The sequence below is a fragment of the Simochromis diagramma genome, unplaced genomic scaffold (assembly GCF_900408965.1).
Source record: "Simochromis diagramma unplaced genomic scaffold, fSimDia1.1 OVJJ01000313.1, whole genome shotgun sequence".
Taxonomy (NCBI): Eukaryota; Metazoa; Chordata; class Actinopteri; order Cichliformes; family Cichlidae; genus Simochromis; species Simochromis diagramma.
This window is the reverse complement of record NW_024387372.1, coordinates 1,544,277-1,615,634: the sequence shown is the minus strand read 5'-3', so window position 1 is coordinate 1,615,634 and position 71,358 is coordinate 1,544,277. Positions and strand designations below refer to the sequence as shown.

The window sequence follows — 71,358 nt, the reverse complement described above, 5'->3', positions numbered from 1 at the left end:
AAAGGCAGAGGCGTCACGGTGTCATTATTTTACGTGTAGTTGTTTTTTCCTGTGTAATAATATTCAACATTGCATCAATACATTTTTCAAAAAATGCCTCTCTGTGCAAAATGGGTTTAAACACATAAACAGCTGTGGGATCCTGTTTGTCCGTGATTTAAACAGCCCAGCGCTGCTCCTGACGCAGGGGAAACCAGTCCTGCAGGGAGACCTACCTCAGCACCTGTGCAGGTGAAGCCAAAGGGAAGATTTTCTTCAACATATTTTCTAGTCTTTGGCTTAGAATGAAGTTGGTTTGGAAACATATTCAGCGACGCTTCATCTCCTGCTTTGTGTTTCTGTGGGCGCCCCATCAACAAACCTGTCCATGTTAGCAGTGTCCAAGCGTTTTTTTCCCCCCTTTTCATACCACACCCCCCCCTGCAATGGCTCTGCACCCTCCTAGGGGGCGGGCCCCACACTTTGGGAACCTCTGTAGTAGGTGAAGTGAGGTCCCTGCCTCCACCTGATTATGTAATTTACCAGGAGACAGATGCTTTTATATATACACTATAACTGTCCCTAATTATGTGGCACACAACCTCGCGCTAAATCACCCAAACACAGCACACATCCTGCCAGTGATTCAGTTCCTTACAAAACACTGAATAAGGTGCTGAAGCAGTGACGAAGCTTCGGACGACATCGATCACGTGACTCTGTTCAGCCCACGCCTCGGCCCAGTGTTTCTGAAGCTGTGTGACTCTGACTCGTGCCGGAGCTTCAGCTTCAAACGAGCCGTCACAGGTCGCAGCGAGGCTTTGAGACAATCTGACTCATCTGCACAGGGACACCTGCTGTTCGTCCTCCTCACAGGCTGTAAACACCAAAGTCAAACAGGACGAGAACTTTCCAGAAAACTCACAGCACACCACAGCTCACACCGTTTTTATCCAATGGATACATTTAATTATTATTATTATTTTTTTACATCATATAGCTGCAGCCTCACACATGATCAGTGACTACAACAGCCTCCACCATCAGGTCTCCGTGTGTGTCAGGAACCACAGGCTGCATATTATAGTATCACACTGTTGTACATCGGCTGTTGACAATTAAACACATGAATCCACGAGCGACGGGAACACAGCAAATGAACTTCCAAAAGCCAAAAAACCCAAAAACTACAAAAACAAAAGAAAAAGAAAAACAGAGAAACCAGAAATATTAGAAAACTATATGATTGAATGTGCTTGATGTAAATTCTGCATTACAAATAGTTTTACTTCACATAAATATAGACTGATTTTGTGTCCAGTTGATGTCACTGTACTCAAATCGACACGTATCAAAAGTGTTCGGGGGCGGAGCTCGAAGAAGGAAAGAAGCCTCCGCTTCCTCCTTAAGACCTCGACCACAACAAAACATGAAAAAATAAAGTGGAAATATTCAAAGTTCAAAATGAAACTGTCAAAACTGCATAAGCAGCATCAAGCAGAAAAAATATTGCATATAACCTATTCCCACAGCCACTTAAATATCGTCTTTGCACTTTCTTACATGTATATATAATATACAAAACCCTCCAGGTCGCTCAGGAAATCCCACCAGGCAGAAATAATTTAAGACAGATAACTGGCAAACCAGAAAACTGAACAATCTCACGGGAAGGAGTTTTGCACACAGCATCGTGTCACAGACATTACCTGCCACGTCCTGATAACTTGCGGATCAACTGAAAGAACATTTGAAATTAGCAGCAATGAAAAGCTAACACTGTCACAGACTAACTCAGGCCGCTGCTCGATGCAGGAAGCTGCTTTCAGTGAGAGGTGAAGGAAAAAAGCTCCGACTCTTCTGTTTCTAACGAGCTCAGCAGACACAACAGCCCTCCGTTCTTCAAGTCCTTTAGAAGTAAAAGGTGGATGTGCCGCTGCTCCAGACGGCAGCGCTGGGACATACAGTAGTGTTGTTCTACAGGTGACCCTGAATCTGAACATGTCGGATCCGGATTTCCTTTCAGATTTCCACATCAATGGAAAAATGAAGCAATGCTCTGTGTTCTTTTCTCTCCCTTTTCACTCTTCTTTCTGGAGACTGAAGAGGTAGTTTCACATTCACAAAGGGATATGGATGATGGCTTGGAGACATAAATATTAACATCATTTTGAATGATTAAAAAAACACCACTGAAAGCTTAACGTTGTGATTTTGCACTAAATTTGAAAACAAGGTTTCAAAACCTTTTGACTTGAGTCGGCTTTCGATGGCAGAGACATTTTATCAACGGTACGGAAACAGGTAAAGCTCAGCTCTCTATTTAGGACTCCAGAGGAGCCAAACGCTTGATCTCTATTTTCACAAATCTCAGGCATAGTACACGTGAAGATCCTGCACAGCAGAGAAGAGACGGGTCTGCTGCAGAGACGTTCCAAGTCCAACAAGACTGAACTAAGGAAGTGCAGTGGGATTAAAGCTGGAAACCCTCCATGGGTCCTTCCTGTTGCTGGAAGACAAACTGGCCTTGATTCTGATCCACCTGTGGAGCCAGGCTGGCATCCTCTTCCTCCACACCGAAGTAGTGTTCAATCAGGTCAAAGGCCTTCTGGTAGATCTCCTGGTTCTCGTGGCTCTGTAAAAACTCAATCTTGTCCAATCCTGAAAGAATGGAAGCAAACGCACAAATCTTCACACGACAGAAGTTTCAACACTGAGTGACAGAAAGCTCCTGTGAATATAGTTACAGCAGGCATTTCTAATCAAAGTGTTGCTGTTTCCATCCCTGTCTGTGTGCCAAAGTACGGCAGGGCCAGATACTGAACCCCGAGTTCCTCTCCACTGCATCCAGCAGCGTGTGTGCGTGTGTGCGTGCGCTAAAAAACCTTGGGAGTCCGCGAGCAGATTACAAACACGCTACACAAGAACCAGCCCGTTTATCTTCATTCATTTTAATCATCGATGCAGAAATGCTGCTAATTTAAATTTCTTGTAAGTGATCAGAAATGATTTAACTCCAAAGATGTGGACAGAGGGTCTAACCTCCAACCTTTGATGTTACAAATGACACACCTGAGACTATAGTCAGGGAAGATGGAGGCTGTGTGTGTGTGTGTGTGTGTGTGTGTGTGTGTGTGTGTGTGTGTGTGTGTGTGTGTGTGTGTGTGTGTGTGTGTGTGTGTGTGTGAGAGAGAGAGAGACAAAAATACCAACATGCCTATAAAGCTTGTGGTTCTTAAAATGTCCAAACTTTGCCTTCTCCCCTCACGTACATACTTCCTAAACAAAGCTTTCACTTTTATTTGACACTTTTTTAAACTTAGACGTTCTTGCAAACACGCTCGTGCACGCTCGGTTACAAAGAGGTGCCGAGAAAGAAGCAACCCCACCGAGGTGCAGTGAACACTCGGTGGGTGTGGAACCAAACGCGACACAAAAGAACGTGGAAAGAACGTGTCCACTTTTCTGAGTGAATGAAAGCTCGTGAATGTTCTGTTGGTGGTTTGCGAGCATTACCGTAAGCTTCCTCAATCAGAGCGCAGTACGGATTGATGCCAGTTCCATTCTGTTTGGCTTCCTGTTCTCCCAGTCTGAGGATGTTCTCTAAACCGTTCAGTGACACCTGAACAATCTTAGAGTCCATCACTGTCAGCAGATCGCACATAGGTTTGATGGCATTCAGGGACACCAGATACCTGTCACGGAAAGCACAAACGTTAGTCCTCAGCAGCATTTCACTTTGTTTATAAAGCACGACTGATTTTTGGATTTCCACCAATTCCTGTTGTGCAAATGTGTAGAGAAGTCCCAGCACAGTGAAATCTGACAAACCAAATATATGAACATGTAAAATGAAACCAGCGCTGTTGATTTAACAGTCTGAACGAGTCACATTCACATCCATGTGGTGTTTGTAGGAAAGAGTGTGGTGCACCATCTGAAGCAGGGCTCAGCTAACGTTGGTGGATTTTAATGACTCATCACATGGTGCAACTACTCGCACTGAACTGTGACTCAAGTTTGTATTTGTGGGAAACACGGCACCAGAACTACGTAAGGAGGAATCTTCACATCTCCTGGCTCAAGTGTTTTTAAGACGAGGGCGGGTATGTCTGGTAAACACACTTTATCTGTGAGGGAGTGCCCCCAGAGGTGGCGTTGGTAATTGCCCACGCAGCCTCCTTTCTTGTGCGGAACTCGGCCTTCTGAAGGATCTCGATCAGTACTGGAAAGATGTTGGCGTCAATGACGTTCTGACAAAAACAGAAAAATGTGGTCAGCAGCAAACAGCAGCTCTTCATCTCGCCACGACAAACGGAGACGCCGCAGCAGAATACCTGAATCTGAGCTCTGTTTCCTGCGGTGATGTTGGACACAGTCCAGCAGGCCTCCTTCTTGATGGATTCCTTAGGGCTGCTGAGAAGGTGGAGCAAACACGGCAGTGCTGAACAGTTCAAGATTACCTGAGACGAAAGCAGAGGAGCCAAAGATCTTAATGCTGTCAATGAGAAAAGGCCAAGCAGCACCGATGGAAGAAACAGAGGCTGTACCTGAGTCTGGATGTCATCTCCTGTCACGATGTTTCCCACTGCACGCAAGGCAGGAGAAACAACCTTGTAGTCGCCGTGCCTGGAAACAGGAGGCACACAGTGAGACGTGCAAAGCGTGGACGGGATCAGAAACGACAGATTCTTTGTGCAACAATGTTACGCCATCAAAAGAAAACAACGTTTGATGCTTCAAATCGTCCAGGGAACGAAATCAGAGGAAGCTGATTGTGTTCTACTGGACGCTGCGTCTCCCAAAGAAAACACAGACGAACAGAGCAGACGCTCTCAGACAAGAAAATATCAGAAAAGAACCTGTGACTCTGGAAGTTTCATACCACCAATAAGAAACTCAAAGGACTGAAAGCTGGAGCTTAGACACTGTGCATGAATAGGCTCATTGCAAGGGAAACTAATACCGCCGACTGTTAATCACACATTTCTGTTCAACACGCTGATCCCTTCTTTTTAAATCCAGCACCACCCAACAGCAGTTTTTATTCACCACAGTACTTCGTTTATTAATGTTTCAGTTTTCTTCTTTTGGCTGCCTTTAAGTGTCACCACCCCCGATCTGACCTGCTCTCAGTCCAAGCTGATACCCAGCATTCAACATGCCCCCTTTACTATACACAGGAATAATCCTCTCAGCTACACCAACCTGGATAAACTTGAAAACAGCGTTTTGGTCTCCGCGTCCACACTATTGTTTTCATCCACACTGAAAACGCTCATGCTCGCGTGCTGATGATTCAGTCTGCGTCATTTTCGTCTGCCGTTTATTTACTTTGTGGCACTTAAGTGTGTTGATTGGGCAATACAGCATCAGCAATGAAAATGAACGAATGGGCTCGTGTCAGCACTTACAGGGCTGGTGTGGAGCGTCCCTTCAATTAACCCAACTGGGCAAATGGCCAGTGTTCCCCATGACTGACGGAAGAATCATTTCAGCTGTCTCCCAGAAAATTGTGAAGGACCATGTCCAGCCAGTTCGCACGCTGAAACTCAGCTACACTCATGACACTTAAATCCAATCCACGTTAAACAGTGGGCTGAAACTGCTTCACAGCTACGTGGAACACTCAAAGCTTGTCACAGCACAATCAGCTCTTACATTTAGGGAGCAATTTTCATTCAAGTTCAAAAAATGTGCAAAAACCAACAACAACCAGAGTATGTCAGTGTCGTACATGAGCAGCTCAACGAGCCTGCGGCAGACGCCGGAGTCGATGACCGTCTGGATCTTTTCATTGGGGCCGTCAGACAGGTAGGAGAGAGCCCAACACGCATCGGCCAGCACATCTGGATCACTGCTGAACAGCAGCCTGGACAAAACGTTGAGACAAGGAGACACCTGACAAAATAACACAGACAAGGGGACAATTTAATATTGGAACCGCATGATCAGTACAGGAAACACGACTTTAAGGAGGAGGAAGGCAAATGAGCTCCAGTATTCAGTGACTCAACAACAATGACGGGGCTGACCTTTGCAAAATCTGGTGGTGGGTTTTTCCCTCTGCACAGGTTGGACAGAGCCCACACTGCATTTCGGGTTGTTGTGAGACGGTTGGATTTAGCGAGCAGCCTGCACAGAGCAGAGCCAGCTGTTAGTGCAGCTCTGACACACAAACGCAGACAGACGACGAACACTTACTGCTGTAAAGACGGGAGGATGCCACAGTTGAGTACGTAGTCTCTGCACTCAGCGTTGTCGCCCGCTATGTTCCCCAGTGCCCACACTGCCTGAAAAACAGCCAACATGCTTCAACTACGTTACAGCCCAACAGGCCGCCTTTGACACTAAAACTCATCCTGTCAAACACTACCACAGCAGTTTACACACATTCAGGTTTGTGCCTCTCAAAAGTCCTGAAACTGTTAGAAAAACTCAACATCCACGATACAGATGGCAACGCACTGGATGCTCTTCTATTTCAGGCTGGTTTTGAGCATATAGATGAGCAGATTACCTGTAACTAAGCAGGTGTTATCATGTGACTCTCACCTGTTCCTGCACATCCTCGTACTCCGAGTTCAGCAGTTCAATGAAAATGGGAACAGCTCCTGTTTCAATCACAACCTTGGTGTGCAAGAAGGTCCCAGAGGCGATGTTGGTCAGTGCCCAGGCCGCTTCGAACTGTTACGAGCACACCGTGGACAATATGACGACAACAACAACAGTTTTACCCGATACAACTGGAGGTTCAATGCTCACAATAGCTGTGTAACGCCTACCAATCATTTCAACATTCTAGCTATTATTATTAAATACATATAAATATGACTCATAATAAAGCAACATGTAGATTGCTGCCCTGTGAAGCACCATGTCACCCACTCGCTTTGAGATTAATAACAAATTAATCAAAGGACAAAATGAAACAATAAATGAAATACAAGCAATAATCTGACTGTAGACGTCTGCTGAGGTGAACACATGACACAGGAACACATCTGTTGTCTGATAGTGAGACATCCAGATGTCCTGATACTCTCAGGTGTACAGTGTTGGATTCTCTGACCTGCAGTGTGCAGTTTTCACTCCGCTGCAGAAAATCCACAAACCGAGTCACAACACCAGGAGTGGAAATCACTTCATCTATGGGGGGGCTGGGTTCTGTGCAAAAGAAACAAGTGAACACTTTGAGCACAAACCTGCTAAAGGGTTAAAAGCATTTCACAGACAGAGCAACAGGCTGTTTCACAAAACCAATTAAATTTGTGTTCTGCAGAAAAACACCTCAAAGAGCAACATTTCTTTTTCAGGTCATTTTGTGTGTTTCTCTTGGTTTAATCTCTGTTGTGTAAGCCAGCACAGGTGTGGTGCAACATTGATAAAGTTGTGGGAAATGATTACTTTAGTATTTTGATACTGAGGCAGCACTGCGCCTGTAGAAACGAGGCGTTGCAGAAGCTGCACACAGAGCAGAGCCTGTTGTTGACAGCCAGGTGGAAGCAGAATAAAATAACTTTGCAGCTTCTCTGTTCAACTTTGGTCCAAACAGTTATTTCTCTTTTAGTAAACCGACTACAGAAACACGAATCTTCCATTAAACGTCACAGAGACACACCTTTGGAAAGCAATTTTCTGAATTTCTGTGTAGCAATTAGTTGATGGTCGGGGTCTTCAGAAAAGATCATCTGAATCATATCTGCTGTTATGACTCCATCCTGCACAAACGCATCAGAGAGTTCATGTTTAGTTCAGACTACAGCACAGCAAACCTACAGGAGAGAGGCAGCTTACACTTACACCTGTGATGGGTACTGTGGAGCTGATGTCTGGATCTTGGATCGGACATTCCTGCATGGAGTCATCAGCTGAAGGTATGCAGACATTTCTTCTCTTGAACAGCTGCAGTCATACAGACACACATTAAATAAATGCACAGACGCACAAATGAAAGGCTGCAGGAGACGGCGGTGATCGGAGCAGAGATGCAGCCTGAATATTGTAAAGAAGTCCAGACTGAAAATGGAGACGGAGAAGAATCAGGACCAAAGTAAAGAGAGAAACACAAACCAGTCAAAAAACAAAAGCTCAGCAAAATCAATGTTAACCAAACACACAGACACAGAGTGAGCAAGAAGCCACATGGACACAACTCTTTAATGGGAACTTGAGCCCCAGTTGCTGAGTGCAGTTAGCTGGTAGCAAAGGCAGGAGAGCAGAACTCACACCCTGATAGGAAAAACACAGCAGGTGCTAACAGGACCATAACAGTCCCACACACATGTTGAACTCGGTTAGCTTAATTCCATTTTATACACCAAACGTTAGCAAAGATCACCTGCTCCTCTCTTTTTTGTTTGCGTAGCTGAATTCCTTCCTCTTCTCTCCTTCGACGCATTTCCTGAGGATTCAGTGCTTTGTTCTTATAGCTCTTCATCCTGTAGTTGTCTTTCCCTGGACTTGCCATTGTGTCTGAGGATTTAAGCAGATTGATGCAGTCACCACCGTGCTGAAGCCTCGGTACATTTTACTTTACAACATACGAAATGACATCAACAAGCAGAGTGTGCGCGGGAGTAATAGACTGGGGAACGGTACATAAAACTTGTTGCAGCTTGAAGCTCCCAGTTAGCACACTGGCCTCCGTGGAAGAAGTTTGGAACCACCTGGACTCTTCCTAGAGGTGGCCGCCCTGCCAATCTGAGCAGTCACGGTACGAGGGCCTTAGTCAGGCAGGGGACAGAGACCTGATGGTCACACTGACAGAGCTCCAGCAGAACCTTGCAAAGGACAACCATTTCTGCAGCACTACAAGAATTAGGCCTGCATGGTAAAGTCACCTGACAGAAGTGACTCTGTAAGACGTGAAAGACACCTGGAGTGCCAAAAAAGCACCTGAAGGACTTGAGAAAATTCTCTGGTCTGATCAAACAAAGACCGAACTTCAATGCCAAGTGTCAAACCAGGAACCACCTAAGCACACAGAGTGGCTGTGGGACCATCTGTGGTTGTCCAGGCTGCTAGCAACACACCTGGAATACTTTCCCAGTGCACTACATTCTCTTACGTCCATTCGATCATTTCAGCAATCGGCCTTCACAAATCTGCTGACATTTGTGAGTCCTTATAGTAATGCTATGATTATTATTTCTATATATGGAGTCAATGATTGTTATTCTCTCTCCCAATACATTCAAAACTGCTTGAAAAAAAAAGCTGGTAAAGCACAGTAGGAGTTGATGGCACTGACAGATTATGCTTTGGGGCCGTTTCACTAGTTCGTTAAACGGGCGATTCACCGCCTTGAAGGGACGATTGATGGGACGAGCGAGTGAGTTTGTGTCTGTAAACCTTTAAAAGACCAAGCGTGTCTGCAATGAAGGAAAGCAAACATATTAGCATTCTCAAGTTTGCCCTGTGCTTTGATGCAACACTTTTGTGCTGCTGAAAACAAGACGTGATGGTGTAGATGGTAATATCAATAATCAGCGTCCAACCTAACAACCCTCGGGTAGGGGCGGGCGATATATCGAATATACTCGATGTACCCTGAGTTCTTCCATGTACATGGGTTAAATGGTTGCATCGTAAAAGCTGCCTGCATGTAATTCACCGTGAGGTTGTTTTCCTACCACAGGCTGCAAATGCATCATTTATTCACACCTGCCAACTGGAAACATGTCTACCGGCTGGAACGCGCCGAGCAGGCGTGTTTCTATGCTACCGGACAGGGACAGCAGAAGTCTCAGATGAGCGAAGGAATGAGACTCGCTGTCGTTTGGATGTCGAACAAAATGCAGTATTTTTCAAAACATGCCATAAAACTATGCCACAAAAGGCAGCAGTACCACAAATTTATTCCACCAGCTCAAAAGTCAAAATGAAGCCTGTGGTAAGCTCCCCGCACACCAAAGAACACGTCAAACACACCAGCTGTGATCCCTGTGACTGCTCTCGGTCGGTGGCTTTTATAGTCACTATCTAGACCTTTGTTTCTGTGGGCTGGACATCATCATCTAAAGGTCGAAGGTCACTCTTTCAAGGATGCCAATGTTCACATTTTGCACAGAGAACACAGATGACTGGAAAGAGGAGTGAAAGAAGCATCTGTGTCCACTGTGAACGGCCATCTTTGAACAGAGGGCGGGGCTTACGACACCAAGTGTCCGAAAACAAGCTTTTATTTTAATATGTTTAAATATTAACCCAATGCCACTTTCAACCTGAAAAAATGTTAGGAAAGGCTCGACATGAATGCCGCCCTTTAGACTCAAACCCCCGTTTGCTGCAGGTATCGCTTCCGTCCGAGCTGTAACTGAAGTTAACATTTCATCTGCATAATTCAGAGCCATGCATTCAACGAAGCATTTGAGTCAATTTTATAATCAAATTATTCGCATTAATCGTTGCAGTCCTACTTTCAACCCTTTATTATTTAACTTAATTTCAAAATTAGAGTGCACTATTGTTTTTTATTATTGTAGCCACAGAAAATAGTACAACAGAAGCAATTCAACAGCAATTAAAGAACAATAGTCCAAGTCTCCCACAGAATGTGCTAGAAACGGTACATCACTGCCACACAACGAACCACACCTCCAAAGTAAAGCGCTGTTTAGAACAACGGCTTCACCTTCGGAACCTCGTCTCCATCTAAATCGACACCAAGTTTGAATCGTTTCGGGAATATTCAGCAAGTCGGAGAAGACATGCAGCACCACCTGGAAAACTGTAGAGTATTTAAGGTCACAGCAATCTCCACCTCCAAGTGAGTTCTCCTACCCGAGATCTTAAGAGGACCTCCACAGATGATGAGCGCTAACGTTCACCTTCTTCTAAACTGAAGCGTTGCAAACAATGACAGCGATAGCCGCTCCTAAACTAGGATATTTCTTTATCAGGGAAGTGGACACGACCCGCTTTCCCGGTCAGGAAGGAGGTCATGCCTAACTGCTTAAATCCCTCCACTCCTGAGAGTATAGGCACACATTTAACAGACAACATGAATAGTGAATACCCACGTTATGCGATTTCGTAACACGTCGTTTTACTAGCTTGCAGAAACTAACCTCACTCCGTGAAACAGAACAAAACGGATTTTGGCCAACTTATTCCTGGTTAGACCCTAAATTAGCTTCCCGGATAACTCGATAGCTAATGCTAACTTGTGGTCAACATCTCTGCTGTAAATTCAATGCAGCGGTTTTACTAACTCTACCCTTATTACATAACCTCCCCCGATTCTTACCCAGTGAAGATCTGATGTAGCTGAAAACACGCACGGCTGTGAAATACCTGCAACTTCGACTACTCCCTCTGTTTCTTAATCCAAAATGGCGTCAAACTAAAACTTTCCCAGCAAACCCCGCGCGTCAACAACACCCCCGTTTCCGTCCACCGGTATAGTACGGGAAGCCGAAAGAGCCAAATCCGCCCCCCTTTTCCCCATGGACGACCTAGAGCTCCACAAACATGAAGCCAAAACGTCTCTTTCGCCCCCTGGTGTCTGATGCGGTATAGATCATAGATCAGCGATCAGCGGACGGGACAAGAGAGTTCTTCTCATTTTTCCCAAATATGCTTGTCTGCCATTATTAGTCATTCTCATCACGCTGATTTGTGTTCAGGGGTCTTCTTTCGCATTCGATTTGATTCTGATTGTTAACTTGATACTATAAGAATCACTCACTCTGTATCCCTGTTGTTAATTAGATAGCAATGCTACACACCTGTGCTACTCTAATAGTCTATGTTTGAATGCTTCAGCACTCTCCCATAGACAGAGATGACATGAGCTGCACACTCCACACAGTACTGTTAAAGAATTACCTGGAAATTAAATGTTGTACTTGAGACAAGACTGAAGATGATATAAAACTGAAGATTTAAACAGTTTTGGATCCATGAGCACTCTACAGCTCGTTAGATTTAAAAACACAGCAGCAGCAGGTTTCATACAAGTGTAATTTGTTCTTTTCATTTGATAACAGGATCAACATTTCACATTAGACTCGTTATACTTTATTAATCCCCAAGGAAATGATGTGGTTACAGCTGCGCCAAGACAATAAGAACAGCAACAGCCTGAACTAAACCGACCTTATCATGCGAATTCCTGGGCCATCTGACCTCAGGAAATCACATGATAAGGTGGGGCCAGGTTTCACATCTGGGGTGATTTCCAGAAGAGTGGTGCAGCGGAAGCGTGCTGGGCCCATAACCCAGAGGTCGATGGATCAAAATCATCCTCTGCCAGGTTTCACAATGAGCTCACCCGAAACTCTGGCTGATTGGGACCCACACCCATTTTCACACCTTGGCTCAGGCGATTAGAGGATCATCAGGGGGTCCTTTTGTCCCTCTGTGGGGGGAAAACTCCCACTAGGTTTAAATCTGGGACTCTACACCATTTGACCTTAGAACTGAAGAAGCTTCTTGGATGAGAGGTGAAACGTCTTCAAGTAACTCAAAGAAGTCCAGACGCTTTTCTTTGCAAGCTCCTTTGACTACGATGACCTGGATGACTGAGAACCTTCACAGACATAAATCAAATAATACATTATGTAACAAAGTTACAAAATAGAAGAAATAGCTCAAATATAAATACCCAGAATATTACTGAGATTAAATATATATGATGATATTATTATCATCAACATTCACCCTGGAAAAGCACTAATGAGAAGACCATCAGGACCGAGCTGCGTCTCCTGGATGCATCATCACAGCTGTCCTGTACCAGATCTCGGCGCAGGGATCAAGCAGGACTCGTAGTCTTTATCAGCACCCCCTTCAGTCCTGTAGAAAGCTATACAGTAAAAATGTATATACATTGCAATGTCATTACTCAGATATGACTGACTCTGAATTACTTTATGGTAAGTAACACACTATTGGCAAGACCCAGTGTGAAAGAATTCCTTGCTAAAGTTTTTATTTCATCATAAAGTGACGACCTTTGACCTTACATCAGGTTGTATTGAATGCTGTCAGAGAAAATCTCATGTCCTCTTTCTGCAGCTGACTACAGTGTTTAAAACAGAAGACGTGCAGATCTGAGTCTATGTGACAGCATGGATGATCAATCATTTTGACTTTTTGTCTTTAACTTTAGTATAACCAGGACGATCACCTCACCTCGTCACCATCCGTCAGCTGATGATCCCAACATGGTTTCTCTGTAGTCTTTAATAGATGTCCACACCCAAAGAGCTGGGAAAAGCACTGCAGACACCCATCTGACTGAACTGAGAGGGACAGCTACATCAAATGGTAAACATTTTGAATATGTACGGAGAGAAGCAATGAGAAAAACTGAGAAACTGGTTACTGAGAACAGTCGTCTTCATCTTTCAGCTGCTCCTTTAAGGGGTTGCCATATTGGATCACCTGCTTCCATCTAACTCCATCATTAGCATCATCTTCCGTCACATATGCCCTCTGTATGTCCCATTACATTCAAAAACTCTTCTGAGGTCTTCCTCTTTTCCTTCCACCTGGTAGCTTCAACATCCTTTGTGTAATATGTCCACTTGTGGACTTTCCTTGTTGCCATCCTTCTGTCACCAATCACCAAAAAACACTCATCTCCATACAAACTGTATGCCAAAGTATCCTTGGGCAAGAGACTAAACCCCGTGCTGCTCCCAATGCATTCATTGTAGTGTGAATGTGTAAGTAAATGCTGTGAATGAGACCTTGAATAAAATACCTGGGGTCAACTACACCAGAAATGTACTATATAGGAACCTTGTCATACACACAGTTCTTGTCTAAAGAGACAGTGCAACACCTTCAGTCTTCATCAACACTGTCAAAGGAAACATCACATATGGAGTGAAACCACGTTGCTGCTCAGTGATCACCTGTGTTTGATAACACTTAACCAAAGATTTCAAATTCTGATCCATCAGTCCATAAGACCTTCTTCCAGTCTGCAGTAGTGCAGTGGTGGAGTTTATGGCCCAGCCAAGCCTCTTTGTCTTATTGTGATGTTGCTGCAGCTCGTCCTGTCAAACCTGCAGCAGGAAGTCTTCTCTTCACAGCTGAAACTGAGACTTCTTACTACGACCACGATTAAGCTGCTTGTAGCTGTTGTCCTGTGAGCCGCCATCACACTGTAAGTGATTCAGTCGTGTCTTTGGGTCTGCAGACCTCCTGTCACAGTTTGTTTCTGAGCCTTTGGATGATGAAGGAAACTGGACTCACTGACACCTTGACTTTCTTTGCAGTTTCTCTGTAGGACACACCTACATTTATGTTTATGGTCTGTCTCTCTTCCATTGTTAATTGTCTTGTTGTCACCATTTCTGTACCAACACACTACTTTCTGCAGTACAATAATGTTCAACTGATGCTCACGAGGGTCTGGTGCCACAGTGTGCCCAGCACACAGAGGGGCTGTACCTGCAGGAATTAGTAGCACTAACTTGAGTCTCAATTGCTGCAGAGCAGCTTTAAATTGTTAACCCATGTTGTGTTCCCTGAAAAAGACCTTTTTGTATAATTCTGAAATGTACATTATTTTTCACTTTTGGGTATCTTTTATTTTAACCTGGCAGTTCACCACTTGTTTGTTCTATTTCAAGATATTTAGTGGAATTAAACTTGAATTGCAATAAATAACTGGAAAAATTGGGCTGTTCCAAACCTTCTGATCGGTAGTGTGTATCTATCTATCTATCTATCTATCTATCTATCTATGCAGAAAGGCTCCGGCCCAGGACCCTATCCATTGAAGCAACAATGCTAACCACTGCTACACATCTTAGACTCACTTCTAAATTAAATTATTTGAAGGAAAACTGATGTAAGAAACTGCTAAACATGCCCAACTTTCCCACAGTGTTACAGCCATCAAATTCAAATTTGGAGTTGGTCAGTCCAACTACTAAAATCTTACTTTGGTCACGTAAAGAACTGCTCACCTGATTTATTCTCACAGAATGTTTTTACTGCACATCGGAAAATATTCTAGTTTTTCTGGAAATGCGGTCACATGTAATAGAGTATAGTTACTTCAACCTCAGCAAAGCAAGACTTTTATTCTCTGGCCATACCTGACAGTTTAGTGCCTTCAACTGGACAGAAACTTGCTGATACTGGGATGAGCTTAAAGACAAAGCCCCAGAGGGAACACACATTTTTATCAGACTTAATCGAGGCAGTTGAAATAAACACAAACTGTTGAGTGTTTTTAAACAATTTCCTCTCTTTTCATTCGGAGTTTTGTAAAATAAAAAAAAGCAGACATGTCCTTAATGGCCAGAAGACGGCGTCCAGGACAAGAGCAGCATGTTCCTCTGATCATGCTTGAAGCCTTTGATTCCACCGTCCTGCTCTGCCTTTAGTCTTCATCACTACCCATCTCTATAGGGTCAAAATCTGGGTCATCTTCATCCAAATCCAAGTCCTCAATGTCCTGGAATAGTGACTCGTCCACTTCAACGTTGTTTCCAGCTGCATAAGAAGAAAGCCACGGGGTTAGAAGAAACTTCACAGGAAAAAGATTATTCCTACTAAATGCTGTTCTCTGACTGGGAGTTGTTGACTGAGCCAACAGACCCAGATGATCTGTGACTCTGACACGGCAAATCAGATCTTAGAAAGTCACGTTTTTTTCTCTCTTTCACGTGTCTGCCTGCTGCCAATCCATATCCATGCACAACCAATCCCGTTTCTCCCTAGCTACACAAACACAATTCCATCCATTTTCTGCCACTTATCCAGGTTCGGGTCACCGGGGTCTGAAGCCCAGACTTCCATCACCCTGGCTCTTCAGCTCATCTGGGCAGACAATGAGTTGTTCACAAGCCAACCAAGACATATAATCTGTCCAGCAAGTCCTGGGTCTGTATGACTGCACCCACCAAGTAGGACACGCCCAGAATACTTCACCCAGGAGGTTGAGGGGGGGGGCCTCCTCGTCAGATGCCTGAACCACGTAAACTGACTCCTTTCGCTGTGGCTAGCGGCTCTACTCTCAGCTGAGCTCCTCAGTCTATCGCTAAAGGAGAGGAAGCTTACTTCTGCCACTTGTATCTGCAAATTTGTTGTCTTGGTCACTAGGCTGAGCTCATGAGCACAGGTGAGGGCAGGAAGGAAGATCGCAGTAAATCAACAACTTTGCTTTTAAGCTCTCCTCACCAAAACAAGATGATACGAAGTCCGTGGCTCAATCCGTCTGACGTTCTCACATTCCACTCTGCCCTCACTTGTAAACGAGACCCCGACCTACTCCTCCACCCGGGGTAGTAACTCGTCCCTGACACAGAGTTTGACTCCACCCTTTCAAGCTGAGAAGGTCTCAGAAACTGAGGTGCCGATTTTGAATCCAACTGCTTCACACTCAGCAGCAAACTGCTCCAGTGAAAGCTGGAGGTCACCACCTGATGAAGCCAACAGAACCACAACATTCGCAAAAAGCACAGCTGAAACCCTGATGCCACCAAAACAGAGACCCTCCACTACCTGCTACACCTAGATACCGTCCATAACAGAATCTGTGACAAAGGGCAGCATCCACCAGAAACTGCCGACAACATGGCCGTTGCTACACGTACCTAACGCCCTGTAACGACAGACAAGACACCTCATACTCCCGAAGGATAAACCTGTCAGCTGACACCACTGGGATCTACAGCAATGACATCGGAATGTCATTTGGACTGGAGAAACGTACTCGGATGGTAACAAAGAGATGTTGGTCGGGAATTGCAGATACTGAGTACAATCTTTTAATCCCACGAGAAAATGGAAGCCATAAAAAGGAACCTCGGAAAACTGCAACCACCAAATACCCGCAGAGAATAAGGCGAGCCCCGAGGATCGGCTGAACGGGAAGAACGAGATCCGAGCAATCAACACTGCTGGGATAATAGGATGGCCAAAGGAAAAGGTGGAAGCCACTGAGACCGAGGCAAGAAAGCGAGGGTTTCACCCCAGACACGGCACACTGAGAGGAAGGAAGGAGGTCAGCGACTACTGAGTGTCGGAACCACCATCCCGAATGAAACAAGGATCCATCAGCCCATCACAAAGATGGCCACGACTGATCACATGCCTACTGATTACCTGCAAACACAGACGTCCACACAAGTGTTATGTTTAGATTCCACTGTCCTATAAATGACTTTAGTCCTCACAACAAAAAGAAGCACAACACTCAGAAACAGTCCTTACCATCTTCAAGGAACTGAATGTCAGATGTGTCCAGGTTGTGGTCTCTCTCAAACAGCTGTTTACCTGGTGACAGATGCACAGTCTTCAGTCAGGACACGTACGTCATCATCTTTACAGTTTTTGGTGTCTTTGAGTAACACCGTGTACCTGTCAGTTTGGGTTTTCCTGCCTGCTCCTCCTCTTTCTGTCTTTTTCTCCTCAGTTCAGCCATTTCCAGCTCAAACTTGGCTTTCCATGCCAGGAAGTTTTCAATGGTTACCACTGTTCCCTGGAAAGCCACCTGTTGAAAGCAACTACTGTTATAATAAAATAAAACCTTGGTTGATTACGTGCACCCAAGCAGAGAGTGAATGGTCATGAATCCCGTCTGGGTTCTACCTTCTCTGCTTCCTGGGCCTCTCTCTCTTTCCTCCGCTTTTCCTCTTCTTGCCTATTTTTCATCACATCAACAATTGTATTAAGTTTCTCTTGAACAGCTGTAACCAGGGTGAAGATCATCACCATGCCCAAGTTTTCTTCTGCCTGCACAGTGAACACAAACATACAAAGCCACATTTCACCAACTGTCCAAGAACAGTTCAACACTTTTGGTTCAATTCTTCTTTTTTTTGCAATAAGGAGATGGAGAGACGTCTGACGTCACCTACATTTTGATTGTTATTATTGCTGTGTAGTTTAAGGAGCTTGGAAAGCAAGCTTCTGTAAGGTTCTTGGAGATGTTTCACCTGTGAAGCTTCTTCAGTTCACATAAAAAATACAAAATTGAAAGTAAATTTTCTCATTAAGCGCATCCTCCCGCTGCTGCGTTGTCACATGGATATCTATGTTTGGACACAGCTTCTCATTCAATGTTTTTTCTTTATTTTTAGCACTTTGGACATTGTAGGTACAACATGAAGACATCACATGGTGATGGAGTGCTGCACCGTGGCCTGGCCTCCACAGTCACCTGACCTACACCCAGTGGAGATGGTTTGGGATGAGATGAAGCGCAGAGTGAAGGCAAAGGGCCAACGAGTGCTCAGCATCTGTGGGAACTCCTTCAAGACTGAAACAGTATTATGGTGTTTCACACTTTTTGTTTACTACATAATTCCACATGTGTTCAATCATAGTTTTGATGCCTTCAGTGAGAATCTACAATGTAAAAAACCATCACACGAGAAGGTGTGTCCAAGCTTCTGACTGCTCGTGTATGGCCAGTATAAAGCATCAATCTGATACTCTGAGTTACACTGATAAAAAGAATACATATATCAATCCTTTTAAATGCTTTGGAAACATTTAAAGTTGTCTCCATCTCACTACATGTCTGACAGGCATCACTGCACAGTTCAATGAACATACACTGTTATTGTGTTATTAATATGCACCCATATTTCATTACAATGTTACTGTAGTCGTGCCCATGGACCAGCTGTACGAATGTCTGAAGCTTTAAGATTCGGCAGCATTTCTTCACAGATTCCTCTTAATGAGGTTTGAGCTTCATCTACATCACAAATGTAGACACGCAACAGTGAAGCTGTCATCCAAGGCACTGGGCTTCCATCTAAGCATCTGGAAAGATCTAGAAGCCACTAATTAGCCCTCAACCAGCACCAGACCCACGACTGCTCAGATAAATCCAATGACAGACCTGCTGTTGTAATAGTGTGAGGATATCTTCTGTGTCACTCTCCTCCAAGTTCTCCTGGGAATAGATTTCCCACAGCGGGGGCTCGTCTGGGTACTTGTCTACATACGTAAACTTTAAAGTTGTTTCCACAGCTGCAAAAAGACAACAGACAGTTCATGTTCCACAACTTTACAAGTGCACAATGAAAAAGTTATTTTTATTATTTAACTAAAGATAAAACTTTCATTTATTCTTTATTCACTACATGTAAAGTCAAACAGGGTGGATATACGTGTACCCCCCCAGCTTAGTGCCAGCATAGCGGGGTTTTCACTAGTGGACGAGAGGATTGCTTTCATTCTGGTCAAGTAAAGGGTCTTGTTATTCGTGCTCATCAATCAACCATGCAGCCTACCCAGCCTTCCTGGAGGCCCTGAGTGGGGTGCGTTAAAGTGGCCTTTGCTGTGTTACTACGACCCCACAATAACAGTTCTGATAACATAACTGATCCTGCGACCATGCAGGGGAACATCCTTAGAAGCAAAGCAGTATCACTGGGACCAGTGTTCCTTCAACTGCTGTCAGACGGTAGTCACAGACGGGCTCAACGGTCATGGATTTCACACCAGAGGTTTTACAATTCTGTCCTATTATCGTGATCCACTTCAAATGTTAAGTTGCTTTTAAATACATGCTATAAATGTACACATGCATACACACACACACACATTCTATAATGGAAAGCAATGAGCAGTTCAGTTTGAAACACCTGACATAATAACAGCTGCAGTGCTACCAACACACCGTTTTCCAACCACATTCATCAGTTTACTTACTTTCCCCGTTCTCCCCGGCATCAGACGTGACCGTGATGGTGAAGCTGGTTGGATCTTCTGAGAGCACTGCAAGTACACATTCATTAGTAACATCACTATTACCATGATTTCACAAGTGGCTGGGTAACTAAGGCATATTTCACGATTTTACCAACCTCTTCTCTTTATCAATATTCACATTTAGAAATAAAGATTTGGATACCAATAACAATAAAGACTTCAGGCAAGTTTTGCTTTTCCCAACAGCTACCGCGTGCTAATAGAAATAGTATTTTAACATTTGACATTAATATGAGCATCCTTTCACAAACACAAGAACACCAGCAAGCTAATCCCAAAAAGTTGATGCTCCTCATTTGGACGTTTTCAGCGGGAGAAACGTTTCATGCAGGTGACGTCTTCAGTCTCAGCTGACTGCAGGTTTCCAACCTTACAAACAGAACATTTGTACAACGACTAAAACCAGCACAGCTGATTAACAACGGGCTGGGAGGTCAGTTCTGCAAATTCTCATGACCATTGATCAACAACCATTGGTGAGTGTCATTCACAGAGAGTTGGGGGATGGCTGCAATCACAGCATTGTAAGATGGACACAGGTGTACCCTTAGGTCCCCTCCTCGATTCAGAGATGGTCTTTCCCTTTTCACGTGAAAGGTTTCAGTCATCGTACAAATGTCCTGTTTATAAGGTTGGAAACCTGCCGTCAGCTGAGACTGAAGACGTCACCTGGATGAAACGTTTCTCCCGTTGAAAACGTCCAGATGAACAGAATCAAACTTCTGGGATTTCCTTACCTGGATCACTGAGCATGCATCAAGACCAGCAAGCTAAGTAACGTGTACCTGCTAGCTATGAGCTAGCTACTACTTTCGTGCTACAATCCTACTTAACGTTACGTGCCATTCAGACCTGTAAAGGAGTCTGGGTAGATGGACTCTATGGCTTCGAGTTCATTCCGCTGCTCTTCGGCGTAGTCTGTCATGTTTGTGAAGCTGCAAGTTATCTGGAAGTTCGTAAAATCATCACCAATGCGTTCGCTGTGTGCTGCGTACTCAGCTGAAACAGTCGATCGCCGATCTCGACGATCCGCCTCTTCTTCTTCTTTTCGGGTTTAGCGGGGTTCGCAAACCAGCTTTGAACGTACATTACCGCCACCTCCTGGACTTGTGTGGATCACACGCTCGACACAAGAAAAAGAGAAAAACTTGCGTCCGTGTGATTTTTCTTTATGAGATATAGCCCTATAAGCTATATAAGAACCAGTCAAATTACCAAATCTTATTTCGCACTTTTGTTGGTATTTATTTATTTATTTAGTTTCTCCTCTTGTAAAGGTGTGAATGCCAAGATTAGGTCTCTTTTTCAAGAGTCACTTGTCTCCATTCCTCCTTCCATTTCTTTCTGGTCTATTTTTTTTAGGACATTGACTGGAAGAAAGTTTGGTGTTTGCCAAAAAAATTCCTCCTTACTAAGTGAAGGAAATTTCATTTAAGCTAATTCATAGATTCTACCCTGTTAAATGCTTCCCTCAGAAATGTAAGAGGGATGTAGACACTCTTTGCTCCTTCTGTAAGATCGCCCCAGAGTCCTGCTCACATCTATTCTGGTCTTGTACCTCTACGTAGATTTTGTGGTTTCATCTCTAAGAACATCTTATCAAATTTTGTGCTTTTTTTACCAAAATGTGTTATTTGGTTACACTGACTTAGTAGGAAAGACTCGAATGCTTTTTACCTCATTAATCTGATTTTACTCCTCGCCAAAGACCATAAAAGTTCTCAAGCAATGAACCTCACTTTCTCACTTTTAGGAAAGAAATTGAACTCTGTGAATACAATTTGCTCCTCTCACAACAAAAAAGCTTTTAAAACCGTAAATATTTGTAATGTAATAATGTAATAATTGTGTGTTTAATGTCCCCGTTTAATGATTCAATGTCACTGTATCTCTCGCTTGTTTTTATTTTATTTTTTATTCCTTTTTCTTATTTTCCCCTTTTAATTTTGATCTTACCTGTTTAATTTGGCGCACTCTTCCATTGTATCATAATGTTGCAGTACATTGTCTCCTCCGTGTTTTATATTTGTTGTTACTGTTCCTCTTGAAATAAAGATGGAGAGAAAAAAAGTCTGAACTGGGACACAGCCCGAGCTACACTTTCTACCGGGTTAACTTTGGCACAGCACGGAACCCTGTTCCAGATCGTTCCGGCCCGCTTTAACCTCTAATGGCCCGAATGAGCCATTTCATTACTATTGCAGACAGAACAAACGTCGCTGTGTTTATTTCTCTGGGTTTTGTTGGCGAGTACACGAAGAAGCTTTTTCCTCATACGTGTAGAACAAATCGGAATTCCTGGACGGAACCTTTGACGGGCGGTTAGTTGTACTCTACGGAAACGACGTAGTGTAACACACAATGTCTCTGGTGGAAGCACACGCGTTGGACTCCGGTGAGTTTTGTAATACACGTTTTTATTATTGCTGCTAATTGTAGCCGCACGGCCTCGAAGATTCTTACAATAACAGCACTAAAGGCGGTCTCTGCTGTTATTGTTAACACAACAGCAGAGACCGAGACATGAATGATCTGCTCTGGCTACAGGATGGATTTAAAGTCCGTCTGTTCACTTGGTACAAAATGAGCGAAACTTTTCTCCTGTAACCTGCTCTTTGAATGCGAGCGTTTACATCGTACCCAAGTATCGTACTAAGTGTAAATAGTGTAACAAATCACGCGTGAATCACACACGAACACCACATTTGCGTCGGTATTCAGACAACAACGATCATCTGTAACAGGGGCGTCGCTAGCATCACTGAGGACTTGGCCCAGCCCTGAAATCTTTTGGGTTTCTGCTTGAGAAGAACATTGATTTGAGTTCTTCTTGTTTGTTACAGTTTTATTTGCCAGCACAGAGTTTTTACCAGCCTCGGAGCTTTTATTGCACCACGATTGCTGCGTTTGAACTGTATGCCCTCTTTCTGATGCTCACCTCTTCTTCGTCTTTCCTGCTGTTGTGGTGTCCCTCATTTTGCATCTCTTCTCCTTTGCTCGCTCCTCCTGTTCTCTTTCCTGACCTGGTTATAAAAATAATGCAGTCAGCATGTGCGGATCAAACGCCACCACCACCTAGTTTGATGGGATTATTAAGGCATCAACTTATTTTATACACACTGACTCAACCTCCAATATCAGACTGCAGAAAAGCAAAATGACTCATGCACTCTGCCAAGACACAAGAGCTAAACAGCAAACAAAGTCAGTGGTGAATGTGAGCGATAGGCCAACATTTAGTTCAGCTGCAGAGGTAAACTCCACACAGTGACGTCTGTCTTCAGTCACATCACTTCCTCTTTTGTCATTCTATGTTTTCTTCTTCATTTTGCAGGATTTTATTTTTCACTCTGTTAAAATCTACATCTGATTTATTTCAAGCTTTTCTGTGAAGTATCTTCAAATGTCCAATAGCTTTCTTTGATCCTCGGTAAACATGCAACATAAAAAGATCGTAGCGGTCACTCTGCTGTGTTACGGCACAAACGTGCGTATTTGTGAGGAGCACAGGAGTCAAACATGTGCACGAGTAAACAGAGAAGTTACACCAAATAAACTCAAGTCAAGGGTTAATTTTTCAGTTCATGAAATTTTTAAAACATCCCCTGCGTTTCCATGGTTACTCACTGTCATGTGTAAACCATCCCTGCAGGATGACATCACCCTGAGCTGCTGTGGGATTTCACAGCGTCTCAGAGTTCCTCCTGATGTTCTTATAAACGCTGTTGTAACGCTTATGCTGGAGTCCCACGCATCGTTAAACCCCGTTGGTCAGACCAATCAGGTGCTCGTACGAGGTTGGACCTATTGAGGGATGCTCAGCTGTAATTGGTTCACACAGATATGTGACTGTTTCAGGTGTGACTTTAATAAACAATTCTTTAGAGATCCAGAGCTAATCACAAACCATCTGTGGCTCGAGCCCCGACACACCTGTGGAGCACAGCAACAGCTTCCAGCAGCTGAAAGGTCATTATTTGTTTATTATTGTTTATCCAACTTGAATTTTCCAAGTGATGCAGTAGTTGGACTTTTGCCTTTTAAAGTGAACTCATGGTTTGTAGAGTGTTACCTGTGCTGCTGCTCTAAGCTGTCACAGTAGTTGTGGATTAGTCATGTTAATGTTAATTTTTGTGCTTTTCATGAAGTGTTTGTAGTTTGATTGTTACAGACTCTTAGAATAATAATACTGTTCATCAAACCATGAACCTCGCTGTGCTTCTCTCTTGAACTATGCTGGCTGCTCTCATGTAGACTCTGATTGTTAGTCACTGAATGTTCTATCAGTTGTTCCATTAATTAATCGAGAAATCAGGTAAGAAATACTTTTGTGTTACTAGTGATCAATAATATATATTCCAAAGGGGGGAAAAGTGCAGGTCTTCAAAATGAACTGTTTAAAACATCTGTCCAAAAAACAAAACCCCAAAACCCTGAGCCTGCAGTGATATAATGACATTATTTAAAGAAAATATTCATTAATGGGAAAATAAAATAATCTCAAATACAGTAATGTTAAATAAAATAAAGTTTGTCCTTCTGAGAACTGAGGAAAAATAAAGAGAGCTCAAAGTCCAGGATGTCCTCGATGTCGTCCATCAGGACTTGTTAGGATCGCTCGAATGAGCCAAAAGATACAGACCACAAATCAGACGTCCGTTACAGAGGACGTAAGTGAACAGGAGGACGTATGTTCATGTGCAAGTGAATGGATGAGTTTGTATCTGTGAGCCTTTAAAGGCGTATATGGTGAAAACAAGCACGTCAGCATCCAGGGCCCTATTTCAGGAAGCCGGTTTAGTGCAAACTCTGAGTAAGTATACCCTGAGTTAATGAAAACTCTGGGTTTTCGGTTTCACAAAGTGAGTTTAGATTAATTCTGAGTGAGTTACTATGACGACACACTCCGTGAAGCTAACCTGCCCCCTAGCAGGTTTACTTCAACTAACCCTGACCTTCTCCGCCTCTTTGTCAGAAACCTGACTGTAGGAAGTGTCAGACATGGCGTGCTCCTTCCTTGAAGAGCCAGTAGATGTTGAAGCCCAAATTCTCCGCCGGGAGAGAGTGATTAGAGCGCGTTTGGACATTTTATCATTTCCTGATGATTTTCTGTGTGAACGTTACCGTTTTTCAGCACAATCTATAATTTATTTGAATAACATCCTCAGGCCTAATATTGCTCATGTGACACATCGCGGACATGCTCTCAGTTCATTACATATTATTTGTATCGCACTTCGGTTTTTTGCAAACGGGAGCTTTCTGTATAATTATTATAATTCTGTATAATGTTTCCAAGGCTACCGTCTGTCGGGCAGTCAGGAATGTTACAGTTGCACTGAAACGTCTCCTGTACTCGTCTGTGGTGTTCCCCGGTCATAGACCCACACGATTTATCAAAGAGGGATGCCACAAAATTGCAGGTATCAGGATGAACAAAACTTAATTCATGATGTGGTGATACTTGAACTACTACTTAAGTTTTACATTTATTCTCACGGTTCCCAGGCGTGATTGGCTGTATAGATGGCACTCACATTCCAATCATTGCTCCTTCAGTAAATGAAGGAGACTATGTGAACAGGAAGTCTTTCCACAGCATTAATGTACAGGTACATAGTTCCCTGTAGCATTTCAAACTAACAAATTATTTCATTATAGTAATGGATGCCAATTTGTGTTCTCTGCACTGTGAAGATCATATGTGATGCTGCCAACATTATCACAAATGTGGAAGCCAACTGCTCAGCCTCTGTGAGTGGTGGTGGTGGAGGACCCCCACCTGTTTTTCGGGCCTCCGCTTTTTTTTCTGTTGGCTATAACGGGTCACATATGAGCATACAGAGTAAGCAAATATGTACTTGTAATGTGCTCAGATAATTTCAATAAGTGCTTACAGAGGGGAAATTAATGTAGCCTCTAACTGCAATTGATTTACATCGGACAAACAGACCAAGCACTATGGCTCATAATACAATTACACCTTACCTGTTTGGACTATATTTTTATATTTCATTTTTACTTGCTGCCAGGAACGTTTGGGGCCTGTTGGGTTGCACCTGCGCTCAAATCACGTCACAAAATAAAATGTATGAAATAAAAAATAAAATAAAATATAATATAATAAAATAACGTGTTAAATGGGTGGAAATCCCTAGATCAATGTTTAAATTAACACTCACGCATTGACTCTGTCAGCTATGTTTTGCCATGCATGCTCCCTTTCTTTTGCAGCTGAGGCTGTGTTACTTTTTTTCCGCGGAATTTGCATGTTATCGGCATATGCTGCCATCAGAATTTCGGCCTCAAGCGCTGTAAAATACATTGACCGCGCCTTCTTTCCCTCCGTCTCCATGGTGACTCGCTTAATCTGTGCTCCACTAATCAGGGCTTTATGTATCCTCGTGCGCGCGTTTAACTTGGGGTTAAAGCAACTCCGTGTTGATTGAACTAATTGTTATCAGCCTTTCTGAAACCGAATATTCCGAGTTGGACAGTTCGGGGTTACTCAACCCTGAGTATCGTTTTTCACTCTGAGTTTTCTAAACCGGCTTCCTGAAATAGGGCCCTGAAGTCTGCCCTACAGCTGTGATGCTGTAGTGCTTAATCATTCATTAACTTTCATTAAACAGCTGTACTGGTGCATTTCTGTTGGTCTGGGGGTAAAGAGCTTTTATTTTTATATATTGAAATATTAATCTCATTTATTTAGCAAATTTAAAGTGAAAACATATAATGTGACAGAGGTGCTGAAATAAAGAGGGTGTAGTTGACCCCCTGTTAGACTCCCCCTGTTGTTCCAGGATCACTGTGATTGAAACGCTGCATCAGTTACACGTCTGTAGATTTCTGCTGTGTGGGACAAACACCGTGGATGGCAGCTGTTCCAAACGTAGCTTTTCTTCACTGTGAGTTTATCCGTCAGGTGCTTTGATAGCCGACTCCCTCCGGCTGTTTCCAGTAAAGGTTTAAATATCGATCGCAGTAACGAGCGCCGCCGTTTCTGGATGTTTTACTTCACCTCTCTGCACTTCTTGGTATCTTTATGTAGACACAGTGTCATCACCACTGCAGCTGTTACGGTGAAAGGTTCTTAGATAGCGTTTCCCTGCACGCGGCACAACTTTCCTCATTCACACATTTATTAGTACAGTTTTTATCGCTAAGCATCCGAATCTCAATAAACTTTACTGAAAATCTTCTTGTGTACAATCAACATTTAAATGTGATTTTTTTAAAGGAAGCATGTTTACCCTTTATCATAGACGTAAGTTTCTCCAAAGCAAGGGATTTTGACAATGTCGATAACCAAGTTCTCGAGTGTGGTCTACTAGTGGATCTCCATGATTTGGCTATCCTGTATTTCGCCTATAACAGGCAGAAGATTGTGGTTTTTTGGTTAACTTTGCTCAGCTGGATTTCAGCGGGGAAAATTCCTAGGATGCATAGTTTAGGACATAGATTCAATTTGACACTTGTAATATGTGCAATTACTTCTAAAACTTCTTTCCAAAACTTTTGGATTTCTGAGCATTCCCACAGGCAGTGCATCAGTGTGCCTTTTCCCCACATTTAACACATATGTCCGGAGTTTTGGGGTCAAATTTGTTTAATAAACAGTGTTTATGTGTTTCTGCCAGAGGTTAAGGTCTTCTTGTCCCTGTGGTGGAGTAAACACGTCTGTAACCTTTGGATGAAATCAGACGCTCGATTCATCAGGACAGGATCAACTTTGTGGGATTGTCGGATATTTTAGCATGAATCAAAATGCTTCTACTGTGTCAGCGAGAGTTTGTAGTTCACTGCATCATTTCTTTGTGTGAATCAGGTGACAGCATGGCTCTTTGGTCTGAAGGCAGTGTTGACCAGAGTGATTCTGAAGGAGAGAGTGAAGGTGAAAGAGTGAATGATGAAGAGAAAGAAGAGGATGAAAATGAACATAATGAAGATGCCAGCACTGGATGGGCTGAAGCCATGGCAAAGATCCTCGGGAAGAAAACCACGAGCGGCATCCTGGAGAAGAACAAGGAGCTGGAAAAGATGAAGGCAGCAGAGAGACAGGAGCAGCTCGAGAGGAAGAAACAGGTGAGCGCCGAGTCCCAGGCTCAGGATGATGTGTCCGAGCAGATGTTCATCACTCTTCACTCACCGAGCACAGTTTCCACATTTGTTCATCACTGTCGACAAGAAATGACAACGTTCGACTTATAATAACAAGTTATAATAAGTAGGCGAGTTTATTTTCATGTTTTGGCTCTAAAGACGACCATAAGTATAAACTAGTGATTGAACACAGGAACCAATCAGGAAAGCAGGCAGACCTTAGACAGGCGGCTCAACGCTGCTCTGCTCACAATGTTCATCCACATAAATAATGTAAAATCAAAACTGCACTGTGACCAGCTGTGTTTGAAAATATATATTCATTCATTTATTCATTTCCTCCTTGTTGTTGAACACTTTCAAAAAAGCAACAGTTTTATTTCTAAGCCTTGAAAACCCAAAGATTGTGTGTCCCTAACAGGCTGACGAGAAGAAAGCGTGGGAGCAGATGTGCAGGGAGAAACCTGACATAGTGACGGACCGCGAGACTGAGAAAGCATTACAGAGAATTGCTACAAGGTGACCACTCTGTTTGCTTTGTGTCTTTGTTTGACGTATATGCAACCGAGCATCTGTTCTAATGTGGTCCTCCTTCACTCAGAGGGGTGGTTCAGCTGTTCAACGCTGTCAGGAAACACCAGAAAACTGTGCAGGAAAAGGTGAAGGATGCTGGTGGATCAGACAGGAAGAGGGCAAAGATCCTTTGTTCTGTCTCAAAGAAAGACTTCATCGATGTGCTGAGGAGGGAAGACGGAGGTGTCCGAGCAACGGGCAAGACCGAAAAGGATGCTGTGAGTTGACAGATGTTTGTTTCGTTCTGTACCTCTGCTGTCAGTGTGTTTATCCTGATGTTTCTGTGTGTGTGCTCGTGCAAAGGTCGCTGCTGTGGAGAAGCCTGCCTGGACTGTTCTCAGAGATGACTTCATGATGGGAGCCACAATGAAAGACTGGGACAAAAGCAGTGACCAGGACGAGCCACAGGAGGGAAACAGTGAGGCAGCGATTCAGATCTGACATCAGCCGTGCACACTGAAAGGCTGAGCTCTGACCGTCTGGGAAAAACCAACAGGAGACCCTGAACTGAAAAGACGAGCTTTAGCGTCAGCACACGCCCGTGCACCCACACGTGCACGCTCACGTGCACCGCTGCGTTGGAGATGTACAGTTTTATATTTGTTGCTGAATAAATTTTGACAGGTGACTGTGAAACATACTGAATGTGGACTGTAGCAGAGAACATGTTAAACTACAAATTTCTTCACAGATTCATTCAAATGCAAAACTGTTTGTTTATTTGTTGACACTTGAGAAATGCATCCTTCATGTTAACAGTTTTCTATTCAACAATAAATGTGTGCATGCTGGTGTGTACTACACGCTCACAGGTGGAACCGCCTGTTACATCAGCTGCTTTCAGACTGATTTTAGTACACGAGTCGAGCAGTGGCATCTCAGTGTGGCTACAAGCAGGGGGTGTGGCAACTGCCAAGCAGGGGGTGTGGCAACCGCAAAACTAGTCTTGTTATCATCTATGGTCCACCTGGGCCTTACACAGAGTTTCTGTCTGATTTCTCAGACTTTTTATCTGATTTAGTTCTGAGCTCAGATAAAATAATTATTGTGGGTGATTTTAACATCCATGTAGATGCTAAGAATGACAGCCTCAACATGGCATTTAATCTGTTATTAGACTCATTGGCGTCTCTCAAAATGTAAAAGAACCCACCCACCACTTTAATCACACTCTAGATCTTGTGTTAACATATGGCATAGAAACTGAACATTTAACAGTGTTTCCTGAAAACCCTCTGCTGTCTGATCATTTCCTGATAACATTTACATTTACAATAATTGATTACACAGCGGTGGAGAGTAGACTTTATCACAGTAGATGTCTTTCTGAAAGTGCTGTAACTAAGTTTAAGAATATAATCCACCCACTGTTATCATCTTCAATGCCCTGTACCAACACAGAGCAGCTGCCAACAATGGTCTAAAAAATTATATATTTTAAAATAAAATAATTAAACATACAAACCTAAAATGGGTTTAGCTACATTCTGGAGCGTGTTCCTGGATTGCAGTAGCTAGGGAGCTGATTGGAGACAATAACAGCCAATCAGAATGTTTGCATCCAAGTCTGTGATTGGTTGGTTTTGTGGCACATTTATAACAGTGTTGCGCTTGCAGGGAGCAGAGATGTTAGTGGGAGGGGCTGTTATTCTGTGTGTGGATAATCGCAAACACTGAAACACATTTATTGCACGCAGCAATGAATTTTGTTCGCTCAAAATTGTTCTCTCCTCAACACGCAACATTTGCGCTCACAAATTTATTTATTTATTTTTACGTGTGCTCAGAATAGAGGCATTAAAATAACGCCATAGATCTGAGGTGATTCTGAGGATCACCACGACCTTGCAAGGAATGGATTACGACTAATATGATATATGATGAGATAGTATATTAGTCAGTGTGGTGTTTTGAAATTTGGTTCCAAGGTCAGCTTTGTCCTTGGGCAGTGAAGGTCAAATGCTGAGCCCACCTAGGTACGTATGTCCCCCACGGGACATAATTATTAGAAGCAGCCTACTTCACACCGACCCCCCCTCCCCAAGGGAGAATAAAATAAAACATTTTTTAAAAATGCAATTTAATGAATTATAAAAGAAACAAATATGGAAACTAAGGCAGGGCAGGGACAATACAGAAGAAAAGGACCAAAGTGCTGTACAAGTTCAAAACAATAGAATAACAGAAAACAGCACAAATAACTAAATAAAACACATAAAAATTAAAACAGCCATATATTAAAAAAGAAAACAAGATAAAAGAGCATAGAATCAACTAAAAACAACTAAAATAAGACTAAACAATAAAAAGCAACTTCTCACGTGGTGTCAAAGGTCAGGGTAGAGAGGTGGGTTTTCAGGAGTGACTTAAAAACAGGTGGTGAAGGAACTGGACTATAGACTGGTAAAAAGGACCAACTGGGTCCTGGCCAGTTCCCAGACTCCACAGAGGAACTGGGCGAGACTGTAACAGCTACCACAGGTCTTTCATCCCAGCAGCTGTCAGACTGCACAGTGCCCACAGATACTGTCACCTACATGTTGTCATTCCAGCTGCACCTCATGTGCACAGAGTAGAAATCTTGGTACATTTGACTGTAAACTGTATGCAGCATTTTATTTCGGCTTCACTGTTTCCTGCTGTCACTTGTGCTGCTGTGATGTGGATCAAATGAAGCAAAAGAAATGTAAAGAAAACAAAATACTAGTTGAAATTATTCTTTTAAACTTATTCTTCTGAATAAGTTTAAAAGAATAATTGAGGCTTGAGGATCTGGATGTTTCTCACCTTGAGCTGATACACTCAATGGCATTGCTCTACTCTCGGCTCTTAAATACGGATTCTGACATTCCCTGAATCAAAAGTAAGTTTGATGTTCTTTATTATTATAGTTGCAGTGGTCCTACAAAAACAGTTAACACTGGACCAAACGTTGCCACTGGTCTGTAGGCATTTGTTTATAAGCCAGGTAACATTGCTCTAGAGTGTAAGTGGCATCTGTGACTGGAGATGGTCTGAGGTTGTCTTTTTGTCTGAGGTGATTGTGTTTGGTCCTAGCAGACCTTCTAACCCTCTGCTATTGACTCGGGACCCCTGGCAGAGTATTTTAAACCTGTTGTCACTAATCTGGGTTTTAAGATGGACGCTCAAATTAGGGCCAGTTTTTATCATTTAAGGCGTTTGGCAAAGGTAAGACTATTTTATCCAGGCCGCATTTTGCAACAGTGCATGCTGTTATTTCATCTCGTTTGGATTACTGTAATGTGCTGTGTTTTGGAGTTAGTCGGTGTCTTCTCTCTCGTCTGCAGCTGGTCCAAAATGCTGCTGCACGACTTTTAACCAGAACTGGTAAAAGAGAGCACATAGCTCCCATCCTCGCCTCACTCCATTGGCTGCCTGTTCATCTTAGATTTTCAACTCTAATGTTTGTTTTTGCTCCACCTTACCTCTCTGAGCTTCTGCATCCTTACTCAGACTCCAGGTCTCTCAGGTCAGCTGACCAGCTGCTCCTGGAGGTACTCAGAGGGGGCGGGGCCTTCTCCGCCCCAGCACATTAGAGAGGCCCCTTCACTGTCCACTTTTAAAACACGTCTTAAAACCCATTTTTACTCCTTGGCATGTGACACAGTCTGACCCTGATTTTATTGTTTTAAATTTAATTCTAATTATCATTTTATACTATTGTGGCGGACCACCAGGTGGCTCCACTCACACCCAAGTGGAAGGGCAGTGCTGGGGTGGAGATTTTGGCGCTTTTCTGTATGTGAAGTTCTGCTGGCTCAGTAATTAAGTTGGAGTGAGACACTGAGACCGCCCCTGTCGTTTTTACAAACCTCCACACTATTTTAATTTTTGGTATTTGTGCTAATTTCATTATTTTAAATGTCATTTTAATTATCATCTTATTTTTTTTATTTTTATCTTTATTTTTTAACTCATTCATTGTATCACGTTTAGCATGTCAAGTGTTCAGCACTCTGTGCTCAGCTGGGAGTTGTGCTATATAAATAAATGGCTTGCTTCATACAAGAAGCGGTTAAGTTTGTAGCACTGTGAGCTGTCCATTGTTCTCAGTGACAGACTGAGCCATGGCCAGCAGATGCTCTTAAAACCACTCAGAGCAGCCCTTGAAGGTCTTCATCCTACACTGCACAGGACTTTCTGAAATCAGTTCCCACTTAGCTTCAGACGGCTGGGATTGTTTTTGGTCTCAGTTGACGGCTTGGAAAGTCTCCAGTGCTCAAACACTTATCTGTTATTGGGAGATGAGGTTGGGGTCTACAGGGAGTGCAGAATTATTAGGCAAGTTGTATTTTTGAGGAATAATTTTATTATTGAACAACCATGTTCTCAGTGAACCCAAAAAACTTATTAATATCAAAGCTGAATGTTTTTGGAAGTAGTTTTTAGTTTGTTTTTAGTTTTAGCTATTTTAGGGGGATATCTGTGTGTGCAGGTGACTATTACTGTGCATAATTATTAGGCAACTTAACAAAAAACAAATATATACCCATTTCAATTATTTATTTTTACCAGTGAAACCAATATAACATCTCCACATTCACAAATATACATTTCTGACATTCAAAAACAAAACAAAAACAAATCAGCGACCAATATAGCCACCTTTCTTTGCAAGGACACTCAAAAGCCTGCCATCCATGGATTCTGTCAGTGTTTTGATCTGTTCACCATCAACATTGCGTGCAGCAGCAACCACAGCCTCCCAGACACTGTTCAGAGAGGTGTACTGTTTTCCCTCCTTGTAAATCTCACATTTGATGATGGACCACAGGTTCTCAATGGGGTTCAGATCAGGTGAACAAGGAGGCCATGTCATTAGTTTTTCTTCTTTTAGACCCTTTCTTGCCAGCCACGCTGTGGAGTACTTGGACGCGTGTGATGGAGCATTGTCCTGCATGAAAATCATGTTTTACTTGAAGGATGCAGACTTCTTCCTGTACCACTGCTTGAAGAAGGTGTCTTCCAGGAACTGGCAGTAGGACTGGGAGTTGAGCTTGACTCCATCCTCAACCCGAAAAGGCCCCACAAGCTCATCTTTGATGATACCAGCCCAAACCAGTACTCCACCTCCACCTTGCTGGCGTCTGAGTCGGACTGGAGCTCTCTGCCCTTTACCAATCCAGCCACGGGCCCATCCATCTGGCCCATCAAGACTCACTCTCATTTCATCAGTCCATAAAACCTTAGAAAAACCAGTCTTGAGATATTTCTTGGCCCAGTCTTGACGTTTCAGCTTGTGTGTCTTGTTCAGTGGTGGTCGTCTTTCAGCCTTTCTTAGCTTGGCCATGTCTCTGAGTATTGCACACCTTGTGCTTTTGGGCACTCCAGTGATGTTGCAGCTCTGAAATATGGCCAAACTGGTGGCAAGTGGCATCTTGGCAGCTGCACGCTTGACTTTTCTCAGTTCATGGGCAGTTATTTTGCGCCTTGGTTTTTCCACACGCTTCTTGCGACCCTGTTGACTATTTTGAATGAAACGCTTGATTGTTCGATGATCACGCTTCAGAAGCTTTGCAATTTTGAGACTCCTGCATCCCTCTGCAAGATATCTCACTATTTTTGACTTTTCTGAGCCTGTCAAGTCCTTCTTTTGACCCATTTTGCCAAAGGAAAGGACGTTGCCTAATAATTATGCACACCTGATATAGGGTGTTGATGTCATTAGACCACACCCCTTCTCATTACAGAGATGCACATCACCTAATATGCTTAATTGGTAGTAGGCTTTCGAGCCTATACAGCTTGGAGTAAGACAACATGCATGAAGAGGATGATGTGGACAAAATACTCATTTGCCTAATAATTCTGCACTTCCTGTATAGTATGAATGAGACAGGTGCGACCCTAATCTGGGAACCACCCCTGGTAGGCAAGGCTGGTTTTTCCCTTTAATAAGGACAGGGGCAGGTAATTACCAACTTAGCAACTTTGTTACTATATTTAGCAAGTTTTCAGACCCCTTATCAACTTTTTTTCTAAAAAGTAACTAGCGACAAATCTGGCGACTTTTTCTGGTATTTTTGGAGACGTATAATATATTTTTGACTTGAAATGTATCGCATATGTGTCGCTCTTACACTCAACAAGCAGGCGTGCTCCTGTGTGCACCTGTATTTGCGCAATATATGCTTCTGTTCTTCAAGCACTGGAGGTAGAATGAAGGACATGAACGTGGAAGAGAGAGCAAAATTTTTCCATTAAGACTGCAGCGTCTACCAAGAAAGGAATGAGGAGATTAAATCAAATTCACTAGGTAATTAAAACAAGTGCCTCCTCCCAGGTGAGCCATAATCGATGCTGCAACTCAAATATGAATACTGAAGAGCAGCATGTACATTTAAGAATCACATCAGAGTGTGAATATTAGAGAGAACGCAGCAGAATAAAGGAAAAAGTCCTTGTATGAATTAGAGATGGCACGATACCACTTTTTTATGTCCGATACCGATATTATAAATTTGGATATCTGCCGATACCGATATGAATCCGATATAGTGTTTTTTAATCAACAAAACTGTTTTTTAAATATCTTGCTGCATTTTGTATAAGTTCATACTCAAGTTTAAAACAACAACTACACTAAAGCTATTCTGTTATACCTGTATGTAAAAAAAAAAAAATATTTCATAGTTCAGCAATACTGATCAATCTAATAAACTTAAACCTACACCATCCTCCCTATTCTGGTATTTTAAAGAGTACTTAGCATAAATATTAAGCAACCTAACTAATAGGGTTCCAACTCCCAGCAACAACAAAAATAAATAAATAAAAAATAGGGAACCACCCCTCACGCTCCACCTCATGATGCTTAATCGATGTAATCATCCTTAATTTGATGCAGTGTGAAAAAAAAATGCACAGAAATCAATTATTTTTCAAGAAATATTAAATAGATTCAACATCTTTCTTCAACAAAATTGCAGACTGCACAGATGGTACCTTCCCAAAGGAAAAAGTACTATAGCTTACTAGGGTATATATATTAGACTTAATAGAATCAGAATCAGAATCAGAATGGGGTTTATTGCCAAATGTTGAGCAGGTTTACAACATTAGGAAATTGCTGCGGTGCTTCAGTGCAAACATAGTGTCATAAATAGCACTTAAATAGACATGAAAAAATAAAAGTAGGAATAAGAATTAAAAGTGCTACGTAGAAAGATATGTGCATGAGATATACATGGGAATAAGAATTAAGAGTGCTACGTAGAAAGATATATACATTAGTGCAGGTGGTGATCAGTGCCAAACATGGAATGATGCAGTGACACAGCGTAGGGTCATGTGTTAGTGGTGGGAACAGTCATATGGTTATTGTTCATGTGTCCAACAGCAGAGGGGAAGAAACTGTTCTTATGGCGAGAGGTTCTGGTGCGAATGGACCGGAGCCTCCTGCCTGAGGGGAGCAGGTCAAACAGACTGTGTCCAGGGTGAGAAGGGTCAGCTGAGATCCGAGCTGCACGCCGCAATGTCCTGGAGGTGTACAGGTCCTGCAAAGATGGGAGTCTGCAGCCAATCACCTTCTCAGCAGAGCGCACAACACGCTGCAGTCTCTGTTTGTCCCTGATAGTGGCTCCAGCGTACCACACGGTGATGGAGGTGGTGAGGATGGACTCGATGATTGCGGTGTAGAACTGCATCATCGTCCGTGTTGGCAGGTTGAATTTCTTCAGCTGCCTCAGGAAGTACATCCTCTGCTGGGCTTTCTTGATGACGGAGGTGATGGTGGGCTCCCACTTCAGGTCCTGGGTGATGGTGGTACCCAGGAAGCGGAATGAGTCCACAGAGGTGATGGGGGTGTCAGTCAGGATGATGGGGGGGAGTGGGGCTGTGTGCTTCCTGAAGTCCACAATAATCTCCACTGTCTTCTGGGCATTTAGCACCAGGTTGTTGTGGCTGCACCAGGACACCAGACGTTCAACCTCCCTCCTGTAGGCGGACTCATCCCCGTCCGAGATGAGTCCAATAACGGTGGTGTCATCTGCAAACTTGATTAGCTTGACAGACTGGTGGGTGGAGGTGCAGCAGTTGGTGTACAGGGAGAAGAGCAGAGGAGAAAGAACACAGCCCTGAGGGGAGCCGGTGCTGATGGTCCGGGAGTCCGAGACATTCTTTCCCAGCCTCACATGCTGCTTCCTGTCCGTCAGGAAGTCAGTGATCCACCGGCAGATGGGATCAGGCACATTCATCTGGGAAAGCTTGCCTCGGAGATGGTCTGGAAGGATGGTGTTGAAGGCAGAGCTGAAGTCCACAAACAGGATCCTGGCGTAGGTTCCTGGGGAGTCCAGATGCTGCAGGATGAAGTGTAGGGCCATGTTGATGGCGTCATCTACAGACCTGTTGGCTCTATATGCAAACTGCAGGGGGTCCAGGAGGGGGGCCGTGAGGGTCTTGAGATAGGAGAGAACCAGGCGCTCAAAAGATTTCATGACCACAGATGTCAGAGCCACGGGTCTGTAGTCATTTAGTCCAGTGATCCTAGGTTTCTTGGGGACAGGGATTATGGTAGAGGACTTGAAGCAGGCAGGCACATGACATGCCTGCAGTGAGGAGTTGAAAATGCCAGAGAAACACTGGGGCCAGCTCGTTTGCACAGTGTCTGAGGGTGGCAGGAGACACGCCGTCTGGGCCGGGAGCTTTCCGAGCATTCAGGTTCTTAAACTGCTTCCTCACATCTGCTTCATGAATATGAAGAGTTGTGGTGGGAGGAGGTGGTGTGAAATCCTCTTTTGTGTGGGGTGAGGAGGGGGGTGTTGTAGGTGAACAGTTTGAAGGTGGTGATGGCTCTATGGAGGGGGGAGAGGTGGGGGAATGAGTGTCCAAAGTGCCTCTATTGTTGGGGCCGTTGGAGGTGTGAAGGCTGCCTGATGGCTCGTCAAAACGGCAGTAGAAGTCGTTGAGGGATATATATATAATAGTTACTATATACAGTAATGGACTTCTATTCATTTTGCATCAAATTAAAACTTTGGGTGTCAGATAATTATTTATTAAAAGCTAGACATTTTAAATGAGAATAAGAAAGAAAAGTATGTCTTTGTGCCCCCTTTTCCCTGTTCATGCCCTATCGGCCCCCCTGGCTAAACTTTGCTAGATGCGCCCCTGCACAGTTACCAGCCGTCAGCTGTAGAAAAAGATCCTCGAGTAGAAAGTAATATTAAATACATTCTAACAACAGCTGATCAAGCTTAAACGTGCTGCTGTTGTTCAGCCGCTGGTTTCCTCTTTCTGGTGCAAAGTGGGCCAAAAACAAACAAGAGACGGACTCGCGACAGAAAAGCCGATCAGCTGATCATTGATCAGTTTCATGATTGAAGTAGCAGCAAGAAGAGGCAGTCGCTTGTTAAGCTTAACGCAGGAATGCTTTACAAACATTCAGAGATGGACTTACACACTTGCTTTACTTCTCTCGGGATAACTTTGTCGGAGATGAAATGCCGGGTTGCTAGCGAAGCTCCAAATGCTATCCAGACCACCGACAGGTCCCGCATGCCACAGCCGCTCTATCACGTGATGCATACTGCTCCGACGTGCTAACGTTCTGAGGTGAGTTACGGCGTGTTGCAAGTTTTGTGAGCCGCTTTCGTGATATTTAATGGATCATTACATTTTTTATTTTTCTCCGATATCCGATCCAGTAATTTAGGTCAGTATCGGACCGATACCGATACGTAATATCGGATCGGTCCATCTCTAGTATGAATGAGTGTACCAGAGATGGGCAGTAACGCGTTACTTATATAAAATATAAGAGAAAGAGAGAACTTTAAGAAATTAATAATAACTACAGTGACCATCAAAACCATGAAAAATATTGCCGTAAACAGTTTATTTTGCGACACCACAAAACAAACGATAGCGTAATAGGAAACGATAGATGTTTTTATATCGTCATCTGATATATATCGTTATATCGAACAGCCCTACTGGAAAGGAAAAACTCAATGCATCATGGGAATCCCCGGCAGCCTACGTCTATTGCAGCATAACTAAGGGAGGATTCAGGGTCACCTGGTCCAGCCCTAACTATATGCTTTAGCAAAAAGGAAAGTTTGAAGCCTAATCTTGAAAGTAGAGATAGTGTCTGTCTCCTGAATCCAAACTGGAAGCTGGTTCCACAGAAGAGGGGCCTGAAAACTGAAGGCTCTGCCTCCCATTCTACTTTTAAATACTCTAGGAACAACAAGTAGGCCTGCAGAGCGAGAGCGAAGTGCTCTAATAGGGTGATATGGTACTACAAGGTCATTAAGATAAGATGGGGCCTGATTATTTAAGACCTTGTATGTGAGGAGCAGGATTTTGAATTCTGGATTTAACAGGAAGCCAAAACAGGACAAATCTGCTCTCTCTTTCTAGTCCCTGTCAGGACTCTTGCTGCAGCATTTTGGATTAGCTGAAGGCTATAAGACCACACAGCTGTGAGATGTGGTCATGTTTTCAGCTGTTGTCAGCAGTTCTATACAGCGATTTTATAGTCAGAATTATCCTGACAAAGTGCCTCTGTGTCTTAAAATGCCATTTTTATTGTTGAATTATTGACTTTCATGAGGTGCAACTTCAAAGTTCTGTATTTAAAAGCAGGAGCTTTGATAAATCATCATATTGGCATTACGACTGTCACAATATGAGTTATCATAGTTATATTACAAAATCTGAAGAAAAATATGCTTTTAAAAATGTCTGAGACATGAATTTAAACATAATTTTTTTTTAAAGTATATTAATAAAAAAAGTTTAGGTATCAGGCTTAATAAGACAGGCTGATGATTTATGTCAGAACATATGTAAATATTTAGACAACAGTGTACATCTGTAAGCTAAAACTGTAATAAAAAGAAATTTAGAACAGTATTCAAAGGGTAACTTTGATATGTGTGGAGGCCCATTCACTGCAGTACATATCCACAGCTACATGATGGACTGACTCTGTCTTTGGTTACATCATATCGTATATTATTAGCTGTGTGTGACATGAAGGGCCCACACGTACACACTGTTAGGTACTCTGCGCAGCTGTTGATCCTGGTGCAGACTTCCCCTCCGGTCCCAGCTGAGAACTGAAATAGCAGCCCCGATCACTTAAATCAGTGATGGTTTGTTAGGATGAGGTAAACAACGAGAGGTTGACCCCCCCCCCCCCCCTTACCTGCTGGGACAAAATGGCCCCTGTTACGTGTCTGCAGGCTGCATGTTTTCTTTCCCTCCCCTTTTGTTTGCCATTCCCGTAGGTCGCAGACTGCAGGCTGATGTCAATCTGTGTGACGTCCAACTAATTAGAGGAGGGAGGCCCTGATTGGACAACCCAGGAGTGAAACCCTTGATAAGGAGACTCACCTGTGGCTGGGCGCGGCTCTCTTCCCTCCTTGAATTGTTTGACACATGTGTGACGGTTTCCTGCTGTCTTTCTTTTGTTTGATGATTGTGGTGGGAGTAAAGTGGACTAGGTGAGTTTGGGGACCCCATACACTTGCTCACGTAGAGTCTTTGTGTTAGAAACACTAGGTAAGTAGGTTGGTGCCACCCATGTAATTTTGAGCTTGTTTTAAGTTGAGGTTTAGGGTTTTTCTCTCCTGTTTGTTGCTTTTCTAGGATAATAGCTCAGCTCAGCTAAGTTTTGGTTTTGTCTTTTTGGTGTTTTTTTTGGCACAACCTAACTGTCCCTTTTTCCCCCACATTTGTTGTTTGAGTCTGGGTTGTTTATTTTGTGAGAGCACTGCCATTAAACCTTCTTTTCATAACACCTGTACTGAGTTTCCGGAGTTGTTGTGTTATCCCCTCCTGCCCTCGGGGAGACGTAACACAAGTGGGGGCTCATCCGGGATCTATTTCCCAGAGCTATGAACAACGCTGGTGCTTGGTACAGTGTTACTGCCTTGTAATTAAGTATGGATTTCGACTTAGAAGAATTTATTCGTGCTCCGAGTCCTGAGAAGTTTGAGTTATGTCGCAAAGACGACTTATTGAGTATTGCGGCACACTTTGATATTCCAGTAAAGAAATATAGTGCGAAGAAGGAAATTAAGGGCATTATCTTACAACGTCTGGTTGAGTTGAAGATCTTGACCGGTTCTGATGTGGGTGATAGTAACGCTCTCTCTGTTGAGCAAGGTGTCGCACCTCTGAAGGCGGAGGATGGTGCTATAGCTACTCCCCCCAAAGTCCAGGTGGAGCCTACGGTTCCTCCCACTCTACCTCGCTTTGATCCTCTGTCCCCAGACTTTAGTGGGTCAAATGGACATGCTAGACTTAAGGTGCGTCTAGCTCGCCTTCGGCTGGAGGCGCAGGAAAGGGAGCAAACACGTAAGGCCGAGCTTGACCTCAAACTTCGGATACGTCAGCTGGAAATTGAAGCTGAGAAGGAGGTAAAGTTGAAACAGCTAGAGGTGGAAGCTATGAGACTTACACAAAGCCTGTCTTCTCCCAGCTCACCAGTTACTTCAGAACCCTTGCCTTCATCTGGCAGCACCTATAGGTTTGATGTGCGCAAAAATATTGCTTTGGTGCCAACATTTAGAGAGACTGAAGTCGATTCCTACTTTCATGCTTTTGAAAGGATTGCAACAGCATTAGAATGGCCAAAAGAAATGTGGGCTGTGCTGCTGCAATGCAAGCTAATGGGCAAAGCACAGGAGGTTGTATCAACTCTCTCTATCGAAAACAGCATGAAATATGATGTACTGAAGGAGTCCATCCTTCGTGCTTATGAGCTTGTGCCTGAGGCCTACCGGCAAAAGTTCAGGAATCACAAGAAGTCAGATGGTCACACATACGTAGAGTTCGCGCGTGAGAAAGCAGTTCTTTTTGACAAGTGGTGCACGGCAAGTGAGGTGAAGAAAGAGTTTGAAGCGCTTCGTCAGTTAGTCCTGTTGGAAGATTTTAAAAATCTATTACCAGAGAAGCTTGTAATGTTTTTAAATGAGCAAAAGGTTGCCTCACTGTCAAAAGCCGCCGTTCTGGCTGATGAGTTCACTTTGACTCACAGAAATGTGTTTGCATTAACCCCTCGTTCAGATAAAGTGTTGATCACACGCTCACCGAAGCCTGATCGGGGTCAGCCTGAAGCCAGAGCTAAGCAACCATTTCTCTCTCGTGAGGTACGTGAATGCTTCTATTGCCACAAAAAAGGTCATGTCATAGCTGATTGCCTTGCACTAAAAAACAAGACTACGCCGCCACAACCCAAGGGAGTGGGTTTGATTAAAAACATGTCGCCTCCCAGAAACCAAACATCTCAGAGTGAAATAGACCCTTGTTTCAAGCCTTTTATCATACAGGGTTGTGTTTCTTTGACGGGTGGTGCTGGTGATGACCAGTCTGTAACAATGCTGCGAGACACGGGTGGTTCACAGTCCATCATTCGAGAGGGTATTTTGCCTTTTTCTGTTGAGTCATCCTGTCAGTCAAGTGTTGTGGTCCAGGGTATTGGAATGACTTTTGTGTCTGCGCCTTTGCACAATGTTCATGTCACTTCCTCTGTGTTCAGTGGAGTCGGTAAGGTCGCTGTTCTCCCCTCGCTACCAATAAAAGGGGTTGATTTCATCCTAGGGAATGATTTAGCAGGTGGAAAAGTGATGCCTGTCCCTGAGATGCTGGATAAGCCTGAACCAGGCTTGGAAGTTAGCCAGCAAGAAAACACTAACATTTTTCCTGCTTGTGTGGTGACTAGATCTCAGTCCAGGAAGAATGACCTTGATTTGTCTGACTCTTTCCTTGTTGTGACAGAAGGACCTGATGGTGTTAGACCAGAAGCTACGCTAAAAGATGAGTCTAGAAGGATGTTTTCTCTTACTGACGCAGACATAAAACTGCCTGCTTCTAGAGAGGAATTTATTGTTGCACAGCATGAAGATGACTCTCTTCTGAAATGCCGTACTTCTGTACTTACCCAGGAGGAAGCTAAGGTAAAGAAGGTAGCGTACATTGTTGATGAGGGTCTCCTTCTACGTCGCTGGGCTGGTGAAAACTTAGATGACTGGCATACAGTTTATCAAGTTGTTGTGCCAAAGGTTTTCCGCCTGCAAGTCCTAGCGTTAGCACATGATCACCCACTTTCTGGACACCTTGGCATAAATAAAACTTATCATAAGGTCCTCAAACATTTTTTTTGGCCAGGACTCAAGTCTGATGTTGTACGTTACTGTCGTACTTGCCATGTTTGCCAAGTTGTGGGCAAGCCAAATCAAGTTATCCCACCTGCACCACTGTCACCAATTCCAGTGATGGGTGAACCATTTAGCAGGGTTATTGTTGACTGTGTAGGACCTTTACCAAAATCAAAGTCAGGGCACCAATACATTCTAACAATGATGTGTGCTTCTACTAGGTTTCCTGAAGCAGTGCCCTTGCGAAGAATCACCGCTCCTGTTATCAGTAAAGCGCTGGTCGGGTTCTTCTCTGTGTTCGGTCTTCCAAAGGTAGTCCAGACTGATCAGGGAACCAATTTTAAGTCTAGGACCTTTGCTCAGGCCTTGAAGGCGTTAGGAGTGGAACACATTACATCAAGTCCCTACCATCCTGAAAGTCAAGGAGCACTTGAAAGATTTCACCAGACATTAAAATCCATGCTCCGCAAATACTGTCTGGAGACTGGAAAGAAGTGGGATGAGGGTATCCCATTCTTATTGTTTGCTGCTCGTGAAGCAGTGCAGGAATCCCTAGGCTTTAGTCCTGCACAGCTTGTATTTGGACATGAAGTTAGGGGACCATTGCACATCCTTAAAGAACAGCTAGTTGTTCCAACTAAAACATTGAAGAGCATCCCTGAGTACGTGGCTCAAATTAGAGAGCGCCTTAAATCGGCTTGCGCTATGGCCAGGGACACCTTAACTGCTAGGCAGATAAGGATGAAAAAACATTACGACCGGGGAGCAGTTGCTCGTCAGTTTAAACCTGGTGATCAGGTTCTAGTTTTGCTCCCCATCCTGGGCTCTTCTCTAAGAACAAAGTTTTCGGGACCATATGTTGTGGAAAAGAAACTTAGTGAGACCAATTATGTTGTTCAAACACCTGATCGTCGTCGCAAGACCAGAGTCTGCCATGTTAACATGATAAAACATTATCTTACGAGAGAGAGCGAAGATGATCCCCTCACGCCACCCAAAGCTACATCTAGCTCGCCTGTAGCATGCGTAACTTCAGAGATGGCCAATGAAAGCAGTGAGGAGGATGCGGTCCGGCGCAAAGATGCGTCACAAGGTACGAGACTAAGTAATGGTGAGATTCTGTCAGATTTGCCCCATTATTTGTCTCACCTGTCATTTGATCAGGCTAAAGATATCCAGAACCAAAAGGGCGTCAGAGATATCTGCTTTTGTTACTCCAGACAGTTTCCTCCAGTACACAGTCATGCCATTTGGGTTATGTAATGCGCCAGCTACATTTCAGAGGCTTGTGAACAAAGTACTGGGTGATGTTCCAAACTGCCGGGTGTACCTAGACGACATAGTTGTGTATTCCTGTAAATGGGCAGAGCATCTTGCTACTTTGTCAGCTGTGTTTGAACGCCTCTCAGCTGCCTCGCTGACTTTGAACCTGGCCAAGTGTGAGTTTGGTAAAGGTACCATCCTCTATCTAGGCCAACAAGTTGGCGGAGGAAAGGTATGCCCAGTGGATGCAAAGATCCATGCCATTTCAACCTTTCCAGTTCCATCTACAAGAAGGGAGCTACGTCGTTTTCTTGGGATGGCTGGATATTACCGCCGGTTCTGTAAGAACTTCTCAACAGTAGCTGCCCCATTGACTGCCTTGACCAGTCCATCAGTTCCATTTACCTGGTCTGATGAATGCCAACATGCCTTTGAGAACCTTAAAGGATTGCTTTCATGTACACCTGTTCTCTCCGCCCCAGACTTCGGCCGACCATTCAAGTTGGAGGTTGATGCTAGTGCCGTCGGGGTAGGTGCTGTCCTTCTACAGGAAGATCAGGATGGACTCGACCACCCTGTGTGCTACTTCTCAAAGAAGTTCACTCTTCCCCAGAGAAGGTATTCCACCATCGAACAAGAAACTCTTGCTGTTCTGCTGGCTCTGCAACATTTTGAGGTTTATCTCGGATTAAGCAGGGAGCCCATAAAAGTCTTTACAGACCACAATCCGCTTGTTTTCCTTTCAAGGATGTACAATAACAATCGTCGACTTATGAGGTGGTCTTTAATCATTCAAGAGTACAACCTTCAAATCTGCCATAAAAAGGGGACAGAAAATGTCCTGGCTGATGCACTATCCCGTGCCCTGTAGTCTGTTTAGGGTTTTTGTTTGTGTTTGAAGGATCCAAACTGTTTGTTTGGACTTGTAAGGGTGGGGGTGTTACGTGTCTGCAGGCTGCATGTTTTCTTTCCCTCCCCTTTTGTTTGCCATTCCCGTAGGTCGCAGACTGCAGGCTGATGTCAATCTGTGTGACGTCCAACTAATTAGAGGAGGGAGGCCCTGATTGGACAACCCAGGAGTGAAACCCTTGATAAGGAGACTCACCTGTGGCTGGGCGCGGCTCTCTTCCCTCCTTGAATTGTTTGACACATGTGTGACGTTTTCCTGCTGTCTTTCTTTTGTTTGATGATTGTGGTGGGAGTAAAGTGGACTAGGTGAGTTTGGGGACCCCATACACTTGCTCACGTAGAGTCTTTGTGTTAGAAACACTAGGTAAGTAGGTTGGTGCCACCCATGTAATTTTGAGCTTGTTTTAAGTTGAGGTTTAGGGTTTTTCTCTCCTGTTTGTTGCTTTTCTAGGATAATAGCTCAGCTCAGCTAAGTTTTGGTTTTGTCTTTTTGGTGTTTTTTTTTTTTTGGCACAACCTAACTGTCCCTTTTTCCCCCACATTTGTTGTTTGAGTCTGGGTTGTTTATTTTGTGAGAGCACTGCCATTAAACCTTCTTTTCATAACACCTGTACTGAGTTTCCGGAGTTGTTGTGTTATCCCCTCCTGCCCTCGGGGAGACGTAACAGCCCCAAGCCCTCTGCTTGAGGCATCTATCTGCAGAATAAAAGGAGTAAAAAATCAGGGGTGTGGAATAGAGACCCCACAGAGAGCCTTCTTCATGCTCCCTGGCACTGCTCGGTCCACTGGACTAGATGTGGGGCCCTCTTTCAGATGAGATCTGTCAAAGTGCCGGTCATTTCTGCAAAGTTCAGCACGAACCTAGTCAATAACCAGTGAACCCCAAGAACCGTCTCACCTCTCTTTTGTTCTTGGAGAAAACAACAGCCATCACATCCTGCCTGTGTCCCGACTGCACCTGCCCGCCTCCCAAGTGGTACCCAGATACTGTATCTCCCTCAGTCCAACTGCAAACCTCTTGGAGTTAGCTGCAAGCCACACCTGCCTCGGGGACTCCAGGACCGTGGCCACCGCGGACACATGTTCTGCCCAGGTGTCACTACGGATGATGATGTCATCCAGGTAGGCAGCAGCATATGTTGCACAGAGTCTATAAGTGGCTGGACTTTGACCAATTTGTCACACTTCCATTCAGCACACTGTATAAGTTGAGAACGATTCCTTGGACTCTGCAGGCAGGGAATCTGCCCTGGGTTCAATCCAGTCCCCAAGCGAGCAGTGCCTAACGTGTCCAGGACCCCATCAAGCTGGGGCATGGTATAGGCATCAAACTGTGACACTTGCAGTAATCAACACAGAACAGTATGGACCCATCTTTCTTTAGCATAAGAACATCACGCACTGTGCACCTCTATTACTCCTATTTTCAGCATCTCAGCTGGTTTTGTTTGAATATCTAGTCTTTTATGTTCAGGTAACCGATAGGACAGAGAACGCACTGTCATGCCAGGGCATGATTCAAAATGGTGAGTTTGTACAGCCAAGAAGTGGGGAGTACACATCTGCAAACTGCTGTTGGACTGCAGCAACATCCGGTCCACTGGCTGGTGCGGTGGACCCACTCCGCCTCTCCTGCCTGGAGTCTCTCCAGAAACCACCTGAGAATGATCAGATGCACCAGCTGAGCCTCCCCTTATTTGTGCCCCCCTGTAGCCACATGGCTGCCATGTTGTTCAGATGCCTGACATAGGTGAAGGGCCGATCCTCCAGCCCCATTCAGCCCTCCTGGAAGTGTTGCAGTGCTCCACAGGCACGACAACCAGGTGGTCCATAATTGCCTGGTGGACATCCTCAAAATGGCCCCTCACCACCACTGGCAGGCTCAGGGCTGCTGCCTGGGGTTCCTCGACAGTAGAAGCAGTAGCTGCAGCCTCGAATCTTCTTCAGGCCACTGGCACACCTCCCCCATGGACCGGAAGAAACCTCCAGGAATGCCTGGGGTCATCTCCCTCCCCCACCTGATGGAGCATCAACCTCGAGGGCGCAGCGGTGGTGCTGGGAGAAAGGCAGACCAAGTGACCAGGTCCTCCAACACTCTTGTCCGATGCTTGGCCTGATCCTGTAGCCACTGGAGCTGATCGTGATGCACCGCTGCCTGCTTATGATGTTTAGAACATTATTGTAATGATGGTGGTTGAGTTAAAGAAGGAGACAATAAAAAAGAAAGTTCTAAGTGGCCTGAAATATTTATTTACACTTGGGTCTCATCTCTCCCATCATACAGAGTAAGACAACAGACACAGCCTGTCTACATTCACATTTATACCTGCTGTTGTTCTGTACATCTGATACCACATATGTTTATCTCTAAGAGAGCCTTTTTGCTGGAAGCCTTCTGACCTACAGAACACAGAACTAGATGTTGACCCTGCAAACTGCCCAAAGATAGAAGTTTTTTTTTATATGATCATTAGTATGACACGGCTGTGTTTAAGCCTGTAAGCAGACTTGAAGTAGAGCTGCTGCTGCTCCACATTGAAAGGACCCAGTTAAAATTGTTCAGGCATCTGAAAAGGATGCCTCCTGGACGTGTCCCTGGTCAGGTATTCCAGGAAAGTCCTACTGGGAGGAGAACATCTTTGTGTCCCCATGGATGAGCTGGAGGTGTTGGCTGGGGTTAGGTAAGCCTGTGCTTCTCTGTTCAGACTGCAATCCAAACCCAGATAAGCAGCAGAAAAGGGATGAATGGATAATCCGAAACAGTGTTTTTGGTACAGATGTTCATTATCTGTGGTCTTGGAGCTTCAGCAACAAGCTAGAAGTGAACATTAAGGGAATAAGGCAAGTAATTTCAAATGTAATGTTTGGATCAACTCAACAGCAGTTTGGCAACAGCACTAATATACAGCAGCTGTATTTGTGAGGAGATTTCACTCAGAGATGGAGAAAAATGTAAGACAGACAGGATAGGAGAGAAAGAAGAGGTTATATTTAAAGGTAAGGAGTGCTGAGGGGCATTTGATAAACTGGGAAGTTAAAGCTTACAACAGGTCATCTGCTAATCAGAAGGTTGTTGGCTTGGTCCAGTCTGCATGCCAAATATCCTTGGGCTAAACACTAACTCAAGGTTGCTCTCGGATCCCTTGGAGTGTAAGTGTGTGTGAATGTTAGCTTGGAAACACTTAACCTCTGGAGCCCCAAAGAACCCAAAAGAGGTTCCTGCTTGAAAATGGAGTATTTCTCTGCAATTACAACTCTGTGAAAACAATCACATGCTGATACTTACATAGCTGAGCTCGTGTTACAGCCCATGAAATACAATCTGCCCCCCTTCGCCCCTGCTACTGGGAGCACTGGTGTTCTGTACCTGAATAAAACTAAAGGCTTTCTTATAAGGTTAATGACATGTCGACCAAATATTTCACGTCCAAATAATTACTGAGAGTTACTCCAAAAACTTCATGGCTCCCCATTAAAATGTTTATTTATTTGTTTACATGAAAATCAGCCAATGTGTATTTTAACACATCTAAAATTCAATGTGATGCAATGATCCTGCGTAACAACATAAAAGGTTAAGTAAAAACATATATTGCACTCTAAACACAGCAGATCTGAAACAGCGAACACATAAGTGCTCTGTCGCAGTATGACGAGTGCAGGTGTAAATTTATAACTGTAGAAAAATATAGTGCCTTTGCAGACTGATAATGAAACAGAGATTACTGAAAATTACAAATACTTGAATGTTGCTTTCTTACAGGCATTTAGTGCCACCTAAAGGCAGTAACTGACAAGTGAGACAGCAAAGCAGTTACATGATTTACATCTCACCACAACAAGCTGGTACAGAAAGGAAGAAGCTGAACTTTAAAATCAAAGGTAGGTAACCAGGCTGAAGATCTGTATTTTCTTTTTCTGCAATCATGATGGGCTGATCTTTTCCTCTGCTATACATGCTTTTTTCAGGCTTGCTACTTCTATTGTCGTTCACCTCCAGCAATGGTTTCTGTGGGAAAATCCCAGTAGATCAGCCGTTTCTGAAATACTCAGATCAGCCGATTTCGCACCCGCAGCCATGCCACGTTCAAAGTCTCTTGAATCACCTTTTCTTCCCTCTGTTCTGATACTCAGTTTGAACTTTTGTGGGTCATCTTGCCTAAATGCATTGATTTCCAGCCATGTGACTGGCTGATTAGATATTTGTGTCAATGAGCAGTTGAGCAAGTGTACCTAACACAGTGTGTGTTACTGCCATTTCTGTCTTTATTTAAAGACATTTATCTAGTAACACTACTTTAACTGCAGTGAGCACAGGAAACATCCCTGCAGACGTCTTGCTGCTGTTTTAATTATGGAGATATTCGTTGGTTCTGATGATAAGTTGAATTTATTTGCCACAGACAGTGACTAAAGCTAATTTACGCCTGATCCCATGGACCCCAAAGGGAACCTTACATACTTGCATACTTTTATACTTCAGTTAATGGTTTTAGTGTCCGCCCCCGGTATCAGGGGCGAAAAGGAGGAGATCATGTTTAATCGGTTATAACACGGGGTGAGAAATATAAGTCCAGACATGTGTGGTATCCACAGAAACCTCTGAATCTCAGCTAAAATGTCATATAAACCATTTCTACAACCACCAAACACACCGAAAACAAGCCACGATTAAACGAGCAGTTACGTAAATGCGCATTAGTCCGCTAACAAACAAAACCAAACAAGAAATTCTTCAAACTTCATGTAACAGGTGTTCTGAGAAACCATCCTACTCTGACAAAGTGTCCTACCCGTCTTATAGTTTGACGTTGACTTGTGACTAACCCTAACACTATCCCCTAACCATAACCTTAAGAACCACAACTTTGGATGAGAGAAACAGAAGTTAATTTGGGTTTGGTGTTGTGTGCATGCGCTGCGTCTGCGCAGAAACATTGGGTAGGATGTTTTTTGAGGTAATGGATTCCCAGAACACCGGCTAAAGACAGGCTGGTTAGCTTCCAGAGCTATTACTGACTCCACACACCAAGTTTCACCACGATCAGACCAAAATTCACTGAATGAGCCGGAAAAGAAGACCACAAAAACACACAGCGGCGCAAATGCGCTAAGACAGAAATTAGCTTACCGTCCCGATTTCCTCTGTTATTTTCGCTGGTAGCTGGTAGCCACGTGATTATCAGCAGTTACCACGCCTACCTAGCCGCATCAGAGCCGTTTCCCATCAACAACCTCCATTTTAGACCCACTTACAGACACGTGACTGGACAGACGCCACATGCAGTAAATTTGGGCCCACATGGGTTTTGGCATTGCAACGTCTGATTGGTTGAAGTAACGTGAACGTGGCATCGTTACTGTGATTCTATTGGCTCAAACGATTAAAAAGAGGTGTCAATCATGCAAATTGACCAAAAGAAACCAAAGTTACAGCCCCTCGGAGTTTAAAGGGCCAGAGGCCAATTAAACGCTCCATGCACGGCAGAAAAGGGCCATTTCCATTTAAATGTGTGGTCAATTCTTCAAATATATATATATATATACACACACATATATATATATATATATATATATATATATATATATATATATATATATATATATATATATATATATATATAGATATAGCATTTTAGGCCTGTTAATAAATATATTAATTTCTGCTCTTTAATACCTAAAAAATTCAACTGGCATGGTGTCCAATTGTGTGCCAAAATTGGACCTTTTTATACAACGTCTGGATATTCATGTATTGACAGGGCTGTAATTTTTCACTGTTTCACTTTAGAAACATAAATCTTTGCACAGATGATGTTTATATGTTGGTTACTGAATTTGTGGAATCAAATGTGATCTGAGGCATATTTTTAAAAGAGTTATATGCTAAAAAATTAAAGAAAAAAATTAGGCGAGGATAAAATCTACTTATTTTTTATGTGTTCCAGTCTCAGTAACTTTGACACAGAAATATCTGTTTCAATATTTACACCTCTGATGAAATTTCACAAGTGTTAGCTTTATTTTGATACCAAGATTGTAAGGACAGAGTTTGTAATTGCAGAGAAATAATCAATTAAATTTGGGCATTACATTTTTGAGCAGGAAGCTCAGAAACCCCCTTGGGGCTTAAGAGGTTAAAGCTTCAGAAGTACAGTAATTACAGTGTTACAGTGAGGCTGCTTGTTAGACAAGTTAAGTTACAAAAATCTGTTGAATCATATTTACTTTGGTGGACAGAAAAAAATATCTTTGTACACCATTTGGGGTCACTTCATAAGGTGGGATTTTACTGCTGAATTTTCAAAACTTAATTTTTTGCTTTGAGTTGTATTTAGTAGCTGAAAATATTATAGAAAGACTGAGATCATTAATGATGTGTTGGCAGATACAGGTTTGTTCTTTTTCTGTCACAGAAATGAAAAAGCTGACTCAATTCTTCTGACCACTTCTTGTCTGAGGTTCAGACCAGGAAGACCGTAACTATAATATTGAAGCTGAAGTATGATCCTCCCCACCAGAGACCCGCTCCCAGCTGTGGGTTCACCTCCTACTGCTGAACTCAAAGAGCAGCAAACAACCAGACTGATGTAGCATCACTTCGCTCACTCCTGAACTCCTGTGAACCATAACGAGTGTAGTTCACAGGAACCACACTTGTCAGGAGGTATCCTAATAATTAATGACTTAATTATTTGGAGTAATATTATTATTGCTGTGCAAGGCTTTAAACTCTACAGAGGACACAGAGGTCTCTCCCTCTGGACTGTTTAAAGTTCCAGTTTATCCAAATGACCAAAGCTGCATATATACCAGATGCTGTCAGGGTTCAATTTATGCATTAGTCCCCTCCACAGCCCAGTGTTTTGTAAGCCTTTGTTTTACTGCTTAATTTCACATCTGCAATATGAAAATGGAGATAAGCAGGTAAATAGAGACTTGGAGACTTCCAGCTTGAGTGAACGCTGCCGCTATTCGCTACTGGCTGCACCAGTACACCAGTACATTTTTCGATTATTTTGATTAACTGGATTATTTGGATTCAGATTTGAATGAACAGGGACATTCACACTCAGGACCAGATCGATCTCTGCCAGGGATTGATTTGCAACACTTGTCCTCAACTTCTTACTTACTTTTCTAAACCCCGCTGCTCAGGTCGTGGGGGTGGTCTCGCGATCTTTTTTCACCAGCACTTGAAAGTCCTGCCAGTTAATGTTGATACCTTTAGTTCTCTAGAGGTCCTTGCATGTGAGCTGACTGGACCCATTCCCACCATCATAGCTACTGTATACCGCCCCCCCCAAACCTAACCCTTTCTTCCTCAGTGACTTTGCTAATCTACTAACCCATCTTTCATCTCTCTCCCGAAATGTGATCTTGGAGATTTCAACATTCACATGGACAGTAATGACCTTCTGCTCACCAGAGACTTTTCCTCCTGTCTCGAAGGCTCTGAATTTAAACAATTTATCGACTTTCCCACTCACTCTAAAGGACACACCCTGGACTTGGTCTTTTGTTCTGGTCTTACTGCCTCGAATCTTTCTGCTACTGAAATCCCCATAACTGACCACTTCCTCCTTTCATTTAACCTCACTCTCTGCTGCTCTTCTACCAAGCCAACCCGTCTCATCTCGTTCCGCAACATCAAGAACATTGATATGGACATTCTCACTACCAGTTTGGACAATGATCAGATTCCGGACTTCTATTCTACTCCAGATGATTTGTTGTTATATTATAATAATTGTCTACGCACTGTCCTTGATTCTCTGGCTCCTGTAAAAACCCACTCTGTTTCCTTCGCTCGCTGTGCTCCCTGGTTTACCTCTGACCTCCGAGCTCTGAAGGCCAAAGCTCGGCAGCTAGAGCGTAAATATAAGAAATCTGGTTTAACTGTTGATTCAGAAATCTATAAATACCACGTACTTCAGTATAAAGACTCCATCAACAAGGCCAAACAAAGCTTCTACTCTGGTATTATCAGTTCTTATGAGGGTAATGCAAGGACTCTGTTTTCAGTCTCAACAAACTAATTCAACCCCCCAACACTTTACCACCGCACTTCTATTCCTCTGAAACCTGCAACTTCTTGATGCTGTTCTGGACTACGAAAATCAATAACATCCACCAGCAACTCAGATCAAATGTTGTGTCTACGCCCTCTCCAGAACCTTTTCTCCTTTTTGAGCCGTTTTCCACTTTTCATCTTCCTGATTTATCTGATATTTCCGAGTTCATATGTAAATCAAAGCCTGCCACATGTCATCTTGACCCCATGCCCACGGGGCTTGTGAAATCCTGCCTCTCTTCTTTACTCCCACTCATTTCTGCTATCATTCACTCTTCTCTCACCACCGGTATCGTTCCCTCCTTATTGAAGACTGCTCTAGTCACTCCTATACTGAAAAAAACCTTCTTTAGATCCTAACTCCTTTAACAACCTCCGTCCGATTTCCAATTTACCCTTCATTTCTAAGATACTCGAAAAAGTAGTTGCAGCTCAACTTCATGTACACCTGGTTAATAATAACATCTGCGAGAGATTTCAATCTGGTTTTCGCTCATGTCACAGTACAGAAACTGCTCTACTTAAAGTCACTAACGATCTTCTAATCGGAGCTGACTCTGGTCTTCTCACCTTTCTCGTCCTTTTAGATCTGAGCTCAGCCTTCGACACCATCTCTCACTCTGTACTTCTAAGCAGACTTTCCTCTCTCGGCATCTCTGACACACCCCTCGCCTGGTTTCAATCATATCTCCTCGACCGCTCCCAGTTTATTCAACTAAGATCATTCCGCTCTCGTCTATTCCCCGTCACCTCTGGTGTACCTCAAGGCTCAGTTTTAGGCCCTCTTCTCTTCATAATATACATCCTTCCTCTAGGTACCATTTTCCGCAAATTTGATCTTCAGTTTCACTGTTTTGCTGATGACACCCAGTTATATCTCTCTTGCAAACCTGATTCCTCCCTCCCACCTTCCTCCCTTTCAGAATGTCTATCCGAGTTAAAATCCTGGTTTAGCTCTAATTTTCTAAAGCTCAATGAGGATAAAACGGAGATCCTCCTTATTGGCACCAAATCCAACCTTGTGAAGGCGAACCATTTCTCACTCACCATCGATAACTCCACAGTTTTCCCCTCTCCTCAGGTTAAGAGCCTTGGTGTCATCCTAGACAGTTCACTTTCCTATAAATCTCACATCAGTAATCTCACCCATTCTGCCTACTTCCATCTACGTAACATTAACAGATTACATCCTTCTCTTTCCACCCAGTCTACGTCCATTCTTGTCCACAGTCTTGTTACCTCCCGTATTGACTACTGCAATTCTCTTCTGCATGGTCTCCCCCAAAAATCCCTCCATAAGCTTCAACTGGTTCAGAACTCTGCTGCTCGCATTATCACCAGAACCCCTCCTACCAGCACATCACCTGTTCTTCAGGAACTTCACTGGCTCCCTGTGAAATTCCGGATAATTTTCAAACTTCTGCTCACCTTCAAGGCCATTCATAACCTCGCTCCTCCTTACCTTTCTGACCTGTTAACCACCACCTGTTCTGCCCGTTCACTTCGTTCTTCTTCTTCTATCCAGCTTGCTGTACCTTCCTTCCGCCTCACCACCATGGGAAGCAGAGCTTTCAGCTGCTCTGCTCCCAGGCTGTGGAACTCTCTGCCCCCAGTTATAAGAAACATTGGTTCTCTCCCCCAGTTTAAATCCCAACTCAAAACTCATCTGTTCAAATCTGCATATTCACTGTGAACCCACTGTTTGTTAATTTTATCTTGTGCTTTTGTTTTATTGTTCTTATTCTGCCATTGTTTTACTAAGTGTTTTATCCTATTGTAAAGTGTCCTTGGGTGACTTGAAAGGCGCTCATAAATAAAATGTATTATTATTATTATTAAATAATATGAAAGGACATGATGCTGCAGGTTGGCTTTCATTCTTTGACCAGTTTGTACGCATCTTCTCACAGGAGTGAGCCAAGCATGGCTATAGCCTACACTTTACTTGCTTATGTAACAGAGTTAGAAAATAGCTTAATGAATTTCCTCAAAATTGATGTGCTTTGTGAATAGTTGGAGCCACCTGGTGGACAAACACAGCAACTGCAACTGTTAAGGTTCCAAATTGCTGCACAGCGCATGCCTCAGCAAAGGAAAATACTCCCAAGCTGGTGGTAGGTGCTAGTGAGCGATACTGTTGTCAATTTTGTATGTGTATTAATGAAAACATTCTTATAGTGGTAATTGTCAACATGTATTTTGATTGTAAGCAGTACTAGCATGTATCCTGAAAGTTACAGGCATTTTGATGCATGGGTAGTCACTTTATTCACGAGTAGCATTTTTAGTTAGCATGCTAAGCTAATACTCGTTAGCTAGTCGGGTGCTTTTTGACTTGCACTCAGCTCTAATGCTTCTCTGTGAGATTGTAATTGTTCTAATTCTTGTTAACAGAACTGAATGTTGCAGTTGCTTTGCACACTGTTAATGACGACTGTGTGCTGTTTTCTTTGTACCAGGTAGGCGCTGTTAAGTATAAGTTTTAATTGATGCTGTTGTATAGAAAAAAAATTATAAACAATGATGATTGTTTTATAATAGAAAAGCTGTTTTTATATGTTATTGTTGTTGTTGGTTAGGAAAAAGGAGATATAATGTCTCTTATCACTCATTTACCACAAAGAGAAAAATAAATAAATAATACTGCCACTATATGATCACAGGTTTGGTTTCAGCTAGAACTTTTAAAGAAAGACTTTGTTGATGTTGTGTTGTATAAATATATCTTAGTAATTTGTTAAGTGTTATGTTTGGAAAAAAAAAGAAAAAGGAAAATACTCCCAAGCTGGTGAACTGAATGTTGCAGTTGCTTTGCACACTGTTAATGACAACTGTGTGCTGTTTTCTTTGTACCCATTGCTAGAATAAAGAAGGAGCCCAGAGTAAGGGCAAGTCCAGCGTCGCAGTGCCGTCCTTTCTACATGGGCATATCACACCACTTGCACCATAGACTCACAGAACAGCAACAGCTACACTTACATAAAGAAGGATTAGCATAATGTAGTGCAAAATGCATAAAGTGTTTTCTTTTAACTCAAGAACATGAAACTTGCATCAAGTGTTTCCATGGTGACCAATCTAGAATTTGACATTTGTAATTCTGCATCAGATTTTAAAAACAGTTAATCTGTGCTAGAGAGCGGGAGATCGACAGACAGATTGGTGCTGGTGCTGTGTGTCATGGTGAAGACAGAGCTGAGTGTAAAAGCAAATTTACCGCTCGATCTACGTCTCTACCCTCACTTATGGTCACGAGCTGTGTTGGGGAACAATGGAATACATGTACCAGTGTTATGTATTTAAAATACAAAATATGAGTAACTGTATTCCGTTACAGTTACCGTTTAAAAAGGTGGTATTCAGAATACAGTTACTTTGTTGAAATAAATGGATTACACGGCGGTATTTTCCTGTTTCATATGTTCGGCTATGTCCTCTCTATTTTTGGTAATTCCACGCCGGTGGAAACCCAAACAAAACACGCAATAAGAGGCTCAAATATTTGTGTCTCAATCTCGCGGCCCATGTCACCTCCACATGCGGCCTGCATAATGATGTGAAGAAATATTTTTAAAAAAATTATTCAAAAAATGATTTAATATGAAGGCAATATGAGCAGAGTGTTACAGGCATCGCCCTAAAGCATGTAGCCTGATGGGCAGTGTAGTCCGTGCTGCAGGGAGAATGGACTGCCATACCCGTGATGTGTCTGTGAGTGAGGGAGGGAGAAAAAGGAAAAGTACGAGCTGTCATCGAGCAGAAACGGGAGCTGAAAGCATGTAAATATAATAATAACCACTGCAGCCAAGAAGAGAGCCTGACGAGCCCAGCTGTAAGTAAGCTATTAACCCTCGACTGTACGCTGTGTTCCTGTTTTCCTCTGAAACAATAAGTTCTGTTGCAGCAGCCTTTCAACGCCTCTCTCTGTCTCTCGCTAGCAAAGTTGACCCAGACAACAAAGTAAAGCTAGTTTTCAGCTACGAGCCGACACGAACCCGACGTATCAGCCAGAGGTCCCTTTACTACGGTTCGGAGCCGCGGACCTGTTTTATATACGCGCAGAATAGTTTCTATACGAGATTGCTGCAAAACGTGCAGCCTTACCTAATGTCCACCTACTGCTACTCATTTATATTAAAATTTAAACATCTAGTTGGTGTTGGTATGGAGAGTAACCTTCAGTAATAGTAATAAATCACAGCAATAGTACATTCATGTAGTTGTAAAAAGCCTGACAGTATATTAAGTAATCCAAAGTATTCAGAATACGTTACTCTCATTGAGTAACTTAACGGAATACGTTACAAAATACATTTTGGGGCATGTAATCTGTAATCTGTAGTGGAATACATTTGAAAAGTAACAATTTTGCAGTATAGTAAAAAGCTGTCCAGGAAACTTAGAACGAGACTAATCCAATTCAAATTGCTACACCAAATTTACTGGTTGCCACACAGACTGTACAGGGTGAACCGCATACAGTCCCCTGAATGCTGGAGATGTCAGACTGGGGTGGGCACTGACCCATATGAGTTGGAGCTGTCCTAAAACCCAAATCTTTTGGACTGAGATACATGATTTTATCAAATCAACTACACGATGGGATATTTCTTTTTCATCAAGACTATTCGTTTTGGGGAACTCATCACTCCTTAAACATGCTCTGCCTAAGGCTGCTGAGGGGGTACAGACTGCATTGATGCTGGGGCGTAAACTCATAGTGGAAGGCCCCTTCCACCCCACCTGTCTCTGTATGGCATGTTCAACTAGGGAGACTCGCTGCACTAGAACAACTCTCATACAGGCTTCTGAATAAAGTGGAGAGCTTCCATCTGAAGTGGGATCCATATCTGTCCAGAATAAAAGGATCAGACTAGAACTTAGAGTGGGACCGACATTGGGATTCTGACGAAGCACTCTCAGAGATGACAGAGTGTGGCATGCAGTAAAACCATGTAGTCAAAGGCTGGCTGTGTTTTTTGTTTCTTTGTTTGTTTGTTTATCTCTTGTTTTGTTTGTCCCCCCTCATTTTGGTTTTGTACTCTCTACTGTTCTGCTGTTCTGCTGATGCTTATGGGCTCAAAATGTGGTCATAAATATTTTGTACTTGTAAATCAGGATTTGTATGTGTAAAAAAGATTTGTATGTGTAAAAAATATTTGTGTGCGTAAAAAAGATTTGTGTGTGGACTTAGCCAAAAAAAAAACCCCTGCAAGTTACAAGTACGAATTTTGACCCTATTTTTCTTCCTTTCATCTGATTGGTCAATGTCATGTCAATCACAAATGTAACAATCCAATCAGAGAACAGATGGGTTTGGCTGTCGGAGGGGCGCTTTTTTTGAACTGCAGGTCTTTGAAGGGAATAAATGCCCTTTTACATGCCAACCCAGCGTTTTCCTTCATCACCACAAAGGAAAACAGTCTGTGGTCGTCCGAGTTTGGTGATTTTTGTGTCACAGGTCTACATGTTTAATACAGGGACTTCCACAGCCTTTTCAACAGCACTGCGGACCGCGAGGTGGGGCAGTGTTTTGGAAATGACAGTCTTCATTACAAAGCTTTCTTTGTTATGAATTAGCATACATGTTTTTATTGAACATTTGAAGAACCAGCAAAAAAAAAAAACTCTTGTAGAGGACATAAAGTCAGAGATAGAAAAGACAAGGAGCAGGTGCATCTAGTACAGGTAGAGCTGCTGCAAAAACCCACAGAGCTCAGCAGCCAGCGTAACAAATTCTGGATCCTTTGCTTTTAGTTAGCATTAGCAGCACATCCTGCGTCCAATGTGAAAGGACTTTTATGCTGCGCACTGTGACTCACAGCAATGGTCCTGGGTCAGCCCTGACTTTGTGTTAAACTAATCCTAAAGTAATAATGTATTTCTAACCACTGATATACCACAACTTTTTCCTTTCAACAGCTGCTGAAAGTTAGGGGACCTAGCTGCTACCCTTCAAGGACCTGCAGTTCAAAAAAAGCGCCCCTATGACAGCCAAACCCGTCTGTTCTCTGATTGGATTGTTACATTTGTGATTGACATGACATTGACCAATCAGATGAAAGGAAGAGAAATAGGGTCAAAATTCGTACTTGTAACTTGCAGGGTTTTTTTTTGGCTAAGTCCACACACAAATCTTTTTTACACACACACAAATTTTGTTTTATACATACAAAACCGATTTACAAGTACAAAATATTTATGACCACATTTTGAGCCCATAGATGCTTTTTTATGTGATGTAATCTGTATCTTCAGTGGACTGTAGTGTTCTAAAAATACAATAAATTATTAATCACAAAAAATCTGCCAGGTTTATCAGCGAGGTTTAAAAATGTACTCATTTTTAACTAATTACATTACTAAGGCTTTTTCCTAGCAATGGTATCTTATAATCATCGCTGTCAGGGTCCGGCAGTCCTCGCGGTCGACCAGCCCGTGTGTCTGTTATGTTTTGCTGTCATGTGTATTGTCTTGGCTCCCTGCCCCTGTTTCCTTCTTTATGAGTATATGTGTTTACAAGCGTCATCAGGCCGGGAAGATTTGCCGCGCTGAAGCCAGCCACACCTGCAGCCACTGATCATCATCGTTAGTGGCTCCTTACTTAACTGTGTGGCTGAGCTTCAGTCCACGCTGGTTAGTACAGCTACGGCTCTAAGGTGAGGACTAATCGCTCCATCTTACCTTGTGGGGATCTGGGAAAGAAGTGTGTCACAGGAGCAGCCGTACAGATTGTGTGTTGGAGTTTTCACGATTCACACCACAGATACGAGCGCTGTGTGGGATTTAGGAGGACCACCGTGGAAGCCACAGTGCGTAGATCACTTTGTTGATCACTAGTTTTGCACTGTAAATAAACTCACTGTCTGTTTTTGGAAAGTCCTGCATTTGGGTCCAGTGTTTGTCCTGAATGTGACGATCCCAAAGCTGAGCGAAAGCTTGTCTGTATTTCAGTGCCTCTAGCAAAACGTTCAGCCATTAGTTTTACATATTTACAAATCAAACATACACACATACGCCCCCACTCCACCACCACCACCAACAAACACACACCAAGTGAGATTTGGTGTGTTTGTTGGTGATGCTTTGTCTCTTCGTAAAGCCATTCTCTCTAGAGAGACACCAGTAGGAGTGTCTCTCTAGAGGGCCAATAATACACAACAGTTTTCTCAATTTCACTAATTTTAAAATCTTATGGGTAGATTGTTAAAGTTATGTGTATGTTGTTTTACTGACACAAACTATGGACAGATTCAGTGTTTTGTTCAAGAGTTAATAAAGTGATGGTGTTGGTTTCTTTGTATTACTGTAGGATCTTTACCTTACAAAATAAAGCACCTTGAGGCAGCTGTTGTTGTGATTTGGCACTGCAGCGGTCCCTCGTTTATCGTGGGAGTGACGTGCTAAAAATAACCCACGATAGGTGAAATCCGCGAAGTAGCCAACTTTATTTTTTACAATGATTATAGATGTTTGAAGGCTGTAAAACCCCTCACTACACACTTTCTACACTTTTCTCAGACAGGCACGAACATTTTCACACTTTTCTCTCTTGTTTAAACTCTCAAAGTTCAAACCTTCGTAGAAAAATAAGCCCAGTATTATAGGATGAAACCAAAGATCAAACCCTGTTTTCAGGTGCAGAACATGGGAATAGATCAGCTGCCAGAGGATTCAACATTAATGAATCACTGGTAGGGAAGCGGAGGAAGCAAAAGAATGAGCTGAGGAAAGTTTGACCTATCTGACTGTTTGGTTTCACTTAATGCGCCTTACAATGCGGTGTGCCTTAGGGTCCGAAAAATACGGTAACTTCTACCTTCCTGTAGCATGTCCAGAAGTCCAACTTGTTGTGCGATGGTTAGCATCTTCCTCTGCCTTTGGGTGCCACTGCAGGAGCCTCTGGTGGTGCAAAACGTTTCATTGTTGTGTTTGTTGGAGAGAAAACTTACAAACAGACAGTGCAGCACTTCAGAGTCACACTGCTAGAGATCGAAGATTTATGTAAATTTGACAAGCTGAACACATTCTGTACTGGACAGGAGACACGAGATTGATTGACAATGGTCCACAGCCAATCAGGACGCAAAACACAATGCACTGTAAAAAAAATCTGCGAAACAGGGAGACTGCGAAAAGTGAACCGCGTAATAGTGAGGGACAACTGTATATAAATAAAAATGATTTGAAGGTTTCTGTCATCAGAGAAGATGACATTCCTCCACCTTACAACATATTGCATGTCTCCTTACACCACCTCTCTCTCACCATCTCAGATTCTTGTCTTGCTCTGTATGCTGTTGTCAGTCTGTCACCTCCTGTGGAGGCGTTCCCACATGAAAGTATCCTTTCACGGTCCATTCTGGGACAGTCAGCAAACTTAAGATAACTGGGTGTCTCTGGAGATTCCCCTGATTCCCCTGAAGCCCACAGTGACTGTTTAACAGGAAAAGAGTATAAATAAAAGAGAAGGACAGGCTGGTAGCCTGAAGCAGAGAAAGGTCAGTGAAATGAGGAGCAGTAAGTGATGACATGCATATCAATGTTACTCCTGCAAGGTAAACAGTGACTCACAATTACTCGGCCAACTTTTAATTAAGATTATAATTGAGTGACTGTTGCCCCTGACAGGGATGACTGAGGCAGGGGGTCTATGCTCTGATTAGGGTGCTTCCTGTCCTGTGTCAGGAATAATGACATGACACACAGGGAGAGGCTGCAGTTGCTTTTTCATTTTAATTTTTTATTTAAGCTTTGTTGATTGCACTTTGGAAAACACACACACACACACACACACACACACACACACACACACACACACACACACACACACACACACACACACACACACACACAGGATTCAGGCAAGAACATAACAGGACAAGAGGGTATAAATTTTTTCACTGTTATATTTGGGATTTGTGAGTATTTGTGATGTAAAAGTTAAATAATAATAATGATGGATTGCATTTAAATAGCACTTTTTTGGGCACCCAAGGCGCTTTACGGTTCCACTATTCATTCACTCACACAGATGCAGGCAAACCACAGTTGTAGCCACAGCATAATTTTATATTATTGTTAATAATAAATTAATTCAAGCAACAAAACAACCTGAAGAGCCGGTTCTCTAAAAAGAGCTGGAAATCCCATCACTAGTATCTATTGTAGGGTCTACCTTACAGTGTTAAGCGCCTTGAGGCGACTGTTGCTGTGATTTGGGGCTGAATAAATAAAGTTGAATTGAATTGAACTTCAAATGTTAATGAGTTAAATCAAATTTGATCCTTAAGTAACTATGAGGTTTGTTCTGTACTGTTCTTTGGTGTTTCTCCTAATCAGATGGTGCATAGAGAGTGATGGAGGACTGCCATCCACAACCTAACACCATCCACCCTCCAATCACCCATCCTGCCTCGCCATCTGTCTCCTTGACCCTGCAGCATTTGGGCAGTGGGGTTGAAAATTGTGTCTTGTCATTGAATTTAAAAAACAAAACAACTCACACACACACACACACACACACACACACACACACACACACACACACACACACACACACACACAGACACAGAGACACACACACACACACACACACACACACACACACACACACACACTACTGAAGTTGAAGGTTCAGCAAATGTTGGAATGAGTCTTCGATAAATTGATATTAAATTAAAATGATAAATAAAGGTCACTTATGTTTTTACCATTTGTTCACTGCGGGCTACAAATGACCCAAAATGACCAAAATAAACTGCAATACATTTTAAGGAATACGTTTCAAAAATATGCTTGATATATGATACAAAAGAAAATATATAAATTATTATTATTATTTAATTTTTTAGGTTTAATAAACACTCCATTGAAACATATTTAAATCAGTATGATATGAAGCCCTGTGTAAAAATAGATGATTTGTGTAATTTTTGGTTCAACACAGTTGCAATGAAGCATGATTTTAGACAGCAAACCGTTGGTTTATGGCCACCTTCATTTTTTATGTTCCAAGGTTAAACTTCTTTGCTAGTTTCTTTTAATTTTCAGTTTTATTTTTCATTTTATTTAACTTTTATGTTTTTGCTTTATTTTATTGATAAAGCAATAACATTTTTAAATTTGCGCCATTATTAAATGTATTAAATGCTTTTTCCCTGACCATGCCTGTACAGATTTTTCCCAACTTTCAGTTGCCTCTAACTGCATGTGGAGTGACTTCCAGTTGTAGTTTCTGCTTTGTTGCTCATTTCCCGACTGCCTTACTTCAGTTCATTTCTTCTTCACCCACCAACAGTGAGCAACATCGACCAGTTAGTTGATAAATGGAGTCCATATTTTGTTAGAGATCCAAGTTCAGCCAGTTCGCTGCTATGTTGGGTATTAATTTGTTCCACCCATCACAACCAGTATAGCCCTTACATAGCGTATCCCACATTAGTACTAAATCTTGGTCCTGTGGATAAAAAATGGTGCTGACTTGTGCCACATTACATTATGCAGCTGAAAAAAGGTCCACAGTTTTCCTCTGAGAGCACAGGAGAAGAAGGGCATCACTGAGGCCTGTCAGGCCCCTTTAAAACAAATGTATTTAATTCAGTCATACATTGGTTTTAATGTTGAGACTGATTAATATGATTAACAGCAGGCCTGTACAATATTGAATGAAAATACAAACAGCTATAGATGGACGAAGGTGCTCACTGAAGCACAGGACAGGGATCAGAAGGACTCATAATTTCAGGCTGGGGAGAGTCAGGGAGAGAGGGTTATGCTTATTAACCTTTCTGAAATAGCTCATGCACTGAGTCTTTATTGATGACCCAGTTATAAAGTCAGTGATTTCTTTAGCAAGCTGAAATAAAAGGTTAAGCTTTTCAGTTTAATTGCTCTACAAGGTCATTTATTGACACCCTTAAGCTTTAACCACTATGGTGAAAAAAAGGAATGATGAAGAAGAGGAGAGGAGGAAGGTAGCCTCCTGATGTTGCTCTTTTTTTACAGCCCCAAACTTTCTAAAGGGCTTATGCATAACTCACAGGGTCAGTGCTGACAGAGCTTACACAATTAGATTTCTCATTAATAAAAATCAAAGGATATATGGGATTATTGAACAGTTTGAGGACGATGAATTTAACATGAATCATACTACTATATATTTTACTATGGCCAGTCACCAGATCTAAACCAAGTAGCACACATGGATTGTTTGAACAGACATAAAAATGTTCAGTATTTAGACAGATTCAGAATAGTGCAGCAAGGGTACAAGATGCTTAAAGGATAAATAATATGCAGTGGTAGGACCGAGCATCTGTGACCTGTACTCCCAGGAACTCCTGACCATCTCCACTGCCGTGTTATTGAGGACGAGTGGGGTGTAACTGGTACTGTGTAACTTCTCTACCTGAGCACTCAGAGCACTTTACACAACTTGCCTCATTCACCCTTTCACACCTATTCATGAAAGCACTTTTTCTATGCTCAAGTGCTCTCCATCTAACATTCACACACATTCATACTACAGTGGATGCATTGGAGTGCCACTTGTGGTTAGCATTTTGCTCATGGATATCGGGCATGCAGACTGGATATTTGAAATGCAGCTGTCGCCTTAAGTCAACGATGAGCTCTTTGGTTTTTCAGCATTCAGTTGTTATCTATGCACCAGTCCAGCTGGTTCACCTCTTCTCTTTAGGCCCACTCATTGTCGTCTTGGATGAGGCCCACGACTGTTGTGTCAAAATTATGATTTGTAGACTTGGCACAGCAGACATGGGTCTTTAGAGTGTTCAGGGAGATGATGTGGGAGAGACTTTTTACCCACCAAAACAAACTGGGGTCTGTCAGTGAGGAAGTCTAGCAGCCAGTAACACACAGGGGTCCCAATGCCCAGGGAAACCAGTTTGCTTACCAAATTCTGTGGTACAATGGTTCTTAAGGAACTGAAAAAACTACCGGGGCATCAGCTTACTCTCCATCGTCGGCAAGGTCCTTATGAAAACAATTCAATCACGCCTTCAAAAGCACCGTTAGATGTCCAGCCGGGAAGAACAGGCCGGGTTCCGACCTGGACGAGGCTGCAGCGACCAGATCTTCACCCTACGTCGACTCATGGAGGAACGGATCAGATGCGGACGCCGAACAGTCATCATCTTCATTGATTTCAAGTCTGCGTTTGATTGCATCGACCGGCCAGCCTTGTGGAGGGCTTTGGCAGCCGAACACATACCCGTGAAAATCATCGAGCTACTACAAACTGCCTACGATGGCTCGACCAGCCAGGTACGTATTCATGACGAAGTGTCCGAAGAATTCCCCATCATGACAGGGGTCCGGCAGGGCGATGTGGTGTCACCGCTGTTGTTCAACATCGTCATCGATGCGATAATGCGCAAAGCATTCGAGGGCCGCCACGGAGTCCAAGCCTCGACCGATTGATTTATCACCGATCTAATGTTCGCTGACGATAGCGCCATTTTTGCCGAAGACGACACTGAGGCAACTCACATCCTCTATGACATCGCCCGGCACTCCAAACTGTACGGCCTCAAGGTTAACGCCAAGAAGACCAAAGTCCTGACCACCGACGGCTCACCAACGATCGTCCACCTTGATGGTGTGCAGATCAAACAAGTCCAACAATTTCAATATCTGGGGTCCCTCGTCGAGGAGAAGAAAGTGGCATCATCAGCGGAGATACGCTCCAGAATTGGGCAGGCGGCGGCAGCATTCGCCTCCCTGCGCTGGTGCGTCTGGAAGAAGAACAACATCTCATTAGCGACAAAGATCCGCCTTTACCGAACCCTGATCCTGCCCATTCTACTTTACGGTGCAGAGACGTGGACAATGCTCAAACACGACCTGAGCAAGCTCGAAGTTTTCCAAATGCGTTGCCTTAGATGCATGCTCGGCGTTTCCCTTCGCGACCGTCATTCGAATGACACCATCCTCACCAGCTGCGGCAGCCAACCGACGATCGGCGACCTAATCCAGCGCCGCCGACTCCGTTGGTTTGGCCACATTTGTCGAATGGACCCGAGCCGCTACCCCCATGGCCTGCTCTGGTTGACCCGCCCCACCGATTGGAGGGTGCATCGAAATGCACCAAAGAAGACATGGATGAAACAAATCCAGGATGATTTGAAGGCCCTTCGACTTGACCTCGAGCAGGCAAGAACCATCGCCTTAGATCGAAAAGCGTGGAAGATAATCGTTGGTCAAGCAAGAGAACCTGCGGCACCTACAGCAGCGTACTGGTTGCGCGGCAGACCACCGCCGCTGGTCGCCCGCTAAGGACAAGAAGAAGAAGAAGGAACTGAAATCCACAAACACCATCCGTACGTGTGTTTCCTTCTCCTTCAGATGTGCCATGATGTAGTACAGAGGAGAGGCGTCTTTTGTTTGGCCTGCATGCAAACTGTAATAGGTGAAATGTCATCCTTTACCAGTCTCTCAAAACACTTCATCCTAATAGAAGTTAGTGCTACGGTGTGGTCATTGAGATCAATAACTGTGGGTTTACTGGAATGATGACCGCAGCCTTAAAGCAGGACAATATTTTCACTCTCCTCAAGGTCTTCCACACAGCATGTGTTTCAGCATTGAGTGTCTGCTCATCAAGACGTGGTTCCTTGCAGGTGTTTGATTGGAAGCTTCAAGCCTTCCAAAGTGTGTGCTGAGCTTATTCAGAAAGTTTGTGTTGTTCTCACAGGTGAGGGGGAGGAAGGAGTTTTGTAGTCTGTCATGGCTTGAATATCCGACCCCATTCATGTGGTGTCTGTGGGGTTTGTGGAAAACGTTTTGTATTCTCTCACCGTGGTCTCTTATAGAACAGGTCAGGTTGGTTCTTGTCGACGTCACTAGACCTAAAAGCGTAATTTCATGCTTTCATCATTGCACCATGAATCTTTTTGGTCATGTGCAGTTTGTTGTTGATGTATGGAGACACTGACTCAGCATACTCGGCCACACTTGTAAGCTAACTGTATGGGCAGAAATCTGTGCCATCAGAAGCTGAATTTGAATAAGTTAAATTTGAATTTGAATTGCTCAGATTGAATCTGAATAAATGCTTTTACAAACTGAATATGAATTAGCCTAATTTGAAATTCAATTTATTGGTTTGAAAATGATCATCACTAAACTGAAATTGAATTTTATATTTTGAAAATGAATTCATTTGCTTTGAAACTGTATTTTATCCTTTAAAAATTTAGCTCTCGAATAAGTTCAGATTCACTTCTCACCATTCAGTTTCAGTTCCAAAATCCAGTTCTTTTGGGCCTTACATCCGGTCCCGGTTCCGGTTCAATTCAATTCAATTCAATTTTATTTATATAGCGCCAAATCACAACAAAAGTCGCCTCAAGCGCAGATTACAGTTTTTTACAGACGCTAGGACACATGTCTCAATACTTAGGTCACTTTTGCAAAACTCCTCACACAGTGAGCACAACAGAAGTCTATGTGGGCTAAACTGAGGATCAGTTATCATTGTTTGGGCACAAAATGCATTCAATGACTACATCTCTCAAATTTCATGAATTATCTTCTCACTCAGACACAACAACTGCCAAAAATCTTTGTACGTACAGGACATTTTGCATGTACTTACATACTGTTTCCAAAACTGTTAAACTTATGGTCAAAGCAATAACATAATGCAAAACTGAATAAGACAGCAAAATGCAACAGCAATATTTTATTGAAACATATTTTAAATCTAAAAATGCAGTTTAACCAGCCACAGCTGATTCTCATTGTAGATGAACATCTACACAGGTGTTACTCCTTCAATTTCATTACAAAAGGAGACAACTGCTGAATAGGTTTGTTTTGTGATGTGAACATGGACCCAGCCAGAAATGGAGAAGTGGCTGAAAGAGGAAGAAGAGTGGCTGGGAGGGGGCGAGGAATACGTATGTGTGGTGGAAGAAGAATAAGAGGAAGATCAAGAGCTGTAGTCTCAGATGAGATCAGAGCTACTGTAATTGATCATGTAGTAAATCATGGTCACTCAATGAGAGAGGCTGGTCAGAGAGTGCAGCCAAATCTGCAACGCTCTACAGTGGCATCTATTGTTAGAGTTTTCCGGCAAACCAACAGGTAACTTGTATTCTGCAGGGGCATTTGCACATTTCAGAAGTAAATAAGCTTTTGTGTAATTCTTGTTGCATTTCTGCTTAGGACTCAATGGTTACCTCACACAGGAGGGAGAGGACGGATGTTCACTGATGTGCAGGAAACTGCCATTGTTGATATGGTCATCAGAAATGTTACGTTCGAAGTCTAGGCGTGTCTTGAACGCAACAAAACATTGGCCCACCACACTCCACCCAAAACAAGAACCCAAACAATAGTATCTTTTAAAATGCTAAGCAGCCATTTATTTGCTTCAGCAGTGAGCAGTGCCAAAAATAACAAACAAAACTCCCTAATGGTCCCTACGCTTCCCTACAAAAAAATGAAAACCAAACAAAAGACAATTCTCTTACCTAACTCGCTACATGAAAAACAGGAGAAAACTTAATCAACAAAAATGGCTTCTCACGCCTACTAGGCTGCTGCAGTGAACAATATATACAAGGTGGGAAGAGGAAGAGGAAAAGGAAAAAAAAAATACTCAATTGCTACTTTACAAATCTATTTACAGCTATATACAAAACTACGATACCAACACCACAGTGATCACGACCCATGACAAACTGAAACACAGGGCTTAAATACATAGAGGGAGCAATCAGGGAATGGACAACAGGAGGGAAACACAGCTGGGGCAAATCAGAACTGACGAGACAAGGAAGCGTAAACTGAACACACTGAGATAAGACAGACCTTCAAAGTAAAACAGGAAACACATAACAGTCACGCCTAACACAAAACACTGACAACATTGGATCGTAACAGAAACAATGGGATAAAACTCACTGAAATTAGACACAGAGTCTTGGCAGACAACGTTACTTTCACAAATATTCACAGTGTAAGCATAACAACAATTTCTAGAGTCCTGAAAAACATCAGGTCAGGATGAAACAGTTGTACACTGTGCCTTTTGAGAGGAACTCTGAACATGTCAAGCAACTCAGGAACCAGTATGTCCAGGTAAGATCACAATAAAATACAGATCTGTTTTTGAACAAAACCAAACACACACAAAGACAACTTTTACAAATTTACTACTGTAACAGCTTATGTTGCCCTGTGGATTTATGTTAGAGAGTCATGGAGATTGAAGGCAGGCAAACACACCACATTTTCATCTTTGTGGATGAGGCAGGTTTCAACTTGGCCAAAGCACGGCGACGAGGGAGGAATGTGATTGGGAAAAGCGCCACAGTGAACGTCCCGGGCCAGAGGGGTGCCAACATCACAATGTGCGCAGCAACATCCACTGATGGACCGCTGCTACACAGACCACTGATTCGGCCATACAACACTGAACGGCTCCTTGCGTTCCTGCATGACCTCTATGGAAGGGTTGTGCTAGGTGAGGAAAGGGATGCGGAGAGAAGGAATCAGCCAACATTTATAACTGTATGGGACAATGTGGCATTTCATCACTCCCGTGCAGTCACCGAGTGGTTTGCAGCCCATCCCAGAATGGAGTCTCTTTTCCTCCCACCTTACTCTCCATTCCTCAACCCCATAGAGGAATTCTTTTCCTCATGGTGGTGGAAGGTTTACGACCATCATCCACATGATCAAATGTCCCTCCTGGATGCAACGAATGCTGGATGCCTGGAGATATCAGCAGAAGATTGCCAGGGATGGATCAGGCATGCCAGAAGATTCTTTCCTAGGTGTATTGCCCTAGATGACATAAGATGTGATGTGGATGAGAACCTGTGGCCAAATGGAGAAGACCGAGTAGATTAGCATTACTATTGTATGTGTATCAGTGGATGGTGTGTATACAAATTCTTGTATTTTGGGATTACTTAGTGCAAAAAAATAAAAATACATAAACAAATATTGACGAATTCTGCATGATGTCTGATTCATTCCAGTAACATATATTGAAATTATAAACAGAGATGTGTCCTTGTTTTACACAAGGAAACACTGTGTAACGCTACATGTTGTTAGTGTTTTTTAGGTCATTGTTCTGTGGGTCACAAAGTGTGTTTGTCGGCTGTCAACCTTTGCTAGTGTTCTGGAAGAATGAGTTTATTTGAGACCTGAATGAAGTGTTTTGGTAGTTGTAGTGCATTTTGAATGTGAAATGAACTGCTTTGCCAAGCTGAAGGTCAGTTAGGAGAATTGTGTGAAGAGTTTTGCAAAAGTGACCTAAGTATTGTGAAATGTGTCCTAGCGGCTGTAAAAAACTGTAATAGAACTACGTTTTACTAGCGGACCGAAAGTGTTACTGACGGGAATCTACAGCGTCTTGAGCTGAATTAAGACTTCAGAAGTCATTCGTCATGTCGAATGACCAGCGGATAAACTCTCAGGTTGGTAATAAATGTATTACATGTATAAGAACAAGCGTCATGTTAACAAATGATAGCCGTACAGTAACTTTTATGCTTATTGTAGCTGTTAGCTAAAAACGCTAATTTAGCGTAGTTTGCCCTGATTTCAGCTTTGATCAAATATGATCGACTGTTTCTAGTAGAATTCCAAAGTTGTCATCTTGGACCCTCTCAGAGTACCCCCTCTGTATGCTTGCAGAGACCCCTACAGTAGGGAAACATGCAAAACGGTGTCCAAACCTTTGTGTTTTAGCTTTATTTATGTCTTGTACAGCATCCCAACTCTTTAGCTGACTTAATAACTTTAGCTAAAGTGAATAGTTAGTCTAATTCATTAGTGCAGCATTACTGGATCACCTCTGTTTGAAGAGTTTGATTCATTAAATAAGACAGCGACCCCCCCTCCTCTCCTGCTCACCCTGGCCTCACTGATAAAACTAGTTAGGAGGGGTCGTCTCGATGAGAACAGCTCCACTGTTACTTTGGTCCAACCAAGTTTCAGTTAAAAACATAAAATCAAGGCTGTGCTCAGTGATTAAATCATTAATTAAAAATGTTTTCCCAGCTAAAGATCTAACGTTTAACAAAGCCAACTTAAGTGTTTTAGAGGCATTACTTGCCCCCTCGTGTTTGGGAGCAGTCTGTGGCACACAAGGTATGTTTACTATGTTTAAAGATCTTTTAGAGTGCAGCTCTCTGTGTCTTGACCAGGCCACATGTCTCCTGTCACCTAAAAGTACAGAGATTTTAAAACCTTCTAGTAAACAGGGTCCCAGCTTCTCCTGGGAAAAGTCACCACTGCCATAATCCTCGCAGCCCGGACCCTCCACACATCACACATCAGACTGTGGAGACAGGGCATGAAGGTGGTAAGGAGGAACTAAGGGGGGCGAGGCTGGGCAATGTGATTTACTAGTTATGCTGAGTTTACTGTCTGTGCTTATTGAGAAATAATAATGAGCAGCTGAAAAACGAATGAAAGTTGCACATAGAAGAATAAAACAGGGCTTAAATTGTTCCATTTTTATGCCACCATAAAACACTGTGTGAACTTTGTTGTTTTAAAAAGAGATGTATGAATAATTTGGCAGTGGTCACACAATGAAATGGCACTCACCAAATTTCTGCACTTGTTCCTATTAATCCAGAG

General features: G+C 43.1%; 3 protein-coding genes across 6 annotated transcripts; 1 reads left to right on the top strand and 2 right to left on the bottom strand.

The window, feature by feature from the left end:
• Nucleotides 1-917: 917 nt before the first annotated feature.
• Nucleotides 918-11,371, bottom strand: kpna5 (karyopherin alpha 5 (importin alpha 6)). 3 transcript variants are annotated; one of them, XM_040008449.1, is made up of 14 exons: nucleotides 11,231-11,371; nucleotides 8,321-8,454; nucleotides 7,783-7,884; nucleotides 7,601-7,700; nucleotides 7,052-7,146; nucleotides 6,535-6,666; nucleotides 6,184-6,272; nucleotides 6,015-6,114; nucleotides 5,717-5,880; nucleotides 4,530-4,608; nucleotides 4,317-4,442; nucleotides 4,105-4,232; nucleotides 3,496-3,674; nucleotides 918-2,640 (listed from the first exon to the last, which is right to left on the bottom strand). In XM_040008449.1, the coding sequence occupies exons 2-14, from the start codon at nucleotides 8,447-8,449 to the stop codon at nucleotides 2,453-2,455; spliced, it is 1,611 nt and encodes a 536-aa protein (XP_039864383.1). In that variant the 5' UTR covers nucleotides 8,450-8,454; nucleotides 11,231-11,371; the 3' UTR covers nucleotides 918-2,452. The 3 variants fall into 3 exon arrangements, with proteins under 3 accessions (XP_039864383.1, XP_039864385.1, XP_039864384.1); XM_040008451.1 differs by having other exon boundaries at nucleotides 11,278-11,348; XM_040008450.1 differs by lacking the exon at nucleotides 11,231-11,371 and adding an exon at nucleotides 11,052-11,199.
• Nucleotides 11,372-14,922: 3,551 nt separating this feature from the next.
• On the bottom strand, nucleotides 14,923-20,750 carry rwdd1 (RWD domain containing 1). Its single transcript, XM_040008457.1, has 7 exons — nucleotides 20,530-20,750; nucleotides 19,618-19,683; nucleotides 18,803-18,933; nucleotides 17,542-17,685; nucleotides 17,311-17,443; nucleotides 17,164-17,226; nucleotides 14,923-15,441 (listed from the first exon to the last, which is right to left on the bottom strand). Exons 1-7 carry the CDS (start codon nucleotides 20,600-20,602, stop codon nucleotides 15,329-15,331), a joined length of 723 nt encoding a protein of 240 aa, XP_039864391.1. The 5' UTR covers nucleotides 20,603-20,750; the 3' UTR covers nucleotides 14,923-15,328.
• A 1,195-nt stretch (nucleotides 20,751-21,945) lies between these two features.
• On the top strand, nucleotides 21,946-29,202 carry rrp15 (ribosomal RNA processing 15 homolog). 2 transcript variants are annotated; one of them, XM_040008458.1, is made up of 5 exons: nucleotides 21,946-22,072; nucleotides 27,506-27,762; nucleotides 28,202-28,299; nucleotides 28,382-28,571; nucleotides 28,657-29,202. In XM_040008458.1, the coding sequence occupies exons 1-5, from the start codon at nucleotides 22,039-22,041 to the stop codon at nucleotides 28,792-28,794; spliced, it is 717 nt and encodes a 238-aa protein (XP_039864392.1). In that variant the 5' UTR covers nucleotides 21,946-22,038; the 3' UTR covers nucleotides 28,795-29,202. The 2 variants fall into 2 exon arrangements, with proteins under 2 accessions (XP_039864392.1, XP_039864393.1); XM_040008459.1 differs by lacking the exon at nucleotides 21,946-22,072 and adding an exon at nucleotides 22,087-23,646.
• Nucleotides 29,203-71,358: the final 42,156 nt, after the last annotated feature.

What these genes read in the sequence shown, in the direction of transcription:
- kpna5 (XM_040008449.1), bottom strand. Translation starts at nt 8,449, where the DNA reads ATGGCAAGTCCAGGGAAAGACAACTACAGGATGAAGAGCTATAAGAAC. An exon ending in GTGAAAACTGCACACTGCAG is followed by an intron (nt 6,667 to 7,051) that starts GTCAGAGAATCC and finishes TGCTCGTAACAG; the next exon opens with TTCGAAGCGGCCTGGGCACT. An exon ending in AGGCTCGTTGAGCTGCTCAT is followed by an intron (nt 4,609 to 5,716) that starts GTACGACACTGA and finishes TCCTGTTTCCAG; the next exon opens with GCACGGCGACTACAAGGTTG.
- rwdd1 (XM_040008457.1), bottom strand. Translation starts at nt 20,602, where the DNA reads ATGACAGACTACGCCGAAGAGCAGCGGAATGAACTCGAAGCCATAGAG. An exon ending in TCACACTATTACAACAGCAG is followed by an intron (nt 17,686 to 18,802) that starts GTCTGTCATTGG and finishes TTCACTGTGCAG; the next exon opens with GCAGAAGAAAACTTGGGCAT. An exon ending in AGGAAAACCCAAACTGACAG is followed by an intron (nt 17,227 to 17,310) that starts GTACACGGTGTT and finishes ATCTGTCACCAG; the next exon opens with GTAAACAGCTGTTTGAGAGA.
- rrp15 (XM_040008458.1), top strand. Translation starts at nt 22,039, where the DNA reads ATGTCTCTGGTGGAAGCACACGCGTTGGACTCCG. An exon ending in AGCACACGCGTTGGACTCCG is followed by an intron (nt 22,073 to 27,505) that starts GTGAGTTTTGTA and finishes TGTGTGAATCAG; the next exon opens with GTGACAGCATGGCTCTTTGG. An exon ending in GCAAGACCGAAAAGGATGCT is followed by an intron (nt 28,572 to 28,656) that starts GTGAGTTGACAG and finishes GCTCGTGCAAAG; the next exon opens with GTCGCTGCTGTGGAGAAGCC.